Source organism: Adiantum capillus-veneris, chromosome 18 (assembly GCF_014529385.1).
Source record: "Adiantum capillus-veneris isolate H3 chromosome 18, ASM1452938v2, whole genome shotgun sequence".
NCBI classification, from domain to species: Eukaryota; Viridiplantae; Streptophyta; class Polypodiopsida; order Polypodiales; family Pteridaceae; genus Adiantum; species Adiantum capillus-veneris.
In genome coordinates, this window is record NC_140948.1 from 31910100 (window position 1) to 31982188 (window position 72089).

At 42.9% G+C, this 72089-nt stretch overlaps 2 protein-coding genes across 2 annotated transcripts; one reads left to right on the forward strand and one right to left on the reverse strand.

Moving 5' to 3' along the window:
• Window positions 1–2576: 2576 nt before the first annotated feature.
• On the forward strand, window positions 2577–5702 carry LOC147435438 (pentatricopeptide repeat-containing protein At4g13650-like). The gene has a single exon (XM_086488510.1). The coding sequence runs from the start codon at window positions 2682–2684 to the stop codon at window positions 4719–4721; it is 2040 nt and encodes a 679-aa protein (XP_086344636.1). The 5' UTR covers window positions 2577–2681; the 3' UTR covers window positions 4722–5702.
• A 16954-nt stretch (window positions 5703–22656) lies between these two features.
• LOC147435439 (initiation factor 4A-like protein) lies at window positions 22657–52563 on the reverse strand. Its single transcript, XM_086487957.1, has 6 exons — window positions 52367–52563; window positions 52161–52298; window positions 23532–23756; window positions 23409–23466; window positions 23205–23299; window positions 22657–23117 (listed from the first exon to the last, which is right to left on the reverse strand). The coding sequence occupies exons 1-6, from the start codon at window positions 52418–52420 to the stop codon at window positions 23100–23102; spliced, it is 588 nt and encodes a 195-aa protein (XP_086344083.1). The 5' UTR covers window positions 52421–52563; the 3' UTR covers window positions 22657–23099.
• Window positions 52564–72089: the final 19526 nt, after the last annotated feature.

Consider the following 72089-nt stretch of genomic DNA (forward strand, 5'->3'; position numbering starts at 1 on the left):
TGCTTATCAAACTTCTTGTGGAAATCGTGGATAAAACTCTACGTGTTGCAAATAACCGCATGGAGAATTTGTCATGGATGTCGAACTCATAATTTTTGGCTAAGATTTACTTGTTGCCACTACTTTTATTTGTCTCTGAAAACATGCGAGCAATAGGCCTTGCCTTTGCCGCAATCTTTGGCTATCCCTTGAGAGGCAAGTGTTGCAATCTTTGGCTATCTCTTGAGGTAAGCTCAAGCAAAGAATCCGACCGTGTTTGAGCTCCTCATTGCTATGAACCGAATACTCTTGCTTGTTGTCAGACCCCCTTGCTGCGAACAGGGAGTAACAGCCCTTGGCCAGAAAATTTGGTGGGAACAACCCCTTTAGCCCTGCTCGAGCTCAACTTTGTTGCGAAAGGGGAGTAACAGCCCTTGGCCAATTTACTGGCCAACAAAGGGCCTCTTGATGTGAACCAAAAACTCTAGCGATGGCAAAAATGAGCAGCCTCATCAAACGGTGAAGATGGAGAGAGAGCCAGCGAGAAGATGCTCTTCAGATGCTAATGTAGTGACAAAAAACGTCAGTCTCGGCCCTGTGAAGTCCACGACACCTCATCTCCTCCCTGCCTTGCATCACTTGCATGCATGCAAACCCATGCATGGACTCATCCAAGTAGAGCTCCACGACCCCCCTTTTGGCCCAAGGACTTTTGGCCTTCCTTTGATACCAGTGTAAAGGAGAGGGAAACTGTGACACTGAAACTCCACCCTACTGTATCCTTATATAGCCCAAAGCTTTGCCCTAGGACTGCTATATATAGGAATCCCTTTCCATGTGGCACTGTCTTGGCCCTAAGCCTCTTGCTCTTAGCCTTAGAACTTAGGACAAAGCTCTTAGTCGTAGGACCCGTGTCCTGACACGTGATGTCCTCAACAAATATCTGTAGACACATTTGTTCTCGTTGTGGGAGTGTAAAGCCTTTAATCTTCCCTTGTTGCATTCTGTCATGAACTAAGTTGTTCAGTACATTCGTGACAATTGCAAAAAGTAAAGGGGCTAAGGGACATCCTTGCGTGATGTAATGCTTAAGATCAATGTGCTTTGTTAATGTGCCATCAACTGCCACTTGAGAGTTAGCATTATTTAGCAGAGCTTGCATTATTTAGCAGAGCTTGAGTCCCCAATATAAGGTTGGTGTCTACTCCCATATCCTTGAGAGATTGGATGATAGAATCACATTCAATCACGTCATAGGCCTTATCAAAGTCTAGCTTGGTAAAAAGGAAGTCCTCATTAGTTTCTTTGGTATACTTTGTTCCCTACCAAAGTGCAATATGGCATCTAGAATGACATACCCTTGATGAGCCCCATTTGTTCCTTACAAATCCAATGTTGCAGACGAGAAAAGTGGGGGCGTTGCGTCAGGAGCAACGTGCGAGTAACAACAATAGAATTATGGTGGTTTAGAAAGGGAAAGGTGAGTGATGATGATTGTAGATGCTCCAGGCATTATTACACCATGTAGGGAAATGATTCTCTTGCATGACACAAATACTACTATTGAAGAGAGGTGCTAGTTAGAAAGCAAACTGAAAGTTAGTGAGTTGGTTAAGGGGTAGTCGGAGCGAGGAAACACCATGCCTAGGGGCTTACGCCATAGCTAAGCACAGAGTCCACCGGTGCTCCTCAATTTTGATGGTGAAAAAATTTCTTCAAGGCCCTTTTGGATACTTCATTTATTTTAAGAGTCTATGGAGTATGCCTTATTTCTTTAGAGGACCCCCTATAAGTTCCTTTATAGGGTCTATGGAGAAGCCCTCTTGAATGGAGAATAGCGAAAATACACAATTCTTACTTTCAGCCTATGTACTCAAACCCAACAACTCTACAAGGAGAGACCAAAGCCCTACCACTAGGCCATCACATATTGTTTACTTATAAAGCAGAAGTTCACATGATGTAGGGATTTCACTTCAACTTTACCTTGAGTTTACATTGAGTCCACAATGTGCTATTCACTTTTTCACTTGGAGTTTAATTTGAGAAAGGATGGCACACATTGATGTTGCTCACATTGCTCATGCACGACCGTTGATCCCACCATACAATGGGTATGTCAGTTAGTTAGAGACTTAGCCACGCCACTATCTCACACCAAGGTGTCCAAGAGGGGATCAACGACCCCATATCACTAGGTGATTTTGGACAGTCCAATTCTCCCAAGGGAAAAAAATGGTGATCCCTAGTTTACCCCAAGTTTGCCCCTAGTTTATCATCCTTGCCTCCTCTTGAGAACTCACAAAGGTCACGGTCCCACAACAAAAGCTTTATCACGCTATCCGCGTCACATGTCCATGTGGGCATGGCATGGTTTACACTACCCTTGTTTACTCCATGGTTCACCCTAGTTCATCGATCCCTAGTTTACCCCTAATTTAACCGACAATTTGACGATGGACATCAAGCGCACACGTGTCAAGCTATGAGGGACCCCGTGTAATATGGTGACAAGGCAAGAAGAAGAGAAGAGAAGAGAGTGTTTAACGTCGTGGGAACAATCCCAAGAGATCTATGGAGAGCTCTGCCATTTACCACGTGGCAGCCTTAGAACAGCCATCGCAATAGGCCTTCATTTCGGATCCTGCAGCAGCTCTCGGATTAGCTGCCCTTCCCGTCTACCTCTTGGAACAACAGCGAGGATGTGCCTCGCCCACCTCCCCTCTCTCAAAGCTTCAGCCCCGAAAAGGGCCGAATGGGACTCCCTCATCACAGAGTTCTTTAAATCCGGGCAACCCCTCCAGGCGCTTTCTGTCTTTCAACAAACGCAGCAGCAGGACTCCCTTTTCTTATCACCCTTCACCCTTGTCTGCCTCTTGAAATCGTGCGCTCAGCTCAAAGACCACCTGCTCGGCCGCACCTTGCATGCCCACATTGCCAGAATGTCATTGCTGGATGCAGATCCCTTCCTTGGTAGTGCACTGATTGACATGTATGCCAAATGTGGATTCCTTCAACAAGCACAGCAAGTCTTTGACAAACTTTCAGTAAAGAATGTGGTCGTTTGGACTACCCTAATAGCGGGGTATGCAGAATATGGTTATGGTGATGTTGCGATCTGTCATCTTGACGAGATGCAGAGGCATGGTGTTTGTCCAGATGGTGTCACATACATTTGTGGTCTGAAATCATGTGGTAAGATAGGAGCCACAGACAAGGGCCAAGAATTACATACTGAGGTTACAACAAAAGGCTTGGAAACAGACCTTATCCTCTGCAGCACGTTGGTTGACATGTATGCAAAATGTGGTTCCCTACAGTCAGCACATGCAGTCTATGACAAACTTACAGTTCCAAATATAGTTGCATGTACAGCTCTAATCGTAGGGTACACTGACCATGGGTTTGCGCTTGAAGCGCTACAATGCTTCAAACAAATGCAAAGTAAAAGAATACCGGCAGATGCTGTGACTTATGTCTGCAGCTTGAAAGCATGTGGTAGTATAGGAGCTACCAACGAGGGCTACAGACTACATGCTCAAATTCTGAAAGAAGGCATGGAAGCAGATCTTCTTGTTTGCAACACCTTGATCGATATGTACGCAAAGTCAGGTGCACTCTTTGAAGCACGAGTAGTGCTTGTCAAGATTCCATCACGGAATGTGGTGTCTTGGAATGCTTTAATAGCAGGTTATGTTGAGCATGAGTATGGAGTCGAAGCCCTTAGCTGTTACAAATGCATGCAAATTGAAGGGATCACTCCAGATGATGCCACACTTTCATGTACTTTAAAAGCATGTGGAATCACACGAAATGCGCAGGAGGGGCAAGAGATACATTCTGAGTTAATCAGGAGAGGGCTAGCCATTGATACTCCTGTTGGAAATTCCTTAGTTGATATGTATGCTAAATGTGGTTTTCTGGACAAAGCAAGGGAGGTTTTTGAAAGGATTAAAGGTCGTGATGTCGTTTCATGGACAGCTCTTATAACAGGCTATACTGAGTTTGGAAGTTTTGAAGAAGCACTCTATTCTTTCTATCAAATGCAGCATGAAGGTGTTACTCCAGATGCAACTACGTTCCTTTGCACTTTAAAGGCATGCAGTGGCTTAGCAGCCCTCGATACAGGTCAAGAGATTCATGCTGAAATTGCCAAAACCAGAATCGAGTTAGACTTTGTGTTCGGGACCTCCTTGGTTAGTATGTATGCTCAATGTGGGTGGTTAGAGAAGGCAGTCGAAGTCTTTGACAACCTCACATGTCATAATGTACCCTTGTGTAATGCCCTTCTTACGGGTTATGCCCAGCTTGGTGAAGTAGAGAAAGTACTTTGCCTTACTGACCAAATGATAACGGAAGGATTGCCACCCAATGTAGCAACCTTTGCCAGTCTTTTCAATGCCTGCAGCTATGCAGGCCTGCTGCATGAGGCTCATGTACACTTCGAATGCATGAGCAAGATGTTTGGCATAATTCCTACCCTCACACATTGCAATTGCATAGTTGATCTTCTTTGCCGAGCAGGTCTTGTCGACATGGCAGCGGCTTTAATTCAAATCATGCCCTTTCATCCTTGTGCTGTTGTGTGGCATGATGTGCTGGGGGCATGTCAGAGGTGCAGGAATGTGGAACTAGGATTGCAAGCATTTAGTCATGCCTTTGGACTCAATGAGAAAGACAGCGCAGTCTATATTAGCACATTGAACATTTTTGTAATGGAAGAATACCTCTTAAGCATTTGAAATGCCTGTACGTCCACATTGTGTAGCAGATAGTGTCCGCCAAGTTAACTTTCTCTATGCCTGCATGATGCCTCTTTACCAATTAGTCGAGTGTGGTCAACTCAATTTTTCCCATTGAGTTTTCACAGTGACAAAAGCTAAGTGATAGTGTTGCTTGTGTGGTTGGACACAAGTTTTCGGTGGGAGATGTGCTGTTTGCTGATGACAAGGTTTTTGGCCAACTGAATGCACTGCCAAAAGCAGTAGACTTGGTCATTGATGTGGCAGGTCAAGATGACGCTGGGTGGGGAGAGCTCATGCCTATCATGTGAAGATTACTAATATTCGTGTGAACAGGGGCCTAGGAAGGGTTGACCTCCACTTTGTATAGCAATGGCTGCTATGGGCCTTGGTAGAGAGACAATGGGACCAGGCGGTGGGCTCGTTTTGCTCCTGGTTGGCAGCCTGCTCGAGCATGTCGTTGTCTACACAACAGAGGTGGGTATTTGCCTTGCCGTTATGGATGGCTGCAGGTCCACAGCCAAGTTGGGAATCTCAGTGGAAGTCCTATAGAAGCACTCCCAATTCCAATGCTCTCTACTTGCATGGGGGACCTCTGCTTTGTCCATGTTGTAGTTTCCTACCATTTCTAGGGCTGATATTTCTTGACAAGGTTGGGGGCGAGCAGACACTCTAGGTTGCTTGCACATCAGGTGTTGCACTGGTGGTATAGCGCACATTCAATTGGTGTCTTGCCACATCCCTTATTGTCTCTCAACCTCTGACAGTTGGGGCCTTTTATTGTAATATGGGGCGTTTGACTCACATGCTTTACCTCGTGATGACCAACGAGGGGATGTACACATGTACTTACTTTTTATACTATATCTGGCTGTTCTTTTTATATGAGCCAGAGGTGAGTCTTGCTCTTTGGGCAAATTTCACATTACAAAAATAACAGCGAGATAATAGATTCGCCAAGATTTGCGATCACTTTCATAATTCTAGGGAGTGCTTTATTTGTCTAAATCAACAAGATTAGGGTCAAGATTTTGAAAAAATGAACTTTGGAAGGAACCGATTAATTCACCATAATAATCGAAGTTTGAGAGGTGAAGACATCAAAATATGACAAAGACAAGATTTGAGAAAGGTAGTGTAGCCCTGCCATAAGTTTGCAAGTGAAATCCAAGTGAATCAGTCGCCTTTGTGATCCCGCTGATTCTCGAGACCACTTGTATTGTCCAATGCTATTTCACAAGTGTGAATACCCTGTGATCCAATTTAAAGTGAGCTCCAATGGACTCAGTGTGATCACAGAGTCTACTCAAAGTGAACCTAACACCTTATGTGAGCCTGCTGATTCTGTAAGAACTCCGACTAAACCAAAAATAATCTACATGTAAACGCAGCCCTTTGTTTTCACTTTATAATTACACGCGATAGCTCAATTGTAGAGCCATGGCCTCCATGGGAAGAGATGTTGGGTTAGAATCTAGGGGGACACATGGAGGTCATAGGGTGATCACTTTTAATTTTCATTCTGCATGTGATCAATAGCCCACATTGTCCGATTAATGTGGGCCGTTGATCCCACCTGAACCAAGAAGTGTCAATTAGTCCCAAGGCTGTCCATGTAGAGAATCAGCTTTCTCGCACCACTTGATGATGTCACCAATTACAAAGGGTCAATGGTCCTCTAATTTTGAGCTTTAGGCTTGCTTTTTTGCAGTGACTATAAAAAGGCTGAAGGTCTCCTTTCTAAAAGTATGTGTGTGCAAGTTGCAGCAGCTCCACCCCTTGCAACCTGGTTTCTCTACATACATCTATGAGCAATTTGTAGTGTAATCGCATTAAGCCTTTCTATTACTTCTCCCATTGCAAACCACCCATAGGCTTGCCAATTGATCAATTGAGCAACTTGGCCATGAGCTTTTCTCTAATAGAATGGCATAAGCATCAAGGCACACTACTTTTTGAGCATGTAAAACCAATGAGTTCTCCTGCAATGACACAACATTGTCAAACAAGTTCTATAAGAGATTCATCATTCCTTGCCTCATATAAGATAATTTCTGCAAAGAAACGTAACGAAATGAAATGATATATTAAGTTTCTTGAGTATAAGTGAATGTAGGTGCTGATCTCATGATCCATTAATATGTGGTGTTAAACACCATAACCTTGGTTCTGCCAAGGTTTACAAACAATCCACTATCCTTTGCAAAGCTCTGTAATGCATCCAAATGTCGTTGCATACCCTCCGGTCAGTCAAAGATCAACACAATATCATCAGCATATAACAACAATGGAGTCCATGTCCCTGCCAGCTGGGCATCTCTGTCACCCTCTATCAATGTGATTAGAAACCTCATCTATGTACATACCAAATAGAGTAGGAGACAATGGACAACCTTGTTTCACTCCAATAGTGGAGTGAACAAAATCAAATATCCCCTCTGGAGTGCGTACATGCCCTACCACTAATTTATATAGCGCCATGATCACCCAAATCAATTCAATGGGCACTCCCACCTCCTGTAGTCTGCACATCAACTTGGCTCTAGGCACCATGTCAAATGCTTTGCAGAAATCCACAGAGCTACAATAAATCCGTCTCCCATGTGCCCTATCCTCCTCAATGATGGCTTTGTGTGTCAGAATATGGTTAAGAGTGGAGAAGCCTCTCTTGAAATTGACTTATGCCGCTGCCCATATGCCCCCACTCTCTGCCCATTTGTTCAATTGTTTTTCAAGGATAGATGGATACAACAGTGCCAATGTGTGTCCAATCATAATAGTACGGTAGTTTCCAAGCTCCGTAGGATCACGTGCCTTGAAGATAGGCACAATAGTAGACAGTCTCCAAGTCTCAAGTAGACCCTCACACATGCCACAATTGAACAGAACTGCAAGAACCTCTACCAGCATATCTCTAGCATGTATAAAGTGCTCTGCTACTAGACCATCATCATCATACGCCCTCCTGGTTCTCGTCCTCTCAATGGCTGTCTTTACCATCTGAATGGTAAAGAAGGTAGGAACCATATATAAACATGTTGCATACCGACCCTACACATCAGGGGAAGTAATCAATGGGGGAGGGGGGTGCTCATGAAAGATTCTCTTGAGTCTCTACTCAAGAACAATTGGTATAAGTCTCGCTCCATCTAAGCTAGGAACGCTCACTTCTTCCGTCGCACAAGGTGTCGGAAGGCTATCTGAGACTGTCTGTGATTGATGACCCTTAGGAGAAGATCCCTCTGAAGCTGTGTTCTCGTCTCTCTACACTCCTCGTCATATGTTGCTAAATGGACTATTTTCTTATTTTTCTAAGTGATTTCTATTTATTGAAATTAGGATATTTAAATGTGTACACTTGAACTGTAAAGGTTAGGAAATGTAGATCTACTTGACTTGATAAAATCCATCAGGAACAGACAACTCTGATGTGTCATATGATGGGTGACATTAAGTATCGCGAAGGAGTTGTACCGTTAGTTCCGTTGGAGACAATGGAAAGTGGATACTCCTCATACATCACATGATGGGTGACGGGGACATAGGAAAGGAAATATTCCATTGGTCTGGCAAGAAATCCGAATTGGAAAAAAGAATACGCGTAAAGACGTAAGCACAAGAATACAGATGGGTTATGAGAAGCTTTTTCTAAAAAGCGGTATATTTTTAAGTGCTTTTTGGGAAAAGCAGCTGCTTTCCTACGCGGATATGGGTCTGCATCGCATCTGTGCCTGAGAATTGCATCCACAGACGCCTTGGAAGTGTTGTGTAGCATCTGGTTTCAGCTCACTAAGTTTTATTGAGTTTTTAAACAGGTTCACATATTTTTTACGTGACCGGCCGCCCACTTAACAAGTGCGCAGCCCATTAATACAAAAGAAAGCAAGGCTTATGTCAAAAATAAACCCAACAGTACCTATGTGCTCTAAATAACATGCAATCTCTCTCTTGCTTGAGTAAACTTACCACCAACCCTCCCTCTCGTCTAGCGCCCCCTCTATAGCTATTGTTACAGGTTTGGACACTCCAATTGAGAAATTGTCACAAAGTGATGATGTGGCATGACTAACAGGACACCCCCTAGCATGTTACAGATGAAAAATCACTTTATAAGTTGTTCCAACCTATGGGCTTATGAGCTCCTTTCCGACAGGGTCCGGGGGACACTAGGGTTATTAAAGAAACCCCAATTGTGTGGCTGCTGACATGGCAGGCTGTATGGACGCCACGATTTGCAGCAGATTTCACGTTGGTTGCACTGCAACTTTTGAATTAAAAGATTTTGAGTTTGAGTTTGAAGCTTTTCATGTACTGCTTTTGAGAGGCCATGGGCCTTTAAATAGTACCTAGGGCCACTCTTCTTCAATGTGCTGACGAGGACTGATCAAAGAGGACCCTCAGACTTTGTAGCTTTGCTCAAGCTTTAATATAAAAATAAATACAGAAAGGGGCGCCAGAATTTGGGGCCAACACCTCAGGGCACGGAACTACACCGGGCCGTGTCGACTCTATTGAATTGTGATAAAGTTTGTGACGTGTTTGTAAGTAATCCTCCCGTGTGTCGTGCCAGATTCTTGATTTGGGGTGTCCAAGTTTGTTACAATGGTATCAGACATCAGTCAATTTTTCTCCTACAAAGAATCTGATTCCTTTGGTCGCGACACACATGGAGTCAGTCGACGAATCCCGCAAAGACCAAAGCAATCCACCTGAAAATTTAGGGTCGGGTGAGAGCACGGAAAATTTAAATGGACGACAACCGGATCCTACCGATTCAAAAGAAGAGTACGGGCCCACGGAGTATGAACGAATGGAGATGTAGCGTCAACAACAAGTTGATGCTTGTGCTAAGCAGATGCTCTAGTATTTGAAGGATCCCTAGTATGCAAATTTTTTTACCAAGCATCCGATTGAAGAAATGCATACTCGGTGGCATACAACCATCAACTCACCTTTAAAATCGGCATTGAAGAAACCAGCTTGCCACGTGGGTGTACACTGAAGATGAACTGGATGATGTGATAGAACGACATGTCAACCAAATATTGAGGGCCATAGAGCATTTAAAGAGACACAACCGAGGAGTAGACTACCCTAGTTATTTGGGTCGTCAGTTTCTTTTGCAAATGCACGAAAGCCAAAGAAGCGTGTATGTTTTGAGGTGTTTCCAATTCATCCTCATCCTCTTCTAACAGTTCAGACAACTCCTCAAATTCAAGTGATGAGGACCGAAAGAGCACAAAATGAAGAAAGACTTAGAGACACGGTAAGAACAAGAAGAAGGCCAAGAAGAACCCACCGAAAATCTCAAAAATTTTCTAATAGTTTTGAGGAGGATTCATCCTCTTCTGAGAGATTGGACCAAATGCTTTATTAAAAAAGGAAGCACTTTTGTAGAGCCAATCAATACGACTTTCTCAAGGATAAGAGCAAGAAGACCAAAGAATTCAAGGAGAATGGACAAGCACTAAAATTTGATACCTTTTCAGGTTTTCGAGATGCTCACAAGGCCCCGGCTTTTATTCAATAGTTTTGACATAGCTTTTTCTAGAGGGCGCTATCCAGAGCACTCCAAGATTAGGAGGGTAGCATCCTATTTGAAAAGAAATGCACGGACATGGTGGTCTACTCTTCTGTTACGAAAAGAAGCACTGACAAAGTGGCTAAAGTTCAAGTGACATTTTATTTCCGCTTGGCTCACTCAAGAGTACGAACGTGATGTGATTACCGCTTGGAATCATCTTTGAATGATTTCACCCACTTCTTCGGTGACCCTTCTCCCAACCTTGAGGCTGCTCACTTTCGAGTTCACGTCCTCTTTCTAGCAGGCTGAGGCATCGAGGCTTTGGATACGGCGGTAGGTTTCTCCTTTCCGTTGTGCGGTAGGGATCACACAGAGTGGGCCTTGCACACAGTTCTTATCTGGCTCAAGGTCTAAGCTGTTGAGTTCTCTCACCATGTTTGCTGACACTCATAGCCCCCCTTGCTATGCATTTGTACATGAGGATTCTTGGACAGAGGATGTAGCCCTACAGATTGCATGCTCTGCTTGGCCTGGTGGGACAGTCACTTCAGATGTGCTTGTCTAGAGGTCGCTCGTATGCGGATTACTCCCCATCCAAACCGGCCTCGAAGATAGCGAGATTGGCTACTGCTGCAGCATCGGTCTTCTCTCACCATTGATCCCATGAGGATTGTCACATGGGCCCAGTTTCAGCGTTAGAGGGGCCGCTTACGCCATGAGCTTCAGAGATGCCTTGTGGGTGGTATGCTCCAAGAGCATCATCTTTGTGAGAGCCGTATTTGGCAATGTGGCCAGATTCTACGTGGCCGTTATGAGACTTTTTGGTCAGCTATTTTTGGGCCTGGAGGCATGCAAGGAGGGGTATGTATGACTTGCGGATTCATGGCAGTAAACCAGTGTAGACATAGGCATTGTTTGTGCCAGGTAGGGCCCAATGGATTACTATGAAAGTTCATGGTTGCCTCATGGGCTTCCTGAACATCTATGCGTCCAATGTGGCAAGTGCACGAGTGAGTTTTGGTCACATATTGTACACTCTTTGCCGCATTCAGAGCAGTGGTGTGTTGGGGGAGACTTCAACATGTTGGAGGACCCCTTAGACAGGATTGGAGGTAGTCATTCTACTATGCACGTGGCTGAGTTAGCAGCTTGGGAGCGGTTATGTATGACCTTGAGGATTTGTGATGTATGGTAGCATGCAGGTTTTATGCGGCCTCCACACAGCCTATCTTTCTCTTGCTCTGACCGTAGAGTAGGAGGAGTGAATCTATCTCAGATAGATCACTTCTATGCAAGTGACTGTCTCTGATGGGAGGTTCTATTTTGCATTCTCGCAGGGACTTCTTTCTCAGATCATGCTCCAATGATTCTTATTGTTAAAGACACAGACAGAGGAGCGGGAGTGTGATGCTGCGCATCCTCTAGAAGATCTTGCTAGATACATAGCTCAAAGAGCAAGTGGTAGTACTTTGCACAGAGAGCTTGGGCACTTAGGGCACTCCTGCTAGTAGAGTGTCCACTGGACATACTGAGCTTAGCCGCTTCTTCCTCCACGAGTCTGCAGCTCGCTTGCCTGCGGCCAAGGAGGAGGAGAAGCAGTTCCAATGAGGCATTAGCGGATGTAGGAGCGCCACCCTGACAATCCTTGGTTAGAGGAGCAGATACAACAGGCTTGACAGGAGTTGATCACCATTGAGGAGTGGCGCCATGAGTTTGCCTTTCATCGATAGGCATCTCAATGGACCGAGGTGGGTGACAGAGTTACTGGTGAGTTCTTTGAGGTTATGGGGCCTCGCCATGTGCGCACTGTAACAGGTTGGGTACACGTGCCAACAAAAACAGACTGAACAACTTTAAGCACTTCAAATAACAATTGAACTGAAAGAGATGCACGACACGAGACGGGGAGTGGGGGAGTTCCACCTCGAGAGAGAAATGGCCCCAAACCTTGGCGCCCCATTCGGTATTGTTTGAACTTAGTACAATGCCGGTACTCGTGCTCTGCACCCGGAAGAGTGCCAGAGAACGAGCCCTTTGCACATATTTATAGGCCCTTGGCCTATGAAAAGCAGTTACATGAAAATCTTCAAACACAAAAGCTTTTGGTCCCAAAAAGTTGGCGTTGAAAATCAAAGTTGGTGGGAACTATTTAAAAGTAGGCCTCACGGTGAGACTTTGTGAGTTGATGTGAACTTCTTCTGCTTCTTCTTCTTCTTAGGGTTTAGGCCTCTCGGTCGGGATCTACCGGTTGGCTCCATTCTTCAGTGGCAGCAGTAGTTTATGACATCCCCCCTTCTCACGACGATTACAACATATTTGCAGTACAACTCAAATTAGCTCAAAAAAAAATCCGAGGGTCATTCCGAGGGACAATCAATTTTCTCATTCTAGATTGGAGCTCTTGATATCCTCGGTTGTTGGCTTCCCAGAAAAATCTCATCCAATAAGGAGTCTCATTCCAGATCGGAGCTCTTGAAATCCTCGGTCGTTGGTTTCCCAAAAGTATCTCATCCAATAAGGAATATTCAGTGGTTGACACATAACAATGCAACAAAGATGCTCACATATGCATGTTACAAGACATAGAAACATAAAGCCGTCGATGAACCCCCCCCTCCCCTCGCAAATAACCATCCCGGTCTGGGCTATGAGTTGTTCAACGACTCCCTCATCACTCCTCCCGCAAATAACCTAAAAAGGTCCAAGCCATGAGATATAGAGGCCTTTTACAACCAAACGCCCCCCAGACTGCAGCTTGCATCGTTTGGAGGTGCTGAGAGTACCCACTGCTCAGAATCCTTAATACTCCCCCCGTAAATAACCACAAGGGTCCGGGCCATGAGTAAGAACAACACTTTTCAAACATTCAATATTCCCCCCGCAAATAACCACAAGGGTCCGGGCCACGAGTATGAGCAACGGTACCATTCTCAAACATCATTTCTCACTACTCCACCCGGAAGTAAAATCACCAATCATTAAAACCACTATTAAACCAAAAGTCGAACAATTCAAATCGACACCAAGACAAGTTTAAAATAGATATCATCCATTTCAAACAAATTTCAAATAGTACTTCCTCAAACATAGTTCAAAAGTATTAAAACAACTAGATAATTCAATCAAGTTTTTGTTAGGAAATAAGACGTAGCTAAATAGATAATTGAGTAGATTACTTAATGGAGAGAGACAGATTTATATATACGAGATTATAGAGTAGAGAGAGAGAGAGAGAGAGAGAGAGAGAGAGAGAGAGAGAGAGTACACACGATATACGTGGTTCACCCAATGTGGGTTACGTCCACGGGAAAGCAGCCACTCAATGGCTTTAGTACTTCAAAACAAGAAGTAGTTTACAAAGGGATTATACCCTTAATGGAGCTCCCGCCTTGCTTCACTCTCACCACCTCACACTCACCTTGTTGTATCAACTTCACACTATGAAATGTGTGTAGAAATGGCCTTCTTTTATAGGCCAAAAGGGCTGCCCTCTCTTATGAGAGACAGCCATGTGTAGCCGCCCTTGTGCGAATAAGTCCAAATCGGACCCTCCAATCCGTCCATGTGTGGTGGCCCTTGAGAAGACAAGTCCGCTTTTGAATTCGGCCACCGGCCACCGGCCATTGACTATCGGCCACCGACCAACCGACCGGTTGTTTTCCGACCACTTTCCGGCCGCCGTCCGGCCATAATATTCCGGCGAAAAAGGATATTCCGGTGAAAAAAAAAAGTCTCGGGGGCCTCCGTCCCCGAGGCCTTTAAAGTTGCCCCTGATTCTTGTCTGTGAAAATTTTGGTTTCCGGTGAGTGATTTTCTTTCATGCACGATGGCTTCTCCTCATAATGGGGGCCTTACAAATGTGCGCTTTTACCACAGAAAATTACAAGGGTAAATCAGGCTCCATACTTAACAGTTTTTTGTTCAGACAATTGAACTTTGAGGACAACTGGCTTGTCCTTCTGCATCACAATAATTGTACGGTTCTGGATCTGAAGTGTCACGTCATTCTAGAGAACGTCACGGTTGCCCAACTTCAGAATATGAAAATTGGCTTTTCAGTGATATCCTTGGATGGTCACTGGAAGAGCACCAATAAGAGTTATCACCTTTTGGGTCTGACACGTGGCTAACTTGGCTTCGATTTCGCCACCCTATGGATCATAATCAAAGTCCATCTGCTTTAGGAATTCTAGATGGATGAAGTTTTCGATCGCTCCTAGGTCAAAGAAAATTAGGGCTTTGAAGCCGTTGACTTTCCCATATGCTCGACACAATTCATTTGTACTTTCAAGGCGTATGCAATAGATGTCAAGTACAAGTCCATTGCTGCTTTCACTCGTTTGGCTGGAGATGGTCATGGGGTTCTGTCGACCGTTGGCACGGGCATCGGCTCTGCTCATACGTCGGTGTATTGGGGACAACCAAAATAGTTATGACCTATTTGAAAGCATCCAAATCGGCCTTATTACACAAGGTGTCTCGTTGTTGAGGCGTCAAACGAGGAATTTGCGGTTGACTTTCATGAGAACCTCGAGAATTTGTTTGTGGTTGCCAGGAGTTCTGGTTATTGGACGGAGTTACTTCTATAGTAAACTCTAGCTTGCCTTTCATCAATTTGTAGCCGACCACGTCATGGTCCATGAGCTCTTACATAGGTGAGACTTGCTCGGACAGGCAATATTCCTGCAATGGTGATGGTCGTCCAATGGTGTATCGCTCACACTGGTCCTCCAAGGAAAAGGTGAAAAATTTGATTGTCGTGCCACCATCCTTGAAATCTTTCAGTTGGTTGGGCGGGTATCTTGGGTACGGATAATAAGGGTATCCATGTGGGCTCCAATCATTGTAGCCTGGTGGCGGTGGTGGCGAGGGAGGTGGGGGCAATGGCGGTTGCACTAGATCAGGGTCAGATGGCTGCACCATATTCCTGAAGACTTTCCCGATCGGAACAGACGGCTGGGAAGGTTGTCGATTGGAAGCTCTCGTACTTTCTAGTGTCAGAGGAGGAGGAGGTATCACCTGGGGCATCAGAGGGGGTAACATGTAATTTAGAAACTGTTGAAAACTTTGCAGCATCGGGAGATTTTGTTACGGATGCCGCAAAAGAATGTCGTGAAGCTCGTCGAGGAGAAACTACAAGTATTCTACCAAATCCATGAACGCCATGTCTTGGGTTTTATGGCTTCTGCCTTGTAAGACAAAGCGGTGAAGACGGAAGCGCGCTTGATGCGCGATGGAGTAAGTGTGAGAGTGGCTAATAAGTCCGGGGTCGGGACACGAAGATTCTTTAGGGTAAAACTTGGAAGCGCCGGTTTGCTTTGTCTGCTCTTTGATATGACTTGTATGCTTTCAGAAAAGCACATGCCTGAAGCTTTGATACCACTGTAACAGGACGAGCACCATGTGCCAACGAAAAAGAACAGATTGAACAACTTTAACCACTTCAAATAACAATGGAATTGAAAGAGATGCACGACACGAGACAGGGAGTGGCGGAGTTCCACCCCGAGAGAGCACTGGCCCCAAACCTTGGCACCCCTTTCTATGTTTCTTTATATTGCTTGAACTTAGTACAATGCCGATACTTGCGCTCTGCACCTTCACCCAGAAAGAGTGCCAAAGAATGAGCCCTCTACACATATTTGAAGGCCCTTAGCCTATGAGAAGCAGTTACATGAAAAGCTTCAAACGCAAAAGCTTCTGGTCCAAAAAAGATGGCGTTGAAAATCAGCCAGCGTAAATTACGAAAATTTGTACAACTGCCACATCAGCACAGTCAGCACCAAACACGAAAATCCGTACTGCTGCCACGTCAGTTGTCACCGTGAAATCTAGAAATTTGTACAGCTACTGCCACATCATCATTCTCCATGCTTTGTGTGTGTTGCAGTCCCGCTTTATTTAATCTCTTTTGGTCACTTGTGCCCCCATCGGACGGGGTCTCGTAAGTTGGTGGGAACTCTTTAATTAAAAGTAGGCCTCTCGGTGAGACTTTGCAAGTTGATGTGAACTACTTCTGCTTCTTCTTCTTCTTAGGGTTTAGGCCTCCCGGCCGGGATCTACAGGTTGGCTCCGTTTTTCAGTGGCTTGACACATCAGTAGTTTGTGACACGCATCCAGTTGACGAGACATGATAGGTCAGTTGCTTCAGAGCCTGAGGATATGCAGGCGGACTTTTACCGTGAGTTACTTTTAGCTCAGTCTCAGCCAGAGCGTTAGGGAGCATGTAGAGAGCAAGTTTGGGCACATATGCCTTGCCTAGTTACTAATTAGATGGTCAGGGCGCGACACCCAGTCAGCCAGGGCCAAAGCGTCCTGGCAAGTCATCACCTTACCATGTTCTCAGGAAGGGCTAGGGATCATCGACCCAACACGGCAGAGCAAAGCCCTCCTTGGGAAGCTGGTGGTCAGAGGACTTCTAGGTGAGGAGCCGTGGAAGGATTTGTTGTTATATCCAATTCGTGCTCGAGTCCCTCATACGGGTCGCCCTTAAAGCCCGTCCATCAGGTGGATTTTTACAAAGATGCGTCGGGTCTGCCTAAGCAAGAATTGGGAGGACCGCATTTTTACTGCAAGTCTACTCAAGTCCTGGGAGCAGCTTAGGAGTGGCCTGGAGCATCACTGGCCCACTTGCATGGAGGAGCGCTTGAGACAGCCTCTAGTTTGGAACCCCATGGTTAGCACATAGAGAGTCCATTGGCAGCAGGCCTCATGTTTCTTGGGGTCCCATGGTAGAGGGTCCATCCTACACGTTCGATGACTGGCTACACTTTTTAGACCTCAGGTTCAGAGCATCCACCTACGAGGCATGAGGGGGTTGCAGAGCATGTGGCAAGATATTACAAAGGCTATACCAGCTAAGTGGCAAACCCATCTTGAGGCTGCAACTCCCAGATGGATAGGGGCCTTCACGCGCTTGGAGGTCCTCATTGCCGTTAGGGATTTCTCGGAGACAGTGCCCCCCATGTTTTTTGAGATTCAAGGAGAGGGTCAGCTTCACAGAGTCTCAGTAGAGGCACCACAGGTTTCATGGTGCTCTTTTCAGAGGATTCGAGTTGTTGGCATCTATGGGAGGACTTGTGTCACCGACCTTGACCCAACAGATCTTGAGTCAGGACACTGGCGGCTTTGGGCTTGGGAGAGCCGCCCTCTGGTACGAGTGAAGTGGGACCCATGAGAGTGTGTAACAAACTTGGACAGTCCAAGTCAAGATTCTACTGTGACACAATACAAATTCACTTCAAAACAGTTCACAATTGATTGGACACGGCCGGACAAAGTTCCCTGCCAAGAGGTATTGGCCCCAAAGACTAGCGCCCCTTTCGGTATTCTTTTTATATTAATCTTTGAGCAAAGTACAACTCTCGCGGGTGCTCACTTTTAGACTCTGCGTCCAGATGCTCTGCAGAGGGAGCTCCCTTGGGTTTCTTATAAAGGTTACATGGGATGCTAAAAGCAGAGCCCCAAAAGCTTCAAAATCAAAAGCCTCATTTAAAAACCACTTAAAATAAAGCAATGCTCCCCAAAAGCATCTTAGCAATTTGCGTAGGATTTTCAAATGTTTTTTTTTCCAGCACAAAAAGCTGCTACCGTACAATCCCGCAAATCACGGAGGTCCATACGCTCAGCCATGTCAGCCTGTTGTTGTCAGCGGAAATTGCGCCGCAAATCACGGGTTTCCGTACAGCCCACGTCAACAAATAAGCAGGATTTCCGAAACCTATTTTCAGGCCAGCCGGGGTGTGTGTATCTGCTGCACAATGGTCACACCACGTCACTGGTTTGTGACATATCCCCCTCTTGAAAGCATTGTAATCGCCCTCGATTACGGCTGTAAAATAGACAGAGGCGATAAACTGTCTTAGTAGACACTGACTGTTAGTATCGACGCACTAGGAAAACACATCTAGCACATGTACCAATCAACAGTCGCATCACTTGACAGCACAGGACATCACTTGACATCACATGACAAATCACATTCGAAATTCATTTCATTTTTAGAAGTCTGTTCTGTTTTCTGCATCATGATCTCATCTGTGGGGTAAGTCAAACTGTTTGAGTGTATGGCAAAGCCCTGTTTTGCATGACTTATCAGTTCTTGAATAGAATCTGACTTTTGCTCTAAGCAGTGATTGCGGATCTTCGTAGGAAGTCCCAAGGTAAACTGCTCAATCTGTTCTTTAAACGAGATCTTCTTAAATGAAGAAGCGGGTAGAAAAGAGCTCCAAAATCTCTCGCAATATGCGTCCAAGGTATCTTTCTTAGTCATCCAGAGATGGTTCCAAGCAGTTCGTATGCCACGTTCGTACTCCCAAGTCAACCAAGAAGATATAAAAAGCCTTTTAAATTTCAGCCATTTAACTGGCGCTTTCTTGTTCAATAGAAGAGTGGACCACCATGTTCGAGCATTTCCCTTGAAGTAAGAGGTAAGCCCTCCGAATCTTGGAGTGCTCTAAGTAACGTCCTCTAGAGAAAGCTATGTCAAACTGCTGTATGAAGGCCAAAGCCCTCGAAGCATCTCGGAATCCAGAAAAGTGTCAAATTTAATTGACTATCCACCTTCTTTAAATTCTCGAGCTTTCTTGCTTTTATCCTCCAAAAAGTCATACTGGTTGGCTTTGTAAAAATTCTTCTTCCTTGCATAAAATCTAGGGTCATCGGAGTCCAAACTATCCGAAGATGAGTTCTGTAGAACTGTCCAAAACTAGGCGAGAATTAAGCTTCTTTGCCTTTTCTTGCCCTTTCCGAAGCTTTGCTGTTTGCTTCACTTTTTCTCTTTTCTGTCTTCTTCGCTCGTCAGAAGAGCTAGAAGAACTGTCAGAAGAAGAGCTGGATACTCGTTCAAATCTGCATGCTTTTTCTGCTTTCTTGCCAAGGCAAAAGCAGATTGATGACCCAAATAATCCGAGAAGTCAGTTCCTTTCTTCTGCTTTTTGTCATGCTTTTTGGCTTTGTTGCTCGCGTCAAAAAGCTGGGTAATTCGTGTATCAACCACCTCTTCCAATTCTTGCTCTGTAAACATCCTCCTAGGAGGAGGTTTCTTGAGTGCCGGTTTGAGGGGTGATTCTGTGGCCTTCCACCTCTGAGAGTGCACTTCGTCGAAGGATGTTTGAGTCAAAAATTTTACAAATTTGGGATCCTTCGCAAGATTGATCATCATCCTGGTCGCATCGTCAACCAATTGCTGACGCTCCATCTCTTCAATCTCCGCCTAAGTAGGCCGAGGCGGGCCGTACTCGTGAGAATCTTCTTCGTGATCTCTTCCCGCATTCCCAGACGCAGAGGAAGTCGACTTATCTCTGCTTGAATCCATAAGGCGAGAGAAGGATCGGATTTCCCGGTAGAAGAGATATCGGCCGCACTGTAACAAACTGTGACACTCCAAGTCAAGATTCTACCGCGACACAACACAAATTCACTTCAAAACAGTTCACAATTGATTCGACACGACCCGGCAGAGTTCCGTGCCAAGAGGTATTGGCCCCAAAGACTGGCGCCCCTTTCGGTATTTCTTTTTATATTAATCTTGGAGCAAAGTACAACTTCCGCGGGTGCTCACTCTCAGACTCTGCGTCTAGATGCTCTGCAGAGGGAGCCCCATTGGGTTTCTTATAAAGGTTACATGGGATGCTAAAAGCAGAGCCCCAAAAGCTTCAAAATCAAAAGCCTCAATTAAAAACCACTTAAAATAAAGCAATGCTCCCCAAAAGCTTCTTAGCAATTTGCGTAGGATTTTCAAAAAAATTTTTCCAGCGCAGAAAGCTGCTACTGTACAATCCCGCAAATCACGGATGTCCGTACGCTCAGCCACGTCAGCCTGCTGTCAGCGGAAATCGCGCCGCAAATCACGGGTTTCCGTATAGGCCACGTCAGCAAATCACCAGGATTTTCGGAACCTGTTTTCTGGCCAGCCGGGGTGTGTGTATCTGCTGCCCAATGGTCACGCCACATCACCGGTTTGTGACAGAGTGGTTCTGACGGGATCCTTTATTCAGTCGATCACCCAGTACACAACTTGTTTGGGGCGACACATACTGACAACATAGAGAGAGGCTCGCGCGAGCTGCAGCTCTACACTGACAAGAGAAGGGTCTCGTAGTTGAGTTCTTGTCAGGTTTTTGAGAGCGGTTGTGGGACAGCAAGCAGCTGAGGAATCACTATGTTTTAGTGGTTGGTAGCGCACAGGGCTACAACAGTTGGGAGTTGGTTGGTACACAGCGGCTTCTCAGCAGCATGTGCACCCTGTGATCATCTTGTGGAGACTCAACGACATTGTTTGTGGGACTACCCCATGGCACAGCAGGTTTGGCTTCAAGTTCTCCCGTTGATGCTAGCCCTCTCTACAGCCCGACAGTACACTTGGGGTGTTGCAGCTTGGTCCATTCTCACTGGCCCAGCCCTCCACTTCGAGTTGGCTTCCACCAGCAGGATGATTGTGATCAAGGAGGGTCGACCTACACTACAGCTTGCCACAGAACTCATCCCCCAAGAGTGGTGCAGCGACAGAGAGTGGTGTTGGGAGCTCATCTGCGGTCTGACACTCTAGTTCATTTGGCGGGCCCGCTGCTTTCGCATCTTCTAGGCTCGGCCTATTCCACTTGCAGAGACTGTTAGGGACATTTGGTTGGAGCTGATACACACACTCAGGGGTCAGTTTGAGAGACTTCAAGGCAGCTCCGACCGCATGCGGGAGCGCCAAGAGGCTTTCTTGCGACTATGGCGCCCCAGGCCTTTCTTCACCATGGTTCAAGGTGCGCCCAAATGGCACTACCGGCCACCAGTGTGGCTTTTTCCTCCTCCCATTTCGTGATTCAGCCATCTATTTCTCACTGGAAGAGTCTCCCCATGATTTTGTTGTAGTCCTCTCTCGTAGAGGTGGTTTGTAGCCTTCGGGCAGTTATCATTAACTAGTGGAAGAATCTTTTTTCTTGCAAAAGGGAAAAAAAACTATTCCCCACCATCAACAGGGACATTTACACTGCCCCAAATTGGACCTCTATGCATAGGAGCAATAGCATGCACCTACTAAAGCCTTACAAAATGCTTATTTTCAATCAACATCTGGTGGCAAATAAAAACCTAATAAATCTTTACAAAAACATGTTCACAATTATCAACTATTTGGAAGGTGACAAATAAAGCATGGAATGGTGTGGTAATCTCCACACTATACAGATAAATCTTGCCAACTACCTAAAATAGCCATGGAAATGTGGACTCCTCAACGTCTATGAGGTATAGAAAGATTTTCTATAGCTTTTCTTTGTTGAAGTAATTTGATGTGCCATATCATAACCCCTAGTAAATATCTTAGGCATTTGTGTGAATGTGGGTTTTCAGATCAATTTGCCTTCACATAAAGTGTTAGGACAAGGGTAGGACCAAGGAGGCACGGCCCTGGCACAACCAGCTAAGCATGAGCACAGTTCAAGGGTCTCCTAAAGGTAGGCTAGGCCTATAAGAGGAGTGTGGTTGGGTGGAGAACAACATGCTCAATTCCCACTCAATCTTCCCACCTTGAGATTTTCCTTTGCTTAGCCACTCTGGCCAAAAACTCTACCCGGTGAGGATTTCCCACCTTGAGATTTTCTTTGCTTAGCCACTTTGCCCAAAAACTCTATCCGGTGAGGATTTCCCGTAAGATTGAGCAGGAACTGAGCATGCTGCTCTGCACCCAATCATGCTCCTCTTATAGGCCTAGCCTACCTTTAGGAGATCCTTGAATTGTGCTCATGCTTGGCCGGCCATGCGAGGGGAGTGCGCCCCTTGGTCCTAACATAACAGCTGAAAAAACATCGAGTAGTGGTCCCATACATCTGTTGTACTTAAAAGTTTATGAGACATTCAAGCTCACCATTCTTGTTACGTGTGCAGAAACTCAAGATTTAGTTATGGAAACCCAATCGTAAACATGAGACCCTCTCCTAGGCCAAAATGGTCCGGCTGGCGAAAGGACAATAGCTCTATGAAATTCCGTAAGGCTCTATGTAAAGACGTGCTTTGTTTGCTCCCATGTCTCAAAAATCAGTCACTTTAAAGAAAAGAGACATTGACAATTCTGTGATGAAAATTGTATACCAAGGCTTTAAGCTAATCCTAAATATCAAAACCTAAGAAAATGTCAGCAACCCTAGAATGGATAGATATATAAGAGTCCACACGTACAAGATGGAGGAAAGGAGCTGTTACCCCCCTCATTTCCTCACTATAAGAGTCCACATTTCCTCGACAGTTTCCCCCTCATGTATGAGGGTCCCTTTTAAATTCCCACAAACTTGTCGAGGTTGCTTCTCTGGCACTCAAGGCAGAGGGCTCTGAGATATTCTTGCTGATTGTTCACATGCAAATCCTATTCCAGATGTCAACATAAATGGCACCTTGCAATGCTACAACCAAAATAAACCTCCATTAACGTTAAAAAATTGATAACTGCCTTCACCATTGTCAGTCAAAATTGCAAGCATTGTAATATGCACGCACCCACACACACTCCACTACAGAAACATTACACCTGTGAGTAACATACATGTATGTGTGTAGGTTAAATTGGGCTGCATTCAAGTGTCTTCTCTTCTGTATACAAAATTATAGGAAAATACATTTTGAGAGCTCCATTTCCTGTTGTTAATTTCCAAACCCTCCCTACTTGACACTAAAGGCACTTATAACTCCCATGATGCTCTTCATATCTGCAGCTCATTCCCTCGCTCCATCCCTCCCTAATGATACTCCTATCTACGAGTCCATCCTCTACCTCTCTTACTACAGTTTAATAAACAGGTTCTGGATCTTTATTTCAAGGTGTCCAAAATCACCAAACTCATCTAGTCATATCCGAGTACAAGAACACATTACAGGAGTTCAAAAATCTGCAAAAGGAGTCAGAAATATCAAAAGGTTAAGCCAGAACAGCAAGATTTTTTTAAAAATGCAGCTTCACTGGTTGAGGTCCCAACCTGAATAGGCATCTCCTCTATAATAATTCCACAACCTTCTTCAATGTTTCGTAGTAGAGTGACTTCTCCTCCCACTAACATGCTGATTACAATGCCTACATATACAAGGCTTGTTTTCACAAGAAACCCAGGCACTTGCATAGAATGAGATTATCATCCTTGAAAAACTCAACTAAAATGCCTCAAGAAATTGCCAGATTTTACCCAAGGATCCTACAGTCGGATGTCCCAAACAAGCTGCCAATCTTCTCTGATATGCTTCCTACATAAGATGAAAGAAAATTAAAAGTACAGATGAGCAGAGGATGAGAGAAGAGGTTGGCTTACCTTTTTCAAAGGAAGGTCATAATTTATGAGTAACCGAGCAGATAAAGGGGACTCAGCAAGAGCTTGGGAAGGTAAGCACGCATCTGTAACAACGAGAAGATGAGAGTGGAACTCTTGTGTTTCTGTACTTGCATTCCCTTCCTCCAAAGACTTGTTCCACTCAGCCACGGCCTTTTGAAATCTTTCTAATATGGAGAAGCGCTCCACTTCAGAAAGATCACTGTGCTGAAGAAAAACATGTGAAAGAACCAGAAGTTAACATGTTAATTATTGTAATCGTTGGCTTCTTCTTGTGAGTAAAAAATGATATTGCTTGATGCATAGATCGACGAACATACAAGCTCATTCCTAACACTCCTTCCTCAGGGTTATTAAGTTTGCAAATGTCAGCATCAAGTCAAACTGTAGAGCCTTCCGATTTCTGGGATTTATAGAGGAAGACAAAAACATGGATACATCAAGCAGTATAGAGCAAGGAAACTCGTAAGACTCTAACGACCCCGTGGCACTTTTTTCGTCCCCCAGTTTGTATATACCAATAATACTATGTAAGGTGCAGCGGAAGTGAATGTTGAACTTTGCTCAAGATGAGTGCTCCGAACTGTGCTCAAGGGTTCCTTTTACTTACGGAAGGGAGAGCCTTCCGTTCCTTTAGTGAGAGAGTACACAAACAAAGTGGGTAAACACTGTGCATGAAGGTGCTAAGACTGAGAGACAGAGAGAGAAGAATACGACACCAGAATGTTGTCAAACCCTCCTCCAAGGGCCCCACTCTCTATGGCGAGAGCGGTCTACTTTTGATTGAATAAATCTCTACAATGGTCTGAATGCAATGGTCTTGCCGATGATGTCGACGACGATGATGACGACGACGAGACGGGCTGAAAACTGAAAACGCTAAGGGCTGAAATCTGCAAATCTTTTATCTACTGAATTTTGACTCTATGTCGGTGACGACGATGCGACAGCGACGCGCTGAAAACGCAGATGCTGAAATCTGTGAATAACGGCCTGAATCTGCAAACGCTGGCTGATCTGATCATGTGGCAAGGATCTGCTGCGGGAAGGTGAGATCTGCAAGGTTTGGGGGCTGCGGTGCGGACTCTAATCGCTGAAAATGCAAAACGCTGATGCTGTGGGCTGATCTGTCGCCAAGAAACTGCAAAACGCTAGAGAATCTGTTGTCGCTAGGTTGATCTGCAACTTGCAAAACGCTGGGCTGTTCTTGATGGCTGGAAACGCTAGGTTGTCCTGCCGAGAGTCTTGTTGAGAAGGTGCACTGCCAGATGCTTGGTACCTGCTGCCTCTTCTGCCAAAAAATGCTAGCACTAGGTTTTCTTATATATATCCTTAGCCAATTTGCCCTACCCAGTTTCCCAACAAAGTCACTTATTAATAATAAGTGAAAAATGGCTAAAATAAGAAAAATGGGCTCTATGCACTGTAAAATGCTCATGATTGCTACTAACTCTAATTCTGATGATCATGCTGTGTGCAACCAGAGAATATGCATCTACTCTAAGTGCCTGGACATGCACGGCCTGCAAACAGGCTCACAAAGGTGCCAGAACACTTCCTAAGCTAATTGAACCCTAGTCATGAAGTAGCTTGTCCACCTGCACATAGGGTTAAGTGTGCACGTGACATCCCCTCCTTTTTAAAGTGAGGTACTGGTACCAAACTATATGGCATCGAGGGAGATCGCCAACAGTGTCTGGAATCCTGGGAAGGACTCTTCGCCGGCCCACTCTGATGCGTGGGTCGTCCGATACTTGAACTTCATAAAAGTTTGCAACGCTTGCTTCTTTGGGCCGCGCCAAAAGCAACACAAAGTCATCTGTGGCTACGTCAAAGCTCCAACTTCGGCTATAGTCGTGGATCTACCTTCTTCAAGAATCTCCGAAGAGGAAAATTCGTGAAACCACTTCCAACACAAAAACATGAACATACCCATTCCATGTATACCTTCATAAGTTCAGAATAGTATGAACTCACGAATTATAAGAGGGAATAAAGCACTCATAAAACTATAAAAGCAAGGGATACAAGAAAAGAAAAGAAAAACAAAAACAAATAAACAAACAAACTAAATCACTTTGTTTGCTACGGACCAAAACTAGATAAAACAAAACATTATTAACTTAAAAATGTTTTTAGAAAAGGCATGTGTAAAATAAGTTGACGCAACTTACTTGGCTTAAAACAAGTACTCAACTTTAGGCCAAAAAAAAAAGAAAGGATAAGACATCTTAAAAACTTAATCCTAGAAATCAAACTTTACACAACAACTTCTAACGAAACACATTCTTAAGTCCTCAGGTAAGCTAAATACAAAATTGAAAAATGAATACTACTACAAATCTACGAAGAGCAAAGAACCAAACTTGACAATATGTGATCTCAACTTCGCTGCTTGTCCAAACAGGAAGAATAAGATTATCACTTTTATCATGCATAGCTTGGACAACAGCTATGACATCCCTACTCACGTCGTCAGTGCCCAAGAGTAGGTGCAGGTTTATATAGAGGTCATTCATGCTTTGAACGTACTCTACAAAACCAACGAGCTGAGTTTCTATCACCCTCCAGAGGTGATGGGCATACTCAGCCATGATAAAGGCTAGCATTTGTCAAGCTATATTAAAAATACTAGAAGCGCTAAAGATCAAAACAACAACATAAGGTGTTATTAAGTCAAACAATAAGTGGCCTTTTTAGCTCCCCACTTCTATTGAATTTACTACTGATTATCTTGAACATTCCAAAGGAAGAAACATTAAAAATAAACTTACTACGATGCAAAAATGAACGAACGTTTTTCATGATTCTTTTGAATGAGTATCCTTTTTCAACTAGTAAAGAAATAAGATGGCAAGATTGAACAACAAAAGTAGATTTACTAGAACAAAGACGAGAAAATCTAAATAGTTGAGAGCAACTTAGCTAAAAGAGAAATATTCGAAGAAATGTGAGGCATACGGATGATTTTTAGATTGACATATTCTGGTTCAAGGAGCTTATCAAGGGAGTCTGAAAAATCTTAAGGTCTAAAAAGGCACAACAATCACTATTTGTGGTACAGTTAAGTTCACAAAACTCCTTAGGATAAATTCCTCCGCCTACAACACTCGAATTCAAGTACATAAAATCTTGAAAAGAAGGAACGTCAGGGACAAAAAGATCATCTACAAAGCGTCTTACATTGCATAACTTGTGAAAAAATATTGGGCAAGTGTTAGCAAGGACAAGACGCTCCATAAAATCAAACTCATAAGAAAAAAGATAGAAATTCGCAAGAAAAACAGCACAATTGGTGCCCATAGGGATACCAATTGTTTGCTTGAAAAGAGAGTCGCCGATGGTTATATATAAATTGTCCAAAAGAAAATCTAACCAAGATATGATGTCGATGTCATCTACAATCCTGGTGAATCTCTTTTTTCCTTTGTCTACATCTACATTCTTATTTTTCAGCCATAAGAAGTCAAAGTTGAAGGCTGACTTTTCTACTAGCAATGCCTTGTACCTATCCTTTTCAAGCTTGTACGCAAAAACTTTTGAAATAAGAGACTTGACTCTAAATTTAAGGTCCTCCAAATTTAGCTTCGTGTATAGCGTTGTAAAGTCAAAAGTTTGGAGACATAAAGGAGAAGATTTCTCCTTAAGGCTTCTTGAAGAGTTCAAAAACTTTAAAACAGGAATCACACCTACTGAATCATTTAAAATCCAACTTGAATCGGTAGGTACGCATGCTTCCTTTAGCATATTTTTCCACAATTCATTTACGCTAGGTAAAATGGCTTTAAAACAATAACTAAGCCATTTGGAAACCTCAGTCAAAGAGGTGTTACAAGAAGCATCTATAAATCTAGGCTTTATAGGGTTCTTGTGGAACTTCCAAACGGTATATAAAAAAGATAATTTAGGCTGACACTTGAAACCAAAAGACTTACAAAAGTCTTGATGTTTCAAGATAACTTCTTGCATTGAAAGATCACAATCATTGTAAGTCTGAGAGTTTACTTCACCTAACAAGCATTCTAAATAGAACTTTTTGCACGTACCAACAAAGTTATTAGAGCACTTATCTACATAAGAGATTACAAAATCACGATGAAATTTCCTAAGAGCATCACAATCAGAAGAAGATAAGTTATTCCTTCCTGAAGAAACGTTCAGAGAGCAGGATGCTAATTTCAAAGAAGTTTTCTTGAGGATTACAAACTTCCAATGGGTAAAAATACCTTGAACTCCTAAAGACTCCTCAAACTTCACTACAAAACTAGAAATTCCTTTTTCTATGGCTTTGAGAAGGCAAGAGTCGTTTGAGGAAGGGAGCCTATATTTAGTACCTCTTGAGAAAAGGTCTTTCAAGGAATCCGAAGGAAGGATAGAACAATTGGCAGTAATTACATGACCCAAAGCTCCATTTACGTAAGAAGAAAAGGCAGTTTACTACAAGGGCAATCAAGACTTGAGATTGCTAGCCTCTCTTGCTTTTTAAGATTATGTCCTATGTCACTATAGTTGAAAGTTTTTTGTCCTAAAGTTTTCACATATTTGAAAGCTACGACAAGATGGTTCCATACCTTTCTCACACAAGGAGGGAGAGCATCCAAAGCTTCTTGAGATCTCAAAATAGAGCTTAATCCAATCTTGTCTAAGTCAGGGGAGGTAAAGATAGTTATCAACAAATCTTTCTTTCCAACCAAGGGATTTTTCAGACTAGGACATTTGGACTTCAGAAATTTGCCTAACAGTACTCGAAGTTGAGTACTATGAGACTCTCTTAGCTCCAAATCTTCATAAGAGTAGTTCTCAAGGGTATACAAGAGCTTAAATAGGATCCTTATATTATACCTTTCAAATAATTTATAAAAAAAAGAACCCAATTCCATGGCTCTAGATAGGTAAATCAATCTCCGTTTGAAATCTCTATAAGCAAAAATTCTATGGTTAGAAGGGTCATCACTCATAATTCTAGAGATTCCATGTAGAGTGACTAGAAAAAGACTATTCTTTCAAAAAAACTGTGCATGCAATGCAGATGAACAAAGTGACGGAGTGCCAAACCATTCATCAAACACACGCAAAAAATGGGGTCGAATCTTGACTTTCTGATCTAAATCAATCAACTTTGGTAAATCACAATGGAAATGCCGATGCTTGGTGCTCAATCCTTCTTGTGCTCTTTCGGATACTGTGAATGCAAACATTTCATCTTTTCATAAGTAATCCGCATACATCCGTGCTCATTCATGAGCGAATCGTGTTCATCGTGCAATATGTCATGCCTATGAAGGGATCACATAAAGACGGTAATTAAAATACAGAAAACCATCACGAATGAAACACTCGAACAATGCGTACTGACCAATCATGTGCATACACAATACTTCCTGTGGTGGTTCTTTGGACCTCGACTCGAGAACCAAGATCGGTTCTTCATGATTGATCGAATCTGCAATGAGGTTAGCTTTACTAGAAAAAGCATCAACTAAACCATCATCCTTGTGAACAATCACATATTTATCCTGCAAATCATCATTATTGTGAATAATCACATCTTTATCATGCAAAACATGTGTCGTGCTTTGGAGAAGAAAAGATTGAGAGAGTCTCCTTCTCTTGATTCTATTCAATCTTCGCCTGCACATTAGAGATGAGAGATGAAGAATGAACAACTTCCTCTCTATGAATGACAGTGGGAGAGTCACTTCTGGCATTGAAAGTGAAAGTATTTTCCGCCCAATCAATGAGAGGGTTATGCTCACGAAACCATCGAATGCCTAAAAGCATATCACATCCCGAAAGAGGAGATACTACAAATTTTCTGTGGAAGGACACTTGTTGAACCGTGAATAACACATCAAGGCACTCTCCCGTGATGAGAGAGTCCATACCGGGAGCGAAGCCTGACACCTCGAAAGGAGATGTCTTGCTAACCTCTAAGCAGGCTCTTTCGACAAGAGAGTCACTTATCACACCATGCATACTGCCTGGATCAAACAATATGACAAAACGCTGACCCTTTACATGACCATAACACTTAATGGGAGACTCATCAATGGGAGGATCATGAGAAACTTGGGTCACACTCGTGTTCTCATTTATGGCATTAACAGAGGATGTGGGTTCTGTGGGTTCTTTATATTCGTTAGATTCAATCTTAGGACATGTTCTTTTTATGTGACCCTCGACGTGACAATGATAACATCGACCTTCCTTAGAATAAATGTTTGTTCTTCTGACGTGATGTATCCTCCTAAAATTCCTTGTGCTGCCTTTTCATCTGGGGTGAGCTTAGGTTTAACAATTGTGTTAGCTTTACCCTTAGATTCATTTTGTGAGTTCTTTTCCGAAGGATTACAGGAAGATTGGCTAGAAGAGTTATCGTTCTTACCATTCTGAGGGTTCTGAGAAGTCTGAGAGGTACTTTGAAACGACTTGTTCTCCTTAGGCTTTCCCTTGTTGTGCTTCATCTCTTGGGAGAGAGCAATTGCTACCGCCTTGTTGAGATCCGCGGGATCGAAGACTTCTACATCAAACTTAATATATTCGTCCAACCCAAAAAGGAAAGCCTCTTTGCGCTCATCATCCGATTTGCGTAGTTGGGTGCCGAGCTGCAAAACACGGTTAGAAAAAGACATGACAGGCATACCATTCTGCTTGAGATTGCGCCAATCTTCTTTCAATCGTGCTAGGTACTGAGGAGGCATAAACCGCGCCTTGAGCTTGTCTTGGAAGTCGGCCCAATTGAAGGAAAGGGGCGCGTCTCCGTCGGCTTCCTCTAGGTGCGCGGCCAACTGTGCCTCTTGCCATGCGTGGTACCAATTAATGGCATCACTGGCAAGGTACATGATGACTGCCGTTAAAACCTTGCTATTCCCTGTCTTCTTAGTTGTCGCAAAATAAGCATTAAATTGATGCAACCAAGAATGAATAAAGCTAGCATCCATCTTACTGTCATACTTACTGAATGTCGACTTCTCGGTGACGGGGTTGTCGGAGTCCGAATCTCGGCTTGCACCACTTGATGAACCACCAACATCTTTGGCCGGCTCGGGTTTCGAGGTGAGTACCTGTAGGACCAACTCTTGCATGCGTTGGTCTCTCTGCGCTTCATGCTCTAACTCCAAGGCCGCTCGTCTGTCTTCGGCCGCTACTCGTTGGGCTTCACGTGTTTGCTCACGCTCAAGCTCAATAGCTGTTTTTGTTTCTCCGGCCGCCAAGCGCACTTGCTCTGCTCACGCTCCAAGGCTACCCTGTTCGCTTCGGCCGCCAAGCGCACTTGCTCTACTCACGCTCCAAGTCGGGCTTTCTTTCTTTGCGCTCGCGATCCAATTCTGCTTTTCTTTCTTCACGTTCGGATTCCAAGATTGCCTTTCTTTCCTCGGCCGCCAAACGCGCTTGTTCACGCTCGCGATCCAAGGATGCCCGTCTTTCTTCACCTTCGCGATCCAAGGATGCCTTTCTTTCTTCGCGCTCACGCTCCAAGGCAGCGCGTTACGCTTCTTGTTGTAACATCATGTCCATCATCGTCTTGACCAAAGCCTCCATAGGATTTGGTACAATCCTTGGCGTAGATGGGCAGGGGGGAGCGTTGGAAAAACCTCCTCGTGGGAAAAATTCTTCTTCACCACTTCCATGCTCATCACCTCTATGCGAAGTATCCATTCCGCTTCGGGTGATAACCATACACTGAAGTCTTGGGTTCTTAAGTTCACGAGGAACTTGGGTTCTTGTGGTTCTTGGATTCTTGGGTTCTTGAGGTTCTTGAGGTTCTTTCTCGAGCTTGCAATCTGTGTTAGAGAAGGATCTTCTCTTACCCGAGCTCTTCTCTTTGCTGCGGGCACACCCTTGGCAGCCTTGCGCTCACACCAAGGTTGCTTTTTCCCACCTCACGTCGATTGGCCGGCTGCTAAGTGCACAGTCCGCTCTCAATTAGTGAAAAAAGATACAAGGGGAAGCTGGACAAGCCCTTCTTTCTTGCGTTTCTTGTCACTCTTCAAAACACGATTAGGAATCGACACGCCCAAGTAGACTTGGGTTACGTGCGACCGCACCAAGCAAAAAAATTCTTGTGGTTCTTTCCTTGAGTGATACAGAACACTGCCAAAGCTCTGATACCAATGTAAGGTGCAGCGGAAGTGAATGTTGAACTTTGCTCAAGATGAGTGCTCCGAACTGTGCTCAAGGGTTCTTTTTACTTATGGAAGGGAGAGCCTTCCGTTCCTTTAGTAAGAGAGTGCAAATGATCACAAACAAAGTGGGTAAACACTGTGCATGAAGGTGCTGAGACTAAGAGATAGAGAGAGAAGAATACGACACCAGAATGTTGTCAAACCCTCCTCCAAGGGCCCCACTCTCTATGGCGAGAGCGTTCTACTTGATTGCATAAATCTCTACAATGTTCTGAATGCAATGGTCTTGCCGACGATGTCGACGACGATGATGACGACGAGACGGGCTGAAAATTGAAAACACTAAGGGCTGAAATCTGCAAATCCTGTATTTGCTGAATTTTGACTCTATGTTGGTGACGACGGCGATGACGACGATGCGACGGCGACGTGCTGAAAACGCAGATTCTGAAATCTGCGAATAACGGCCTGAATCTGCAAACGCTAGCTGATTTACCGTGCGACGAGGATCTGCTGCGGGAAGGTGAGATCTACGAGGTTTGGGGGCTACGGTGTGGAGTCTAATCGTTGAAAATGTAAAACGGTGATGTTGTGGGCTGAACTGTCGCCAAGAAACTGCAAAACGCTAGGCTGATTTGCTGTTCCCAAAACGCTAGGGCTGATGTTGAAAAACTCTAGAGAATCTGTTGTCGCCAGGTTGATCTGCAACTTGCAAAACGCTGGGGCTGATCTGCAAATGCTGAAAATGCTGGGCTGTTCTTGATGGCTGGAAACGCTGGGCTGTTCTTGATGGCTGGAAACGCTAGGTTGTCCTGCCGGGAGTCTTGTTGAGAAGGTGCACTGCCAGATGCTTGGTACCTGCTGCCTCTTCTGGCAGAAACTGCTAGCGCTAGGTTTTCTTATATATATCCTTAGCCAATTTTCCCTACCCAGTTTCCCGACAAAGTCACTTATTAATAATAAGTGAAAAATGGCTAAAATAAGAAAAATGGGCTCTATGCACTGTAAAATGCTCATGATGGCTACTGACTGTAATTCTGATGATCATGTTGTGTGCAACCAGAGGATATGCATCTACTCTAAGTTCCTGGACATGCACGGCCTGCGAACAGACTCACAAAGGTGCCAGAACACTTCCTAAGCTAATTGAACCCTAGTCATGAAGTCCACCTGCACATAGGGTTAGATGTGCAAGTGACATACTTCAAGTGTCGTGTGCTCTTGAGCTTCTCCTTCATTTTCACGTGCATTCTTGCAGTCTTATTTCCAAAAATCCGTATCGAAGAAGGCTTCATCATCTTGAGCAGCATCGCTAGCACCCTCCTCGTTCACTATCTTAGATTGAGGTGATTTTTAGTGAGCGTTTGTAGTGCAACATAAACTTCGGGCGAGCTCATAGTGCTCGGTATTGATTGAATTTCGATTAAGGGTCATTCACCTCCATTTCAATTATTAACAGTACTGCACATGAAATCTTGTCCTTTTGTGCTGGACCCTAGCGGTTTTCTGAAGTAGTCTTCTGTGGATTGTGCTATATAGCATAGGTTAGTTTGTGCAATTTTTCAACTACGAAGGCAACTTTTGCATCACATGTAGTCACTAGCCATGGCTGACAACAATATGGTTTCCGCATGCCGTCTCCTCACAATAAATTGGACAACTACCCACTTTGGGTATACATGATGCAACATCTCCTTGTTGTAAAGGGCGTTTGGAACATTGTGCAGGGTTATGATATAAGACCAATTTTTCTGAATATAGTCCATCAGAGGCAAAAACTTGGATTTTTGTAACGATTGTCTTTATGGAAAGCAAAAGAAATCTTCTTATTACTCTGGTGTCTCTCGCAAAGCTAATCCTCTTGATCTGATTCACTCCGATGTCTGCACTATGCATGTTAAGTCTTTTGGTGGTGCATTGTATTTTGCTACATTCATTGATGACTGTACTAATAAAGGATGGGTGCATTTGTTGAAAAGTAAGAGTGAGACTTTTAATGCTTTTAAGAAGTTTCATGATTTTGTCACTACCCAAAAGAGTACTAAGCTTAAATGTCTCAGATCTGATAATGGAGGAGAGTATGTATCTGCTCAATTTCAGCGTTTTGGTGATGAAAATGGAATTAAAAGGGAGTTGACAGCCCCTTATAATCCGTCTTCTAATGGTGTGGTTGAGAGGTATAATCGTATTTTATGCGAGAGAGTGCGTTGCATGTTGTCCACCGCTAATCTTTCCCAAGAGTTTTTGGGGGAGGCATTTAAAACTACAGTTCGTATTTGCAATCGCTCTCCTAATAGTACGCTGAAAAATGACGTTCCAGAGGAGGTTTGATCTGGCAACCCTGCCTCTTATGATCATTTGAGAGTATTTGGCTGCAAAGCTTTTGTTCATGTACGCAATGACTTGAGAACAAAGCTTGATATGAAGTCCATTAAAGCAATCTTCCTAGGTTATGGGGAAGAAGGTGAAATGGGCTATAAAGTGTGGTTACCACAATTTCGAAAGGTAATACACAACCGAGATGTAGTGTTCAATGAGGCAAAATTGCTTAAGAATGCTACAAAATCTGAAGTTGACCAGAAAACAGTCAGATTTCAGCCTTCCGTGCCACCCATTGATGTTGAAAAAGAGTCTCATGATGCATTACCGCAAGCTGAAATTGATAATTAACCGGTTAACCTTGAGCTAGAAGAGATAGGACACGATATTGATGCTCCTAATGAGAATGGACAGCCACCTGAATTGGCTGAAAATGATTTTCAACAACATGATAGAGCTGAAAATGATTTTCAGCAACATGATAGAGCTGAAAATGAGTTGCCTCATGATGTAGAACCGTTGCCTGAGAATGTAGATCATTGGGTACGCACGTCAACTCGTTTAAGAAGGCAACCGCAGAGATTTAACCCCTCTTTGGATCATGTAATGTTGACAGATGAGGGTGAACCTCTTACATATAAAGAGGCCAAATCATGTGAGTCAAGCAGTAAGTGGGAGCTTGCAATGCAAGAGGAAACGAAATCCTTGTATGCAAATGATACTTGGGATCTTGTGCCATTGTCTAAAGGGAGAAAGGCTCTTCCTAACAAATGGGTATACAAGATTAAGATTGTGGATGAAAAACCCAAGTACAAGGCAATATTGGTTGCAAAAGGATATGCACAGAAAGAAGGAATTGATTTTCAAGAAATCTTTTCTCATGTTGTAAAGCTTACAACTTTACGTGTCCTTTTTGCTCTCGTTGCGGTGCTTGATTTGGAATTGAATCAGATGGATGTAAAGAGAACGTTTTTGCATGGTGACATTGAAGAGGACATATACATGATACAATCTGAAGGTTTTGTAGTTCCTACACGCGAGTAACTTATATACAAACTAAAAAGGGCTCTGTATGGTTTGAGACAATCATCACGGCAGTGGTATAAGAAGTTTGACACTTTTATGTTGCCTGAAGGCTTTAAACGCAGCCATGCAGATCATTGTTTGTATACGAAAAGGGATGAAGATGGTAGTCCCATCATTCTTGTTCTCTATGTTGAAGACATGCTGCTTGCCGGTAAACATAAGACTAGTTTTGATGCTCTGAAACGTAAGCTAAAATTCAGTATTTGCTATGAAGGATTTGGGTGATGCAGAGCATATTTTGGGCATGCGTATTAAAAGAGATAGAAAGTTGAAATTGTTGTTTTTATCTCAAGAAAGATACATTGCAAAAGTACTTGACAGGTTTAATATGGCTGATACTAAGCCTCTTGGAGTACCTTTATCTCCATACACTAACCTTAGCAAAGCAGATTGCCCAAAGGATGAGGTGGCATTGAAAGCAATGAAGGGAATCCCATATGCATCAGCTTGTGGTTCTCTTATGGTTGCCACTCGTCCCGACATTGCTTATGCAGTGGGAGTTGTTAGTGGATACATGTCGAATCCTGACAAAGCGCATTGGGAAGCTGTCAAATACATTTTGAGATATTTGAAAGGTACACAATCAAAGTGTATTTGTTATGGAAAAAGTGACTTGAAGTTGCAGGGATATTGTGATGCAGACATGGCAGGTGACATGGATACCAGGATATCTACCAGTGGATATCTATTTGCTATTGCTGGTGGCGCAGTCTCTTGGTGTTCTAGGTTGCAAAAAAAATTGTGGCATTGAGTACTACTGAAGCTGAATATATTTCAGCCACAGAGGCTTCAAAGGAGGCCATTTGGTTGGGCAGACTTGCAAAAGAACTTGGCATGTCTGCTCATACACCCGTGTTGGGTTGTGATAGCCAGAGTGCTATCTATTTAGCCAAAAATGCCATGTTTCATGCGCGTACCAAACACATAGATGTGCGGTACCACTTCCTACGTCAGGTATTGGAGGATGGTCTAGTCACCTTGACTAAGATCCATACACAGGATAACCCTGCAGATGTTCTCACCAAGAGTCTTGCTAAGGCTCAACATGAGCATTGCATACAGCTGGTGGGAGTTGGTTAACTTAAAAGGCATCATTTATGCCTTTAAGTGGGAGGTTGTTGGGTTAAAGGCCTAAATAACCCCTTTTTGTACATTTTTATACTTTGTTCAGGTTCACATTGAACCTGGACACATTTTTTTTAAGTCACTTATAATAAAAGTGGGAAAACCCAAAACTCAATTATTGAGTTTTCCCCAAAAACGTGAGCTCTCTCTCTCTCTCCCCCTGCTTCGATCTCTAGCGCTAGCTCTCTGCTGCTTTGTGCCTCCTGCTCGTTGCCCCAATCCTGCACTGCATCGCGACGCGCACCTACTGGTACCTTCTGCTTCGCGCTTTCAGATCACAAGGAAAGGAAAGTGAAAGGTAATGTAAGGTGCAGCGGAAGTGAATGTTGAACTTTGCTCAAGATGAGTGCTCCGAGCTGTGCTCAAGGTTCCTTTACGGCAGGGAGAGCCTTCCGTTCCTTTAATGAGAAAGTGCAAGTGATCACAAACAAAGTGGATAAACACTCTGAATGAAGGTGCTAAGACTAAGAGATAGAGAGAGAAGAATACGACACCAGAATGTTGTCAAACCCTCCTCCGAAGGCCCCACTCTCTATGGCGAGAGCGGTCTACTATTGATTGCACAAATCTCTGCAATGCTTTGGACTTGCCGACGATGTCAATGACGAGACGGGCTGAAATCTGAAAATGCTAATGGCTAAAATCAGCAAACCTTGTATCTGCTGAATTCTGACTCTATGTCAATGACGACGATGCAACGACAACGCGCTGAAAACACAGATGCTGAAATCTGCTTTTCCAAGCTGAATGTACAAACTTCGGTGGATCTGACTGTGCGGCGAGGATCTGCTGTGGGAAGATGAGATCTGCGAGGTTTGGGGGTTCTACTCCGGACATCTTGATGCTGAAAACTGAAAACGCTGGTGCTAATCTAAGTCTTGTCGTGATGAATCTGCAAAACACTAGGAGGTTGTGCTGATCCAAAAACGCTGGGCTGAACTGGAGTCTTGTTGCAAAAACGCTAGGGTTCTTGCTGTCTTGCTGTCGCCAGGTTGTCCTGCCAATGCAAAACGCTAGGCTGATGCTGCGGATGAAAACGCTAGGCCTTCAAATGCAAAAACGCTAGACCTGCTGATGTGGGGGGGTCTTGCTGAGAAGGTGCCTGTTGAACCTTGGTTCCTGTTGCCTCTTCTGCCAGAAAATGCTAGCGCTAGGGTTTCTTATATACTTGCTTGTCAAATTGCCCTACCTAGTTTCCCAACAAAAGTCACTTGGAAATAATAAGTGAAAATTGGCTAAAATAGGGAAAATAGGTCTATGCACTATAAAAATGCTCTTGATTGTAAAAATGCTCCTGATGGGTTCTGATGGAAATCTGATGATCATGCTATGTGCAACCAGAGGATATGCATCTAATCTAAGTGTCTGGACATGCACGGTCTGCGAACGGACTCACAAAAGTGCCAGATCACTAGGCTAACTGAACTGAATTGAACCCATGTCATGAAGTAGCTTGTCCACGTACACATAGGGTTAGATGTGCATGTGACAAGCAAGCTGATATGCTGGTATTTAGTCAAGTTTAAGAACTATCCGGTATTGGATGCGAAATGGATGGAGAAGGAGGACCTAGCAGATACTCCTCGGAGTTTAGAGCTTTACCTCGAGGCTTTTGGTCTAGCTTCGACTATTCCAAGAGTTACCGATGATCAACATGTTGAATCTGGTGCGGTGCGGATTGCACAAGAGGGAGTTGCTCCGCTTCTTTGTCACTAATTACCTAGATGGAATAAAGTCACTGATTTTCTTTGTGATTTTAGTAATACTGACAGGCTAAAGTATTTTGTTGCACGAGTTTATGAAAAGAAGTATTTTGAAATGGGAATTCCTTAAAGGAATATGTTATATGTGCTCTCTCATGTGTGTAGTGTTTGAGTGCATGTCTGAAAGACAAAGTGATTGCAGCTTCTCGGTCTTGTTCACCTGAGGTGTGATGTGGATATGATAGTAACAAGATTTAGTCAATCAAAACATCCGCTAGAGATTGGTGAGGTCTGGATGTGATTGCTAAATGCGTTACAGTGATTATGATTCTCATCTAAAATCTCGACGAGGATAGTGATGTGAATGTCATGTGAATGTTTAGTGACTGTTGTCTTCGTGCAAGTACTGGATATGTGTTGTGATGTCTATTGAACTGGTTTCTGGCTTATGTTGGTTTTGCAGGTGTAATCGAGGGCGATTACAATTCTTTCAAGAGGGGGGTCTGTCAGAAGACGGGCACCACGTGCCAATAGAAAAGAGCAGACTGAACAGACTTTTAGCACTTCAATAACAACTAAACTGAAAGAGAGACATGACGCGCGACACGGAGTGGCAGAATTCCATCCCAGAGAGTATTGGCCCCAAATCTTGGTGCCCCTTTCGGTATTTCTTTATATTGCATCCACATAGTACAAGCCAGTACTTTAGACTCTGCACCTTCTCCAAGAAGCATGCCAGAGAATGAGCCCATGGCCTCATATTTAAAGGCCCTAGGCCCAAAAAGCAGTTTTACATGAAAAGCCTTCAAACTCAAAAGCTTCTAGTCCAAAAGCAATACCAAAAAGTTATATACCTGGATTAATTCAGGATAAGCCCATATTCGCCCTTAAAGGAAAGTGCAAGGTATAGACCCATGGTAGTCACCCACAAGACAATATAACCATCAGCTCCATTATGCATAGTATTGACTAAATACCACATCTCCACTAACGTCGTCAGTGCCCAATAGTGGGTGTAGAACTAGGTACTAACATATGCTCCCAAACACCACACACACCACACAAGGGCAGACTCAGCCATAATGAAGCTTACCACTAAAGAAGCATTAAATCGAAAAAATTAGCACAAAAATGAGGTAGTTGATAGGGCATACGCACCACAAAAGATAGAAAGAATTAGCACAATATCAACTAGTCGTAACTCGGACGAAAACTTCACAATGTGAAGTCTGCATGTCCGCTATACGACTAAAAAATATACCTGGATTAATTCAGGATAAGCCCAGATTCGCCCTTGAAGGAAAGTGCAAGCTATAGACCCAAAAGTTGCCAATGTAAACCACGGAATTCCGTACAGCTTCCACGTCAGCACTGTCGGCGCGTTTTGGCGGAAATCTACCACGTCAGGCTGTTAGGTGCAGCGGAATGATTGTTTGCGCTTTGCTCAAGATGAGTGCTTCAAACTGTGCTCAAGGTTCCTTTTGTTCTTATGGAAGGTAGAGCCTTCCGTTCTTAATGAGAGAATGCTATGATCACAAATAAAGTGAATGGACACTGTGCGTGCAAGTGTATGAGACTGAGAGATAGAGAGAGAAGAGAGATACGACACCAGAGACGTTGTAAAACCCTCCTCCTCAGGCCCCACTCTCGTCGGCGAGAGTGGTCTACTTATGATTGCACAATCTGGTACAAATGGTATGCATGAGACTGATGCAAGTCTAGGCTATGTCGACTATGACGACGGTGATGACGAAGTCGACCTAAGGGTTGATATTTGCAATCTTTCTACTGCTGTCCAAAAACGCTATGGGCTGAAATCTACGAATTTTCTATCTGCTGAATTCTGACACTATGTCGGTGACAATGTCGATGGCGACGATGACGCGCTGAAAACGCAGATGCTGAAATCTGCGTTTTCCGGGCTGAAACTGTAAACCCTACGGAAACTGACCGTGCGGCAAGAAACTGTTGCGGGAAGGTGAGATCTGCGAGGTTCGGGACTTGATCTGCGATGTCTAATTGCTGAAAACTGAAAACGCTGATGGTACTTGACTTTCCGTCGCGATGATCTGCAAAAACGTTGAGGTGGTGCTGCAAATCAAAAACGCTAGGGGCTGAAATTGGTGTTTCTGTCGCCGTGATTCTGCAAATGCAAAAACGCTAGGCTGATCTGCTGTGGTCTTGTCGCCAGGGATCTACAAGAGCAAAACGCTGGCTGATCTGCGGTGGTCTTGTCCAAAAACGCTGGCCAAGCTGTTGTGAAGCAAAAACGCTAGAAGTCCTTGGGTTCTGCTGAGAAGTTGCCTGTTGAGCAAGGTGCTCCTGCTGCCTCTTCTGCCATTTAGTGCTAACTTGGGTTTGCTTATATATTTTCTTAGCAAAAGTGCCCTACCTACTTTTGTTGGAAAGTCACTTAAATTAATAAGTGAAAAATGCCAAAAATAGGTAAAATAGGCTAAATGCACTGGAAAATTCCCTTGATGGAATCTAATGGATTCTGATGGGAATAGTGATGATCATGTTGTGTGCAACCAGAGGATATGCATCTATGCTAAGTGACTGGGCATGCACGGTCTACGAATAGACTCACAAAAAGTGCCAGATCAATTCTAATCTAGACTGACTTGACTGAAATGAACCCTGATCATGCTGTAGCTTGTCCACGGACACATAGGATTGGATGTGTCACGTGACATCCCCTCCTTTTCAAAGTGAGGTACTGGTACCGAACTGTATGGCGTCGAGGGAGATCGCCAATAGCATCCGGAATCCTAGAAGGGACTCTTCGCCGGCCCACTCGGATGTGTGGGTCGTGCGGTACTTGAACTTCATAAAGGTCTGCAACGCTTTCTTCTTTGGGCCGCGCCGAAAGCGACAAAGTCTTTTGTGACTCCTTCTGTCACAAACAGGAGCGCATAGCAATATAAAATATACTCGGATAAATAAAATTTATCACTTAATATTGAAGCCAGAGGATATAGAGAGAAATAGATAGAGAGAGAAAGAGAGTGAGAAGATTGACACAATACTGGGGACCAGAAGATGGGCTAGTCCCCCCCCGTAATAGTATCTTTATAACTGAGGAGAAGTCTATACAAGCACTTGAACCGAACGTATTACCACGTTCGTTCTAGAATAAGACTCGATGGTTTCCGAAAGCCTCGGCTTCCGATTCCTAGGGCAAAACCCTATTCCAAGGAACTTTCGTTCCTTATTCCAAATCCTTGAGAACCAAGGTTCTCGCCTCTAGATCTCACCTTCCAGACTCGGGGCATGACATCCCTGCAACTCTCTTTCCCAACTCTGTTTCCAGAGTCCTCTCCCCGCTGAACAACTCTGCTTTTCCGGACACGAAGTCCTTACTTGGGAATCCCAACTTCCGGATCACAACCTGAGAGACTACCTCTCTCCGATCCGTGGATCTACTTCCCAAACTCGGGTACGAAACCCTTGGGCTGATCTGGTTCTAGTTTCTTAGAGCGCTTTTCTCTTGCAGAGGCTCATGCCTTCCTCTGCTCTTACTCCCTCGCTAAGAGGAAGTACACCTGCAAACAAATACTCAGAGTTCATAACATGAAAATCGTTACCTTCAAAGTCTCGACGCTCGAAATGCAACTCAATTCTCGAAAAGCAATTCCCTGGAAGAGATTTCAACATAGAAAATCCTCTCTTCCGATCCTACACACAAAAGAGGTGTGTTCTCGGGTTCCTTCTCGTAAATCAGCCCCGTCTACGACATTTATGGGCTGAAAACAGAGAAAAACAGCAACTTGTCGCGATGGAAACACGCTCCGTAGGCACTTCATCGCGAGGGAACTCGCGCACTGGGTCTTGGCGACATCTGGTACACTTAAAGTAGCCATGGGCATCACCGGTAACGTCTTCTTTACGGCTGAAATTTGCAGCAGCATCTCCTTGCAAAGATTGGTCTTCCCTCTGGGAGAAGGCGTGTGATGCTTTTATAGCTCCTTGGCCATGGCAAAGATAGCTGCTCGCGTAGAGATCGCGGCCGTTTTTTTTTCCGTTTTTATTTATTTATTCGCTGTTCAGCCAGAAAAAGAGAAAGAGAAAACGCTGGCTGATCTGTTGCTTTATTTATCATATGGCTGCCCACTTATTAAGTGGGCGGCGCTTTATTTATCACATGGCTGCCCACTTATTAAGTGGGCGGCCGGCGTATTTTAAAAATAGTCTGAACCTGCCCAAAAACTGAATAAAACCTTATAAGTTAAAAACAATGCTTTCACAGCACTTCCCACTTTCCAGGCGTCCCTGGATGCAATCACATGCACAGTTGCAATGCAAACATAGACTTCCTCGCGGGAAAGCATCTGCTTTCCCGAAAAGCAATCCCGCTTTCTCAGAAAGCATCTTGTTTTTCTGAACCCATCTTCATTCAAGTGCTTGCTTTTCCTTGTGCACAATTCTAACACAGTTCGGAATTTCCTCCTGACTATGGATATTCCCTTTCCGATGTACCAGTCACCACGCATCAAGAATACCCATCACCTAGTCCTTTCCTACCGAACTTACGATACAATCTCTTTCGCGATGCTCTATGTCACCCATCCTATGACGTATCAGAGATGTCCGTTCCCGGATGATCGGATACTTCTTTCCGATGCTCCCTGTCACCGATCCGATGTGACGCGTCAGAAGTACCTGTTCCTGGTGGCCTTACAGATATTTCTGTTCTCAGTGCTCGCGTCATTACTTTGAATGACGCACTAGGAATACTCTGTACTCGGATGTCTCCAGTGAGAAAAACCCTCTCACTTAAAATTCCAATAATTCATTTAGAATTATTTTTCCTTGGTGTTCCAAGCGAGAAAAGCCTCTCACTTATAAATCCAATAATTCATTTAGAATTATTTTTCTGTAAGATAAAGCCAATTTAGCAACACCTTCAATGCTTCAACTTCGTTGAGAGTCATGCTTCCTTCTTCTTCAAGAATCTCCATGGCTGAAAATTCCTGAAACCATTTCCAACACAAAACCATGAACATACCCATTCTATGTAAAGTGAGTGGAAAAAATCCTATCTTCACTAAAAACTGTGTATGCAATGTAGATGAACATAGAGACGGAGTGACAACCCGTTCATCAAACACATGCAAACAATGAGATCGAATCTTTCTCTTATAATCTAGAGCAATCAACTGTGGCAAAACACAATGGAAATGCCCACGCTGGGTGCTCATACTTTCATGTGCTCGTTCGGAAACTGTCATGCCAAAGACGAGACATGGAATGTGACTTCCTTACATACATACTTTTCAGCTTTTCATGAAAAATCCGCATACATTCGTGCTCATCCATGAGAGAAATGTGCTCAAATACAATATGTCATGCCTAGGAAAAGGAATCACATAAAGATGCTGACTAAAATACAGGAAACGATCACGAATGAAACATTCGAACAATGCGTGTGTATCAATCATGCGAACACATAATACTTCCTGTGAGGGTTCTTTGGACCTAGGCTCGAGAGCCAAGATCGGTTCTTCGTGATTGCGCGAATTTGCAACGAGGTTAGCTTCGCTAGAAAAAGCATCAACTAACACATCATCCTTGTGAACAATCACATTATCTTCATGCAACTCATCATGCTTGTGAGAAATCACATCTTGATCATGCAAATCATCATGCTTATCATTGTCATCCAAATCATCATGCAAATCATTGTCATTCAAATCATCATGCAAATCATTGGCATTCAAATCATCATCATACTTGTCATCATGCAAATCATTATCATTCAAATCATGTGTGTCATGCTTGGGAGAAGAAGAGACTGAGAGAGTCTCCTTTCCCCAAATCTCTTGCATCTGTGCCTGAACTTGAGAAAAGAGTCGCAAGAATTCTTTCATGTGTTGGTCGCTCTTTTCTTTGATGGCTTTGTTCTGGCGATCAAATTCTGCTTGTCTTGCTTTGTTCTCGCGATCAAAATTGGCTTGACTTTCTTTTTCTTCCAAGTCGTACTGACGCTCTATGGCTACCATTCCTTCTTTGTATTCACGATCTATGGCTGCCCTTCGTTCTTCATAGGCCTTTCTTTCTGCTTCTCTTTCTACTTTTCTTTCTTCGCATTCTAACTTTCTTTCCATAAACGACTGCTTCAACTCCTCCATAGGAGTTAGTGCAATCTTTGTCGTAGATGGGGAAGGGGGAGGGTCGGAAAAACCTCCTGGCGGGGAAAATTCTTCGCCTCTCTCATGCTCATCACCTCCAAGCGAAGTATCCATTCCGCTTCGAGTGATGACCATCCACTGAAGTCGTGGGTTCTTGTGGTCTTGGGTTCTTAAGTTCACGAGGAACTTGGGTTCTTAAGGGTCTTGGTTCTTAAGTTCACGAGGAACTTGGGTTCTTGAGGGTCTTGAGGTTCTTGAGGTTTTTTTTTGCTTGCAAACCGTGTTTGAGAAGGATCTTCTCTTCACCCGAGTTCTACTCCTTTCTGCGGGCGCACCCCTTGGCGGCCTTGCGCTCACACCAAGGTTGCTTTTTCCCACCTCACGTCGATTGGCCGGCCGCTAACTGCACGATCCGCTCTTAATGAGTGAAAAGAGGCACAATGGGAGGCTAGCCAAGCCGTCTTTCTTGGGATTCGTGTCACTCTTCAAAACACGATTAGGAATCGACACGCCCAAGCGAACTTGGGTTCGTGCCACCTCAACAAGCAAAAAAAAATCTTGTGATTCTTGTGGTTCTTTCCTTGAGTTATACAAAACACTGCCAATGCTCTGATACCAATGTTAGGTGCAGCGGAATGATTGTTTGCGCTTTGCTCAAGATGAGTGCTCCGAACTGTGCTCAAGGTTCCTTTTGTTCTTATGGAAGGTAGAGCCTTCCGTTCTTAATGAGAGAATGCTATGATCACAAACAAAGTGAACGGACACTGTGCATGCAAGTGTATGAGACTGAGAGATAGAGAGAGAAGAGAGATACGACACCAGAGACGTAAAACCCTCCTCCGAAGGCCCCACTCTCGTCGGCGAGAGTGGTCACTTATGATTGCACAATCTGGTACAAATGGTATGCATGAGACTGATGCAAGTCTAGGCTATGTCGACGATGACGACGGTGATGACGAAGTCTACCTAAGGGTTGATATCTGCAATCTTTCTACTGCTGTCCAAAAACGCTATGGGCTGAAATCTGCAAATCTTCTATCTGCTGAATTCTGACTCTATGTCAGTGACGATGTCGATGGCGATGACGAGGCGCTGAAAACACAGATGCTGAAATCTGCGTTTTCCGGGCTGAAACTGTAAACCCTATGGAAACTGACTATGCGGCGAGGAACTGCTGCGGGAAGGTGAGATCTGCGAGGTTCGGGACTTCATCTGCGATGTCTAATTGCTGAAAACTGAAAACGATGATGGTACTTGACTTTCCGTCGCGATGATCTGCAAAAACGTTGAGGTGGTGCTGCAAATAAAAAACGCTAGGGGCTGAAATTGGTGTTTCTGTTGCCGTGATTCTGCAAATGCAAAAACGCTAGGCTGATCTGCTGTGGTCTTGTCGCCAGGGATCTGCAGGAGCAAAATGCTGGCTGATCTGCGGTGGTCTTGTCCAAAAACGCTAGCCAAGCTGTTGTGAAGCAAAAACGCTAGAATTCCTTGGGTTTTGCTGAGAAGTTGCCTGTTGAGCAAGGTGCTCCTGCTGCCTCTTCTTCCATTTAGTGCTAACTTGGGTTTGCTTATATATTTTCTTAGCAAAATTGCCAGATCACTTTTGTTGGAAAGTCGCTTAGATTAATAAGTGAAAAATGCCAAAAATAGGTAAAATAGGCTAAATGCACTGGAAAATTCCCTTGATGGAATCTGATGGATTCTGATGGGAACAGTGATGATCATGCTGTGTGCAACCAGAGGATATGCATCTATGCTAAGTGATTGGGCATGCACGGTCTACAAATAGACTCATAAAAAGTGCCAGATCACTTCTAATCTAGACTGACTTAACTGAACTGAACCCTGATCATGCTATAGCTTGTCCACGGACACATATGGTTGGAAGTGTCACCTGACATCAGCATTGTCAACGCAAAATCGAGAAACTGCCCGTACAACTGCCATGTCATCAATTTTTGGCGCAAGTCTTTCTTTGTGTGTGTGTAGGTCCTGCTTTATTTTGATTCTTTATGTCACTTGGGGCCCCATTGGACGGAGTCCTCATAAGTTGGTAGGACTTCTTCTTCTGTTACTTGTTCTTCTTAGGGTTTAGACACCTCGACCGGCATCTGTAAGTTGGCTCCATTCTTCAGGGCTTTGACACGTCAGCAATTTGTGACATCTCCCCTTCTTGAAAGAGAGTAATCGTCCGCGATTACAACATATCTGCAAAACAACTCAAGTTAGCTCAAAAATTTCCGAGGAACAATCAGTTTGCTCTTTTTGTTAAGGAGTAAGCTTCTCATTTCAACTCTTTTGATCAAGGAGTTGGCTTCTCCTTTCGTCTAGATCGGAACTCTTGATATTCCGGCGTAGTAAAATTAGCCATCACACCCAGACTGCACTAATCTTCCACGGGTGTCTTGATGCACTAAAATTACATACCCAGGCAATCTCATCCAATTAGGGATATTCAGTGGTTGGCACATCACAATGCAACACAAATTCTCACATATGCATGTTACAAGACATAGAAACATAAAGCCGTCGATGAACACTCCTCCCGCATAACCTAACAAGGTCCGGGCCAGGAGATATTCAACGACTCCCTCATCACTCCTCCCGCAAATAACCTAAAAAGGTCTGGGCTATGAGATATAGAGGCCTTTTACAACCAAACACCCCGGAGACCGCAGCCTGCGTCGTTTGGAGGTGCTGAGAGTAACCACTGCTCAGACTTCTTAATACTTCCCCCGTAAATAACCACAAGGGTCCGGGCCATGAGTAAAAACAACACTTTTCAATCATTCAATACTCCCCCCGCAAATAACCACAAGGGTCCGGGCCATGAGTATGAACAAGCATTCTCAAACATCATTTCTCACTACTCCACCCGAGAGTAAAATCACCAATCATTGAAACCAGTATTAAAACCAGAGTCAAACAATTCAAATCGGCACCAAAACAGGTTGAAAACAGATACCATCCATTTCAAACAAATTTCAAACGGGATCACCAAACAAGTTCTCAAACAGAACTCAAACTTAAAAAACAATCTCGACGTCAGTCGAGCTCGAAAAGTCGATTGGCTTTCCATCCTGAAACCTACACCAAAAATTAGGGTTAGATTCCTTACATAAGGTCGTAGGCGACCACAGCATGGTCCATTAGCTCTTGGACAGAAAGTGTTCCTCTAGCGGTGATGCTAGTCCGAAGACATAGCAGTCACACTGGACCTCCAAGGTTATCAGCTCAAGAAGAGACATTTACTGAGAGATGTCAAGAAATTTCAAAATATAATCTACAAGGGTTTCCATGGCAAGCATTTCAAGATACCCCACTCTGCCAAAAGTTGCACTTCGAAGGAAGATGTCAGAAAGCATATAAGTTCAGACAGAATTTTTCTTGAAAGCTTGCCAAGCCCTTGGAAGTGTGCGGCTTGGTAGCTATAGAGATCAACATCTACATGGCACTGCTTTTGAGAAAAACAGTGACTCGAAACAAATCTTGGATCCTTCTCTTGCAAGTGATCTTAATGGCTTATGCCCTGTAAGACATGAGCGGTGAAGACGGGAGCGCACCCGATGCACGATGTATGAAGGGTGGGAGTGTGGCTAATAAGTCCGGGGGAAGTGGCCCGAATATACTTCAAGTAAAATTCAAGTAGACTTTTGGAAGCGCTGGTTTGCTCTATCTGCTCTTTGGTAGGACCGGTATGCTTTCAAAAATTCACATGCCTGATACTTTGATACCACTGTCACAAGACGGGCACCACGTGCCAATAGAAAAGAACAGACTGAACAGACTTTTAGCACTTCAATAACAACTGAACTGAAAGAGAGACACAACACACGAGATGGAGTGGTGTAATTCCTCCCCAAAGAATATTGGCCCCAAACCTTGGCACCCCTTTCGATATTTCTTTATATTGCATCCACACAATACAAGCCGGTACTCGAGACTTTGCACCTACTCCAGGAAGCATGCCAGAGAATGAGCCCATGGCCTCATAGTTAAAGGCCCTAGGCCCCAAAAGCAGTTTTACATGAAAAGCCTTCAAACTCAAAAGCTTCTGGTCCAAAAGCAATGCCAAAAAGCTGCCAACGTAAATCACGGAAGTCCGTACAACTGCCACATCAGCACTGTCAGCACGTTTTATGAAAATCTGCAGGTTAGCATTGTCAGTGCAAAATCTGGAAACTACCCGTACAACTCCCACCCCATCAGTTTTTGGCGTAAGTCTTTCTTTGTGTGTGTGTGGGTCCTGCTTAATTTTAATCCTTTATGTCACTTGGGGCCCCATCGGACGGGGTCCTCATAAGTTGGTAGGACTTCTTCTTCTGTTACTTGTTCTTCTTAGGGTTTAGGCCCCTCGGCCGGCATCTATAAGTTGGCTCCATTCTTTAGGGCTTTGACACGTCAGCAGTTTGTGACATATGTCACAAAGTGATGACGTGGCATGACCTAAAGGATGGACTTCGGACAAAAAGGGGCCAAAACCCTACTGAAAGATGCAGAAGAAGTTTTACCAACTTGCAGAACCTATCCAAGAGGCCTAAAATTAAAGGCCATCAAATTTACAAGTTGTTCCAACTGTCCGATGGGGCCCAAGGGACACAAGGCTAAAAAGTGGTGTGGAGGGCTGATGACATGGCAGATGTACGGACATCCGTGAATTGCGCTGATGACGTGGCAGGCCGTACGGACCTCCGCGATTTACGTTGATGACGTGGCACTTTTACAAATTTCCGCAAATTGCGATGGCTGCGTGTAGCGCTAGCTTTTGGGCCAAGATGCTTTTAGACTTGAAGCTTTTCATGTGTACTGCTTTTGGAAGGCCTAGGGCCTATAAATTGAGTGCTAGGGCCTCAGTCTCAGGTAGATGAGCTTGGGAGCACTGTTAAGAAGAGGACCCTCGGACATTGTACTTTGTGAAGCATTAATAATAAAGAAATACCGAAAGGGGCGCCAAGCTTTGGAGCCAGTCTCTCTCGACGTGGAACTTCGCCATGTTGTGTCGTCTCTCTCTCAGCTTTGTTCAGTTCTTTCAGTTATCTCATTTATGGTATGGTAGATTCCCGGCTTGGAGTGTCCAAGCCTGTTATTGCAGACATTTTATCTTCCTTTACATTACTCTAACAACACACCCATGAAAGAGTACATGTAATCAGTTCAATCTAGGATATTTCCAATTGAATGTATATATTTTCATAAAGTCATTCCGTAAAATACTGTTAGACCTAAAATCTCAAGGAGAAATCAATCCAGGAAACTTGTGACAAGGGAGTGGAGTGGCTCCCATCTTGTGCAACACGTACTGCATCGGGTTCAGCCCGCTGATTCAACGTGCACTTAAGGAATAGACACTGCTAAGAAACCAAAAGCCTTAAAGGTACAACTCAAAATTGAAGAGAATCTGCGAGGTTCTCTTCCCCCGTCCACTTTGCATCGAGAGCCGGAAAATCTTGCCCTTGACCAAATTATCGGTGGACGTAGCTTACCTTCTTGTTCTGTTTCTTGTGCCCTAGGACCTGTTGGTCGCTATCCTGGCCTCCCTTGTCCATTGACACATCAATCTAAATCTTTGGAATTCTCTAATGAACTGTCGATTGGTTCCCAAGGTACCTCTGCTCTCAAACTCTGCGTCCAGATACACTGCAGAGTGAGGCCCAAGTGCTCTTATAAATTTACAAGGGATGCCAAAAGTAGAGCCCCAAAAGCAGTTGAACTCAAAAGCAACTTGTCCCAAAAGCATCTGATCCCAAAAACTGCCAAAAAGTAGCCAGCACAAATTATGGAATTCCGTACAGCCTGCCACGTGGCATGTCAGCACAAAACGTGGAAATCCGTACTGTCTGCCACGTCAGCATGCCAACGCAAATTTTGGCCGTCCGTATAGCCTGTCAGCGCGAATTGTGGCATGTCCGTATAGTCTCTGCTGCGGGTGTCATGCCACATCATCGGTTTGTGACATCCCCCCTCTTGAAAGAATAGTAATCGCCATCGATTACGCCTGCAAAAACAGACAAAAGCCATAAACCAGTTCAATAGACACCAACTACCGACGCACTAGACAACACAAATCCAGCACTTGCACAAAGACGAACGTCACTGAACGTTCACATCACATTCAATTAAAATCAATCACAGAAAAACTCATTCTAAATCTTAGACCATGACTTCCAGCAACGTATTTAGCAATCGCATCTAGATCCATCTCGGACCTCACGTATTTAGCAATCGCATCTAGATCCATCTCGGACCTCACTTATGTCGGATTAACTAATTCTTATTGCGATCATGTCTATAAAGATTCTCAAGACCGAAATGTTGCAGTCATTTCGTCTTTCAGTCTTGCACTCAAACACAATCACATGTTAGAGTGTTCATCAATCAGAATCAGTTCCGGGAATTCCCATGTCGAAGTACTTCTTTCATAAAGTCATCTAGTAGAATACTGTCAACACATCAGTATCCCTACGGCGTGAAGTCCAAAGGGAAATCAGTGACTTTATTCAATAGCCAAAGCTAGACCCAACAGCGTCAAGGTAAAGTTCCAAATCTGAGGGGTATCTGCTAGGGGCTCCTCCTCCATCCATTTCACATTCAATGCCGGATGGTTCTTAACTAAGAACCGCCGTTCACTTTACCTTTCTCTTTTCTTTCTTGGTGAGCCAGTATCTGTTCCAAAACGAGAATCTCCTCACTCTCTTCCATTTCAGGTTGTGCCTCAGGCTCCTTGTTGACTAGCACCTCACCCTTGAAATTTTTCAAGAAACTCACATGAAAAGCATTATGAATCTTCCAAGTTTTTGGCAACTTCAGTCTAAAGGTTACATCATTGATCTTCTCTTTAATCTGGAAAGGGCCATAGTATCTTAGCTTTGGAAAAAGCCGCTCCTTTCCTTTTCGTTTGCTTAGGTATGCCTTCTCAAACCGTAAAAGCACCCAATCATCTTCCTTCAGCTGCAAGTCGTGTGGAATCTTGTCGGCTGCCTTCTGATGCCGTGCTTGAGACTTCTCGAGAGCCTTGTGCTCCTTGGGAAAAGCAGTATCCAAATTTAGATTATACTGATCTGCTTCAAAAATCTTATCCTGGGTTTGGGGAATTCTCTGTTCTACTAGCTGATTACGTTTTTCCTTTCTTTCCTTGTGCCCAGGGACCTGTGGGTAGTGTCTTTCGCTTCCCCTGTCCATTGGCACGTTAGTCTAAATCATCGGAACCCTAAGACATATTATCAATTGATCCCCTTTCTCTGGAATCCTTTGATAAACTTACATTTGGTTCCCTTAGTTCGTCGGAACCCTCCAATTCTCCAGAACCGACTTAGCTTCCACTCCCTTCAGCATAAGACAAGGCGTGGGGGCACTAGGGAAGAGTCCCTCTCTTTATGCACATTGTCCCCTTGCAAGTTGGAGAGACCGAGCATCATGCCTAGCTTGAGTACCCAGCTTTTGATCACATCCAAGCTTGCTTTCCTCACATTTTCAACCTCCATCACTCCCTACATAAGTTTCTCTCCGACCCACATTGTGAGCTTTCAATTGCCACTCTCATATCCGTAGTAGTCAAGCATTGAGAGCCAAGAGTTGTAAAGACACTCTTGAGTATCATGATATGTCCAAATGCTCTCAACGTGACACCACTTAAGTTGGTCGTGAGGTCCATAGCTTGTGCTAGCTCCTGCCTAGCTTGCAACTTGAAAATAGGGAGGTAGATAATCTACTCCATACATTTCAACTCTGTTTTGCTGCCCAGGTTACATCATTTTGATCCATTGTTGGTTTTGAGTCATGAGCTTAAGTGACCTTCTTCATCACAAGCTTTGCAATAAACTTTGAATCAGTTTGTAGGACTTTATTAGCTTTGGTTTCCACTTGGTGACTAGACGGCCTTGACTAGCTCATTCACTAGTCGTCTCACTCTCGGTCACGTCCCTAGGCCAATACATTTGAGTCATAGATGGTCAACATAGAGTATGTGACACATTTCATTTGGTCCCATGGGTCATATTTAACCTTTGAGGACGATAATATCATCTCTCTCTCTCTCTCTCTCTCTCTCTCTCTCTCTCTCACACACACACACACACACACACATAGACACCCACATACAGAAAGGATGGTAGAATGACTCACCAGACAGCTCAATGACACGTGTTGAAAAGAAGAGAATTGGCTGCAGACCGCGTCGAGAGAATCCCTGGAACTGCAACACATAATCAAGGGCAGGCCTTGCTTTCTGCCTAATACCTTCATCAAATCTACAAGGGTGCCCTGAAAGCATGCGAGCGTGGGTTTAGCAAAGGGCCTTCTCTCCTCTTGTCGAACACAAACACACGCACCATTTTGAGCTGCTGACGATCCACAGCAAGGTAGTATTGCTTCAATGTCTCCATAATGTATTGCGTTTCAATACGGCGGTTTACATTTCCTGCATGGACAACCTCATGCAGCCTTTGCTTTTGTCAAACATAAAGAAGCAAAGAAGCAAGGTGATCAAATCACAAGGCCTGCCAAGAGACAACCAAAAGTGATAGATTTCACCCATCTCATTTTCTACCAATCAACAACTTCAAACCAAAAGTGATAGATTTCACCAAAACATACTTGAGACGCTCTTTCAAACCAAAGTGATAGATTTTACTCATCTCATTCTCTACCAAACAGCATACTTGTTTGTTTTCTCCAAGTTTGCTTGGTTCTGTGGTCAATGAGATCTCCTTTATCTACCAATGACATGATTTTTAAGGAAAAAATTTAAATTAGCATTTTTCTTAAGGAGAAAGTATAAGCAATACTGTCCTTGCCATTGGGCAGGCGAAACACCAACATATTTTCAATGTGCAATCAATTAGTGTATCATATCAATGACATCCCTCTTCATTAACCAGTAGCATAATTTTTCATAATGACAAAATAAAATTAATATTTTAGTTAAGCCAAAAAAGGTAAGCAATAATGTTATGGTCTTTCCCTCTAGGCAAGCCAAAAATGTGACTTGATTGCAAAGCTATTGAATGAGCATATAAGGACTTTTATGACTACCCACTAGGTTTTTCTTCTCCATGAAAACAAAGTAATAAAATGACTCTGGAATCTTAGTTAGCCCAAAAAGGTAAAGCAATGATATGGCCTTGCCCAAGAAGAAGAGAATGTCTAATGTCATAGGAGTAATTGTAAGAGACCTCATAGATCTATCGGACGAGTTTTGACATGAGACCTATTGCAATGAATACATTATATGCAGTCAGAGGACATCAGAGACAGAGTTTCCACCAAGGAGATTGGCACAACATGCATGGTGGTGGCCACAATGGTAGATCTCGAGCTCAATGGTAGTTTTTGCAATATTCTTTAGCCACCAAAGAGAGCCATGTGAGCGATAGAGAATGGCAATTGGAGCTCCCTATACTTGATTTGGACCCGTGTGTCACTGTTCAAGTAATTAGTGTTTGAACATGTGTATTAGAGTTTAAGGCACATGCATTAGGCAAGGAACCAACGCAATGTATAAACACCATGATGTGCGCATAATCCATTGTTGTTGGCTAGATTATGGACATGATGTGTTCCAAAATTTGTTGTATTTAAAATTTTGGATGTGATATATTCACAGTGCACACAGGGGGATTCTTGGACGTAGTATGTGTTGTAGACCAAAAGATCGTGATGACAAGAATACACCTCATACTTGCGTACACACCCCTCAAGACCGAGGGTACCATGGAGAGAGAGAGAGAGAGAGAGAGAGAGAGAGAGAGAGAGAGAGAGAGAGAGAGAGAAGAAGAAGAAGAAGAAGAAGAAGAAGAAGGAGAGAGTTTTAACGTCGTAGGAAACTATCCCGAGAGACCTTAAAGATCTAGCCGACGAGAAGTTGAACTCAAGACCTGTTATTCAAGAGGGAAATGGCATAACCAATCTACCACACTTGGGTGATAGAAAGGTTATACCATTTTCCTCTTTTTATTAGCACACACAGCCACACCCACACACACACCAGAGAAGAGGAGAGAGAGAGAGAGAGAGAGAGAGAGAGAGAGAGAGAGAGAGAGAGAGCGCATTGGGTGCAATCATCCCCCCATGCCTAGAGTTAGATGGCTTTCTCTAGGCATGTATTTATATTCATTCAGAAAAAGGGCCAGCTCATAAATAAAAGGCTATTTACATTCCACTTTGGGGACCCTGAGTCTTTTTGGATTATTCCATGTCCTGCTATCTGTTGTCAACCACCTAGGTACCCATGAGTCAGCTACCTTGACCTGCTACATCACGTACACATGACCAAAAACGTTAGTGACAACCTTCTCAGAATCCATTCCATAACATACCTTGGGGTAACAAAAGCAACTGCTATCTGCTGTCAACCACCTAGGTGCCCATGAGTCAGCTACCTTGACCTGCTACATCACGTACACATGACCAAAAATGTTAGTGACAATCTTCTCAGAATCCATTCCATAACATACCCTGGGGTAACAAAAGCAACTGACCTCAGTTGTTCATAGCAATAGCAAAGTAATATGTGGTGGGGCAGTTCCACATGTAAAGATAACGGAGAGTCTTGCCTCACTAGGCGTATGAACTCTAATGCACATATAGGTAATGGTAACAACAATAATTTCCATATCACTTGCAAAACGGAGAGACTTACCTATCGAAGGCATAGGAGCTCTAACATGTGTTTGAAATCAATGGCATAAAAACCAACCAATGTACCAATCAAGTCCATCCATTGTATTCCATTCCATTCATTGACAACCAAACCATTTCACCAAATTTTGACTCTATGCATTGCCTAATGGTGCCTCGTCCGGGACTAAATGCAGTATTGTGATGTGGTATGCAGAAATCAAGTGCTGGTACATGGGACTTAAAGTGGCTTCCGGAAGCCATTGGCATTCTTCAATAGAGTGATTCTTATATTTAACAAGGTATCCGTGATATTGTGTACGATGCGTGTAGTAGTGAAATCATGATCAATAATTGATTCTGAAAGTAATAATTCTTCATCGTCTTCGAGTAAGGGTGGGTCTTCAGAAACAGGTGCAATAGTTGGGGTACCTTTAAATTTTCACAGCAAACTAACATGGAAGGAGTTGTGTATATGTCAGTGATGTGGAATGTCAAGCCTGTATGCATTGGGGTTAATGATGTCAATGATCTTGAAGGGGCCATAAAATCTAGGGGCTAACTTGACCTTGGGGTTCTTTTCAATGTTCTTCAAACGACGCTTTTCAATACGCAACCAAACATAATCATTTAAAGTGAACTCAATGAACTTACACTTTTTGTTTGTTTGTGCGGTGTAACGTGCTTGAGCTTTTTGGATAGTTGTGGTGACTTCGTGCAAAATGTGAACATGATCTTGTGCAAGGGTGTTGGCCACATGAACATTACTAGTGATGGTGGTCACAGGGACATGCAACTTTTTACCATAGACAATCTCGAACAAAGCTTTGTGTGTGGCAGAGTGGGGAGTGTTGTTATAAGCAAATTGGAGGAGAGGAAGGTATTGGTCCCAATTTGTTGTGTTGTCTATTATTGTGTAGGATCTAAGGAGATCAAGGATAGTACTATGGATAGCCTTGGTCTGGCCATTACTTTCAGGGTGAAAAGCAGATGTGAAGTCCATTTTGGAGCCTAGGTTAGTGCACAATGCAGACCAAAAATGATTGCAAAATCGACCATCACAATAAGAAATTAAAAGTTTAGGAAAACCATGGTGAGAAAAAATGAGATTCAAAAAAAATTATAGCTTGAGGTGAAGTTAGAGTCTTTTTACAAGGAATAAAATATGCTTGCTTGCTATACCTCTTTACAACAGTTCATATCATATCATTGTGCGAAGAGGTGGGTGGAAAACCTGTGATAAAATCCATGGAAATCTCTTCCCAAGGGCCTTTTGGTATAGGCAGAGGCATAAGAAGTCCATGAGTTTTACCATCACATTGACAAACAATGCAGTGTGAGACAAATTGTGCGACATTGTGCTTCATGTCAGGCCAAAAGAAATAGTCAGTGCAAGCAGAGAGAGTGCTTTGAATACCACGGTGACCCATATACTTTGGTGCATGCATTTCGTGAATAGTGAGTTCTCTAAAGTGTGCAGTGACACAAAGCTTTTGACGATAAATGACAAAACTATTTGCAAAAGAATAGTCACCGACATGCAAGTAATTATTGGCAACCAAATTAATCCAGGCATGTGAAAAATGCATATCTGTTTTGTAAGCATCAATCATAGCATCAAAAGATTGAGTTTCAGCAACAGAAAGATGATTAAGATACATTGTTTGAATGTGAGCAAACGTGTAAGAGTGAAGGTCAGAGGGTAGAGCATCAGACTAACCTATGACTAAGGGCGTCAGCTATGAGATTGGATTTTACAGGTTGGTACTATATCATTGGGTGAAAGTTTTAAATAAAGCCGTGTTAGCAGCGGCTAACACATGCTACACTGATTATGCACGAAGCTAGGGATGTGCTATTGTGCACAATATTTCCTATTCATTGTATAAGGCCTTGGGCTCATTTAGGAGTTCCACATCGTATAAGCTAAGGCTAAAGGGCTCAAATTTATCCCATATTTGAAGGGCTTGAATTCCAAAACTATAAAAAAGCCCTATGCTAAATGAGAAGTTATTCTTGGGTGAGCTCTCTTCTTTGTAGAGTGGATGGTCATGAGGCTCATGGGCTTTTCATGCCCATGTAGCTCTTGATTTCTAATAATCAACTTGGGCTTTTCATGCCCATGTAGCTCTTGATTTCCAATAATCAACTTTCTTTCTCATTAGTCTTCTTTGTTTTGATTATGGGAAGTGAGATTGTATTAGTGTGATGTTAGATCTCTAATTCGTTTTTGAGTCAATCTCTTCTATCCACCATTGGCCATGGTGTGTGAGGGCTATGCCTTCCTTCTCTTTCTCTCTCTCTATAAGGTGTGTGGTTAGTATGTGCGCATATGTGTCGCATTGAGGGGATGGACCAGAATGGCCACACTAATGCAAAGTAGGTATGTTAATTGCATGCTTGTATAGTTGTGTGATTAGGGTGATTGATGTGATAAGTTACATTCAATCACATGATTGTGTGCAAGTGATTAGTAAGTAGAAATGTGTGGTTGATTAGAGGAAGCCCCTTCCATGGATTCTCTCTATGATGGGTAGAAGGATCCCTTGAATCCTCTATTTTGATGCATCCTATGGCGCTTGTGCCTCCAAGAGCTTGCCGAGTTGCTAATCCACGGCTTGATAATTTTGTGTGGGTTGCGATTAGGCTGTTGCTACAATGCCTCCTTACATTTGGCGTGGCAGTCAGGGAATGTTAGCAACGGCTAACACATGCTACACTGATTATGCACCAAGCTAGGGATGTGCTATTGTGTATAATATTTTCTATTCATTGTAAAAGGCCTTGGATTCATTTAGGAGTTCAAAATTGTATAAGCTTAGGCTAAAAGGGCTAAACTTTATCCCATAGTTGAAGGGCTTGAAGCCCAAAACTATAAAAGAGCCCTAAGCTAAATGAGAAGTCATTCTTAGGTGAGCTCTGTAGAGTGGATGGTCATGAGGCTCATGGGTTTTTCATGCCCATGTAGCTCTTGGTTTCTAATAATCAATTGCACTTTCTTTCTTATTAGTCCTCTTTGTTTTGATTGATGTGAAGTGAGATTGTATTAGTGTGATGTTAGATCTCTAATCCCTTTTTGAGTCAATATCTTCTATCCACACCATTGGCCATGGTGTGTGAGGGCTATGTATTCCTTCTCTCTCTCTCTCTCTCTCTCTCTCTCTCTCTCTCTCTCTCTCTCTCTCTCTCTCTCTCTCTCTACAAGGTGTGTCGTTAGTGTGTGTGCATATGTGTTGCATTGAGGGGATGGAACGGAATGGCCACACTAATGCAAAGTAGGTATGCCAATTACTTGTGTAGTTGTGTGATTAGGAGTTGTGATTAGGGTGATTGATGTGAGAGGTTAATTGATTGTGTGCAAGTGATTAGTAAGTAGGAATGTGTGGTTGATTAGAGGAAGCCCTTCCACGGCTTCTCTCTATGATGGGTAGAAGGATCCCTTGAATCCTCTATTTCGATGCATCCTATGACGCTTGTGCCTCCAAGCGCTAGCAGGGTTGCCGATCCATAGATTGATAATTTTGTGTGGGTTGCGATTAGGTTGTTGCTACATTGCCTCCCTACAATATGTGTATCTGCCAAGGCATGCCAATGATAATGAGTATCGGTGAAATGTCCTCATCTCAAGGTAACCATAGGAAAATTTTTACAAAGAAAATTTCATCTTCCCAGGTGGCATCTTCTGTGGGATAGACTTGATAAGCTTCTCCTTGATTGTCTTTATGCGCTTTCTCATGTTTTAAGAACACAATCTGGTTGAAGCCCAATAACTCCTTGAGCTAACATGGAAGTGAATTTGGCAACATTGTCTATGATAATCCTTTTGGGTAGACCATGAAGTCTAAAAATATAATATCGTTGACAAAAAGAGGACCATATTAGATGCTACAAAGGTTGTTTTGGAATGTGATAATTTGGTTAGCATGTCAGTAGCCCCATAAGTGAAGCATATCCTCCTTGATCTATGGGAACTTAGGTAATACAGTCCATGCAAATGAATTCCCATTTCATTTGCAAAATATCCAACACATGAAGTTTCATCGAGATGATTATGCATGCAATCTTATTTCTTTGGCATGAAAGAAATTATTTAATGTAGAAAAGAATATTTTCTAGATAGATTCTAGAGTTTTACACAATAAGGGTTTCCTAAAGTTGGATTATGCCCTTTCGTAAAGCATTAACTCCTTCAAGGATGAGCTTCATGGTACATATAGTCGATGCTAATAGAAGTGGCACACATTCTTGAATAAGAGAGTAGTCCTTGATTTGACACAAAACCATTGTAAGCTTCCATGAGCACCTCTCCCACCTCAAGGCTATCTTTACCAAATGTAGAGAGGTATGTCTAAAATTGAATCCCAACAATCACTTCTTGGTCACTCAAGGCACGCTCCTACGAGTGCTCATAGGACACATTTTCTTAGCTAGCAATCTTCAACCTGAGAGCATGTGTGTAGTGCGTGTGTGTAGAGAGGGAAGAGGAGAGAGGATGAGACTGTGCGGGGCTAGAGTCACTCAATAGAGCAAGTGAAATGACCCCTTATTCTCCTAGAATAAGTGTCAGTAGGTCACTGTCAGTTGTCAGTGGGTGGACCCAGATCTTAGGTGTTTGGTCCGAGGCATAGGTACATATGTCATTACCCCAAAATACTCCCAATTAAAGGCAAATGTACCAATAAGTAGGTCCTACTAGCTAACTACTAGAATATACAAAATATAGGCGAGAGACTCTCTCAACCTTCACCCGATGGCTCGATCATTGTATATTTAGTTTGGCAAAAAAGAAATTAAATTTGTTGCTTTTGACTCCACATCATGCTCTTTTGTCTATGCTTCACTTGTATAGCAAATATTACTTCTTTCTTGGATTTGTCATTGGATTTTTTGCCACTCTATAGACACAAAACCAGTGATGCGAACATTCATTAACCACAAAAATTGACAAACATACTTTCGTGTGTATTGTTACCATATACATGTGGTAGTGATGTGCATGAACACACTTAGGACCGTCGAGGCATTTTTTCCCTCTTTAGGAGGTTTTCTTCCCCGTGCATTGTATATACGCCCATCATTCTAGGGCTATCTTTCTTTGCATTGCACACTAAGTAATACACTCTCTGTTGTCTGCCTTGAGCTTCCTTTGTCTTCTCCAAGCTGTGTGTGTTTTCTTGCAACCCTAATTCCAACAATTGGTATCAGAGTAGGTTGTGTCCTCTCGGGCTTAGTCGCCAGCAGCTCCAGTGCACGCCTGCTCACTTTCTCGATTTTTGTGAGCTTTGGCTTGCGTTTGCAGGTCGATAAAATTTTTGGGAAAGCACGAAGACCTTAGTCTGCTCAGATTTTTTATTCGGGCTCATTTCTACATCTGTTTCCACTATAAGCAACAGTATTGTGCATGCTATTTTGTCATTTTGTGCAAAAAAAATTTCAGTGCCATTTCCTGCATAACAGGTCCCTTACAGTCTTCTACGGTTTGTGCTATATAGCACGTGCTATTCCCGCTTTGTTTCTCCTCTTTTCGGGTAGTTTTAACATCAGGTGCAAACATTCATCATGGTCGACAACAACACAAATGTGTTCAAGATGTTTACTGCTGAGAACAGATTGGATGGGGACAATTACCCTATGTGGGCTTACATGATGCAACATCTTGTGTGAAAGGGTATGTGGAATATTGTGCAAAGCATTGTACGTCCTGTTCTGAGGATGTAGGCAATGTTGAGGATGTTGAAGGTCTTGTTGCAAGGATTGCTGCTGTTAGAGTTGTTTTGCCTATGACAAAACAAGATTGTTGAGATGTAAAAGGTGCACAGGCTCATGCATTGCTTGCATTGTGTGTGAAGCACACTATTACTCCTCACGTTTGTTCAACAAAATTTGCAAACCAGGATTGGGATATTCTGGCTAGTCTTTATGCAAGTCGTAGGGAGCTGGAGTCGAAGATTATGCATGAGGAAGATGATAGGACACTTTCCTTGCTGGTGTCAAGGATATCAATGAGAAACTTATTTTTGTAGGTGAAGTCATTTTTTTAGACAGTTCCCTTGTGCAGACTGTTCTTGATGCCTTGCCACATTCTTACCAGACTTTTGCTAGTACTTGGAGACTTATGACCCAAGGAAATCCTGAAGTTATCAAGTTTGGCATTATGCACATTGTTGTTGCAAGAGTCGCTTTCCAAAAAAAACAGGACTAGACAATGTGTAGTTGATCAGGCCTTTATTACTACTCGAAGAAAAGGTGGTAACAGCAATGCAGCCACTTCTTATGATTCTTCTACGAGTGGAAAATCATCTGTTCCTAATGCTTCTGCTAGCAGCAATTCGTATGACAAAAATAAGATGCGTTGCCATTATTGTAAAGCTAATGATCACTTGATCAAGTAGTGTCCTAAGTTGAAGGCCAAAGAGGCTTAGAAGAAAGAGGGTGGTTCCATTGCAAATGCTGGTTCCACTACAAATGTAGCTATTGTTGAGTCTTCTGTGAAAGGAGATTATGATGCTGATGTTGATGCAGAATGGGCTTTTAGTGCAGAGTGTACCTATAATCCTACTGTCCGTGATGCATGCATGGCAGTTGTTGCAGATTCACATGTGTGGTATTTTGACAGTGGTGCTACAAACCACATTACCTCACATCGTGATTTGTTCACCTCTCTTGAGTCTGTCCCTCATGGGAATTTATTTACTTATGCCAACAATGCCTCTTATCCGGTTCAGGGAGTTGGAAAGATTGTGCTTACTGCTGCAAATGGCACTTCTTTCACACTTGTTGATGCACTTTATGTACCTGGGATCAAGAAGAATCTTGTGTCTGTATCTGCACTTGCCAGACTTGGACTTGTAGTAAAGTTTGTGGATGATAGATGTACATTACATGATCTCAGTTTTGGTGATGAAATTGTTGCATCTGGCATTTTATGCCGTGGGCTGTATAAGCTCACTTTGTATGACAAGTGTGGGCAGAATTTTGCAAATGGAGTTGTGGATTCTAAGGCTATTTCAGATGCAAAACTTTGGCATGCACGTTTTGGACATCTGAGTTCTACCAGTTTGCTACTTTTGCAGAAATCTGATATGGTTGCTTTTTTATCGCCTCTTGAAGCACCTGTCAAACATGTTTGTGAAGGCTATATTTTGGGTAAGATGCAACATTTGAAGTTTCCAAAGGATGGTTCAGTTAGGGCCACATACAGGTTGCAGCTTGTGCATAGTGATGTTTGTGGGCCCATGCAAACTATGTCCTTGGGAAATTACCTTTACTTTGTTACTTTCATTGATGATTAGTCCAAGCATGCATGGGTGTATCCGCTTAAAGCAAAGTCCTAAGTTTTATGTGCTTCAAACAATTTTTTGCTATGACTAAAAATATCTCAGAATGTAATGTGGACACCCTTAGTTCCGATCGAGGGAGGAGTATATGTCTCATAAATTTAATGCATTTCTGGCTAGTTTTGGGATAAAACACCAATATACAGTGCCTTATACGCCTCAACAAAATGGTGTTGCTGAGAGGAAAAGCATGTCACTTACAAAAATGACATGATGTATGGTCAAAAGTCAAGCTTTACCGCATTTGTTTTGGCTTGAGGCCATCATGTGTGCCACTTATGTACTAAATAGGTGTCCTACAAAATCTTTGCAGTCTATTACTCCATATGAAGCATGGAATGATATAAAGCCTTCTATTGAGCACATGAGTGTTTTTGGTTGTTTGGCATATGCTTTGCTGCCACTGACACTATGCAAAAAATTGGATGATACGACTGACAAATGTATTTTTGTTGATTATAGTGCTGAAAGCAAAGGTTACAGGTTGTATCATCCACAAACAAAGCATATTCTGGTGTAGCGGGATGTTGTGTTTGTGGAAGATTCTATTCAGTCCTTGCTGTCATGTACTAGAGACAATAATGTAAGCTCACAGGACATTTATGACACTTTGTTGCCTCTTTTCAGTGGTGGAAGCTCGGATGTAAATTCCAATGAGGCAAATGTATAGCCTATGGGGGTTTCTGAAAAATGTTACAAATCAACCTATTACTGATGCAGATGTACATGATGTACTTGATGAGGAAAGGGCTGAAAATTAGCAGGCTAGAGGTATGCCAAAATGGCTGGTGCATACATTGTGTGGCAGTAATTTGGATGCATCTTTGTCTAGTCGCACTCGTTCAGGCTCTCGCCATGCATCTTATGCATCAAATTCTTATGCTTTGGCTGTGTCTAGCTTACATGATGTTGACAAACTTCTGTCTTTTGATGAAGCACAAATTTAAAAAATTGGATGGCTGCCATGCAATCAGAATATGATGCACTTATAGAAAATGACACATGGACTTTATGTGATTTTCCTCCTAGCAAAAAGGCCATTGGTACAAAGTGGGTTTACAAGTTGAAACGCAAGTTGGATGGTGAGATTGATCGCTATAAGGCTCGACTTGTTGCAAAGGGTTATGCACAGTAAAAATGCATAGACTATGAAGAGACTTTTGCTTCCACTTGTCGTATGACTATTGTGCGTTTTCTATGTGCATTGGCAGCTCATTTGGTTGGGATGTACATCAATCAGACATTGTTACTGCTTTCTTGAATGGTGACATATTTGAGGAGGTTTATGTAACACAACCTCGCGGTTTTGTCAAGAAAGGACAAGAGGATAAGGTGTGCAAATGTAACAAATCTTTGTATGGGTTGAAGAAATCTCCTCGTGCTTGGTATGAGAAGGATGACACTCATTTGGTCAATCGAGGCTTTCGTAACAGTCCAACAGAAAGCACATTGAATGTAAAGCATGAGGGTGATATAGTTCTCATTGTGGTTCTCCGCGTGGATGATTTGCTGATAACTGGACCAAATGAGAGACATATTGCTAAATTTAAGGCTGATTTGAATGCTACTTTCAAGATGAAAGATTTGGGGCTGTTGCATCATTACTTGGGTATACAGTTTAAGCAGTGTGATGGTGGTATTGCATTGTGTCAGAAAAGTTACATAGAGACATTGCTATGTAAGTTTGGACTTGAGGATTGAAAACCTATTTCCACTCCCATGGAAACCGGTTTAAAATTGAGTCTTCATGATGCTGATGATCCTGCAGATATCACTCTTTACCAAAATGTTGTTGGATGCCTCATTTATGTATGCAACACGAGACCAGATATTCAATTTGCAGTCTCACAGGTCAGCAGATTTATGCATAGCCTAGGGTCTAAGCATTGGCAGGCTATAAAGAGAAATTTTTGCTACTTGAGTGGCACTTTACGTCTTGGCTTGTTTTATTTCAAGGAGGGATCATTGCCACCAGATTTGCATGCTTTTTTGGACTCATATTGGGCTGGTTGTTTTGACACATGAGTGTCCACAAGTGGTTTTTGTTTCATGCTTGGTAGCTCATGTATATCATGGTTGAACAAGAAGCAACCTACTGTGGCCACTTCCAGTAATGAGGTTGAGTACAAGGAAGTCTTCACCGCCATGGTTGAGTGTGGATGGCTTAGACGCCTTATGGCTGATTTGGGTGTTGGACAAGACACTACCAACACTATCTACACTCATAGTCAAAGCGCATTGGCAGTTGCAAGGAACCCAATTTTTCATGCTCGCACAAACCACATTGAGGTGCATTACCACTATGTTAGGGAGAGGCTCTCAATAGGAGAGATCAACTTGGCTCATGTGCCAACACATGACAACCTTCCAAATCTTTTCACAAAGGCATTGTCTCGTGAGAAGTTCAAAGCTTTCTGCAAAGCTTTGGGCTTACTCCCCTTTGTGGTCTAATCATGTCCTCAAGGCATGTCACTTCCCTTTACTCTATGTGCCAACTCTCGTTCACTGCATCACTCTAGGGGGGATTTGTTACCATATACGTGTGGTAGTGATGTGTGTGAACACACTTAGGACCGCCGGGGCATTTTTTCCCTCTTTAGGAGGATTTTTCCCCGTGCATTGCATATACGCCCATCATTCTAGGGCTATCTATCTTTCCATCGCACACTAAGTAATACACTCTCTGTTCTGTGCCTTGAGCTTTGTCTTCTCCAAGCTGTGTGTGTTTTTTTGCAACCCTAATTTAAACATGTGTTTGGTTGTGCTTGTGTGTGTGCGTGTGCACGCACACATGTAAGATCCCCAATTTTTGGGTCTTTTTTTAAAATAAGAAAAATAGATTCCAATGCTCACATTGTAAATTTTTGGTTTAGAACGCTCATTTGGCAGATTTGTAAGGTTTTAAAACGAGAAGCAATATCATTTTCATGTTCTACTAGTTCAAACAGACATTTGGTTGAGTTTTGGATTTATTTATTTTTTAGTTTTTTCATGCTTTTTGTGCTTTTCGGTGCTTTTTTGTGAAAAACACGGTCGGATCTTCAATCTACAACTCCTAAGGAAGCTATGGTTCAATTTTGTAAAAATCTGGTTTTTGATCGCTTTTTACATTATTTTTAGCCTTTCATGATTTTCAATGCTTTTTGGTGGTTCAATTTTAGAAAAATATTCTTTGAACGTTATTTTTAGCTTTTCATACTCTTTGACGTTTTTGAAAAGCAACATGCTTTTTAGAATGACCTAAACTTAAATATAATATTTTTTTAATCACCATCGGGTATAAAAATGACCACGCGATGAAGGAACAAAATTAAAGGAATTCTTACAGGAGTTATTTTTATGAAAAAAAAGGCACCGTAAATATGCTACAATAGTACAGGAGATTCATAATTATGTCGGGGCATCATAGGGTAGTATAGTTCAATTACAATATCAACAGTTGCTGGGATACTATTCCCCACTAATAATCAATTTTTGTAGTCAAAATTGAAGGGGAAGGGGGAGAGTTGACCACCAAAAGCTGTACCTTGTTTTTAGAAAAAAATCCAAAACGTAGGAGCTATTCCTAGCCTGAAAGGGGGCACCCTGTTTTCTGCTTGGGGAGCAACCAGTTGGCAGAGTGCCTATAAATTCACCTCTAATGCTCAGTTTTTGGTACTGACAATTGCGTTTACTACCACACAGCTATAAGTACGTACTATAGGATTGGTGCAAGCTCTCCATCACCATCTCCATAAGATCGTCTCTGTTGTTTGTGGAAAAAAGAAGAAGAAACTCTCTCTCTCTCTCTCTCTATCTACTTGCTTACTGTTCTCTCTTCTCTTTTCATGATGAAGTGCTCTTCATCGACTGCATGGCAAAAACCTCTATGTAGCTCTTATCACTGATCTCTTGTGGTAAAGCAAGAAACCTTTTGACAACAAGCAATCACTTCTCAAGCATGGTAAGAAGCTCTAAGCTCCATAGCCATCATCTCTTTCCTTCTCTACTTTGTTTCTGACTAACTATCCTCTTGGTCGTTGCTTTTTTGTATACGAAGGCATGTATGGTCTTGCTAGATGTGTACAAGGATAATCAATGCTTGTTTCATTATGTTTAGCACGTTCATTAATGCACACAATGTGTTTATGATCACGTAGGTGCATAAAAAGCACTTTTGTTTCACAGCACGTGGACGGTAGGAACACTGTTTTGGTTGTATCTCCTAAATCGCTATGAATCAGATCAAAACTTTTGAACCAAAGATTATAAAAAATCATTTATAACATTTTCTCTTATGTATGTCACTTGGAAATTCCACACAAGTAAAGAGCTATGGTCAAAATACAGCTCTACCCATTACACAAGTCAAAATTTTGGGACCCTAGGCTCTTGGGAGAACTAGTATATAGAATCGTTGGATGGAGAAACCCGTTTAGTCAAATCAAAACAATGATTAAACCTATTGAAAAATGTATTGATATCATTTCATGAGTGCGAACTATTAACCGTTCCTTGTGTATGAGGTTACATCTGGGGGATCCACTCTATATAAAAAACAGGATGCCACCTGCGACGAGCGGAGAACTTTGATAAAACCCCTATATACGACTAAGATTAGGGAATAAGACCCCCCTTTCTACGATTATATGACAATCAATGAAGAAAACTATCATACCCCTATCTTACATATAAAATTTAGGTCTCACATGATCTAACTGAGTAAAACTAGTAAAAGAGTGTGTAGCATAGTGACTGGCAATGTATTAAGGATCTGCTTCTATTGATAACTAGATGTATCCTCAACATATCTTAGTTTGAATTTCAAACTATGTACCCGATCAGCCTGCACTGTGGCTACTTGTTCAATTCTGATCCATCCAAAGTTGGTGTAAAGCAATCCTTGACCTACTCCAAATCAACCCTTATCTATGACCGATTTGATGAAAAATTTGATGTGTGACCTGATAAAAAACTCCCCAGAATTCAACCGAGTTCTAGTGCACACCAATCACCAATAATAAGAAGAAATCAATACGGGTCAGCCCCCCCCCCCCCAAATAGATATGATACCCTCCTCCCTTATTTTTAAAACTTGGGAGATAAATTATTGGGGGTGTGCCCCTAACTTATACGCTTATGTAACTTGTAAACACCCCCCCCCCCCCCCCTCCCCTGCACTTACGTGGTGCGGTAAGTTTTCCATGGTGAATCCCTCGGGGGTTACATATACGTCTAGGGGTGCTATCAAGGGGGAGTACCATACAGAGTCGTGAGTTTGATGAGAGGTTCATATATGTTATATGGTTTTCTTTGGGATTTGATTTCAAGTATTTGATGACCACCTTATACGAAGATATATGGTTAGTCAACCCAAATTGTACCAGCAAATATAAATAAAGTGGCTTTCTTTTTGTGTTACATTTGTTTGAATAAATCTCATATGGGCAAAGTGATGTGATAAGGTATTAGTATATATTATGGAGATGAGCTTGATGCATTTTTTTGAGGTTGAATGATTTCATTTGCATGTCATGCATGCACCCGAAAATAGCAAAAAGTTATTTTTTGCACATATGTGATGTTATGACATATGCTTGATCAAAGTGGTGGGACTGTTTTGCATCATGGTTAAGTTGATGAGATGATGTCATATGATGTATGGAACTCATGGATGGGTGTGGATGTCTCATGTGTATGTGTATGTGTATACTACTTTCCACCCTTCTAGATCAAAACTAGCATTATGTGATAGCGGGGTGAGGTGTGGTCATGGTGCAGCACTTATGCATGTTAAACATTATCAAAATAGGATTTTGAAGTTGTGTTTATTCATTGGTTGGATATCTTTTACGCATAAAAGGTTCATTCTTAAAGGCCATGTGTATTGGCTTGGTTTGATGGTTCATTCTTAAGGACCGTGTGTATTGGCTCAGTTTGATTGCAGTCAGTATGGTAAAACTCCAAGTGCGGGATTTGGTTCAGTAAGGAATATGATTTATGATGAAGGGATTATATCCCTCATGGATTATGGTTATGATTTTGATCGTGGAAGCCAATGTGGATCTTGGATCTTTTTAGGATATGGTTGTGATGCCGAATTTTTTGCAGCCATGTTATGTGCTAAAGCGGTTTTGTAGATTGGATGTGCATCATCCTAAGCTGGGTAGAGTGCTTGCCAATGTGATGGAATTGGATTATGGTTTAATATTTTGGATTGGATTATGAAGTGGCCTTGATGGGTTATGTGTTACCATATATATGTGGTAGTGATGTGTGTGAACACACTTTAGACCGTCGATGCATGTTTTCCCTCGTTAGGAAGTTTCCCCTCCCGTGCATTGTAAATACATCCATCACCCTAGGGCTATCTTATCTTTCCATTTCACACTAAGTAATACTACTCTCTGTTGTGTGCCTTGATCTTCCTTCATCTTCTCCAACCTGTGTGTGTTTCCCTCCAATCCTATTTTCAACAATTGGTATCAAAGCAAGTTGCGTCCTCCCGGGCTTAGTCACCAACATCGCTAGCACACGCTTGCTCACTTTCTCCAATTTCAGTGAGCTTTGGTGAGCGTCAGTAGGTCGACAAATACTTTGGGTAAGCTTGTAGAGCTAGTTCTGCTAAAAAATTTTGTTCGGGCTCATTTCGGCCTCCATTTTCATTACAAGTAGTGTTATGCAGTCAAATTCATCCTTTTGCATAGAATTTTTGTCAGTGCCATTTTCTGCATAGCAGGTCCCTTACAATCTTCTTTGGGTTGTTGTTGGAATTAGGGTTGCAAGAAAACGCACATAGCTTGGAGAAGAGAAAGGGAGCTCAAGGCACACAACAGAGAGTATATTACTTAGTGTGTAATGGAAAGATTAGATAGATCTAGAGTGATGGGCGTATATACAATGCATTTAGGAAAGTGTCCACCCTTGCGTCCACACGCTCCACAATATACCTATATAGGTCTCGCATTCTTATCCGGTTAAGAAAAAATATTTTTTCAATGGTCATCCGCTCCATAGTTATGGAAATTGCCATTTTTTGGTTTGGGAATTGGCTTGACCATAAGTGGTTGCTCCCTGGTTTGCAATAAAGTAAACATGTGTTGTATCAGTGGGTGCTTGACACATCGGCTGCATAGGTATTGGGGTAGGTTGGTTATACCACCCTTCTTCTATCCCCATTGTTATTGAGTTCGTTTCAGGGTCTGGAGTAATGGGTACTAGGGTTTGCTCCTTCGCTTGTTCCTCAGACACCATATACTTGATCGATATAGATCTATTCCCTGGGAGTGGTGGTCGTTGACATAATACTGGCTGTGGTCTCTCACATTCATGGGTGATCTTTGCATGGGTGCCACATTTGTCGGGTATCTATACATGGGTTGCCCTTGTGGCCTCGTTCGCACATATTGGATATTTCCATCATATTTAGGCTTGTAGTAGCACTTGTTTGTCTCATGATTTGTCCATTTTCCTTCAATGGTGCACCATTTTGATTGCCTTTTTTGTCCCATAGGTTGTCCTTGATTTAGTCCATGCATTGGGCCTCTCATCGGCATCCTTTGAATATTGATCATCATATTGTTCATGCATTTAAGCATGTCCTCTATAGCACTGGCAGGAGCTGCATCAACTGATCCTACTTGTGTTTCTCACTCAAGTCGATCGCATCTAGACTGCATGCTTCCCAAGTCATGTGTTTTTTGCTCTACAAAATATCATGCAAATTTTTGTTTAAAAGCCCATCTAGAAACAATGAGACAAGTCTTTCCTTGGTTGAAATCTCCAACTCCAAGCATCTCTCTATGTACTGCCTCATTCAAATCACTCTACCTGTGACAATTTCTCCTTGTTTTTTCTTGAAACTATAGATTTGTGCCACCGTGCTATGCTTTATTTCCATTGTAGAACAAGTAGCAACAAATCTCATGGCCAAAGTCGGTAAGTCGGCTATCGATTTAGGAGGTATGGTTTAGAACCAGGTCAAAGGTTTTTCCTCCGAGGTCATCCAAAATCCCCCAAACTGTGTATGGAAATTGGTTATGCGCTCAGCTCTCAAAACCTGTCTGAAGCTGGCTAAATGGTCATATGGATCCCCTGACCCACTGTATTTTTTGACCCACTTTTGGAAATCTGTTGATATGACTCTACGATTGTGTTCAACACCCACTCTCACCCTTCATGCTAGTGTTTCTCCCATTAATCCCTCAAACCATCAGCTGGTTGGTAAGTGTGACTCATGTGGGCCTCTTCTCGTTCTCATGTCACTCATTCCTCCCCTGTTGTAGGTGGTTTTTTCTTTCCCTATTGGTATCATTGAGGTGGCTACTCCTTGCTGCACTTCCTCTTTGTTTGGCCATGCTATCATAAGCTCTAGCATTTGGATCCACATCTCGATCGGTTTCCTATATGGTTCCCATGATCAATTCACGGATTGAGTGTCCTTGGTACTTGGTTTGTTCAATCTCTTTTGGAGTCATCATAAGAAACTTGTTGTTGTAACAATACCTAAAGAGATAAGCGGGAAGTTTTTCTAATCCCTTTTCCTTGATCTTGAAAATGTATACAATTTTCAAGGGTGTCAGTTGTCCTAATCTGGCATGGGTAGTCCATACCAAATCTATAGTATAATTTTCTTCCCAGCAATAAATTCCAAGTTTTGGGGCATCAGTGGGGATGCGTTTCAATGGTTTAGTATCTATCAACTCATACCCTTCTAATTCTAGCACTGGAGGTCCCTCCTTTATAGCCTTGTATGGTAGTAGAGTATCAACCTCTAATCCCCATTTATCCACAGAATTAGGGTCTTCCATCTTGCGATACTGCATTCTATTTTGGTCCACATAAAGGTCATCTTGTTTGTTTGCCCTAACCTCCTCTTAAAAATCAATGGTATGGTTATCTATCCTCACTGCAAACTCCTCATTTGCGTCCAAGTAAATATGGGCTTTGTACTTATTGTTTTTGAAGAAAGTCAAGATGTGCTTGAACTTGAGAGAGGTCCCCGTTCCTGATTGAGTAGAAAAAGAAGAAATATCTGAGCTTGAGTCGGAATAAGTGTTTGTCACTTCTTTCGCAATAGTTTCTAATGGTCTCCCTTGATTTACACTCTCTTCTGTGGACGCTCTGCTCCTGCTCTCCTAAGTCAATCGAGTTTCCCAAAACTCTACCAGATCTTAGGTTCATATATAGACTTACACAACTTAATTGAACTGATACTTCAAACCTGGAAAGTTGCCTTTGATTTCAAATGCAATGCTTTTCCTTTTTTGCTCTCTTCTCCTTCACAAAGTCACAATTCCCTGCACAACAATACTTAAAGTTGTATGTGATTCCACACTTTGTCAATCCTAAGTCACACAATATACAAAAATTCCCTTTTCCAGCACCCACTAGACCCTAGATACAAAAAATGTGAAATTTTGTTCACTTTTATCTTAGGCTTGCCTAAGATATTTGCATCTATTTGTGGGGTCTAATTCAACTTTTATCAGACAACTGGAGTCTCCACAGCTTGCCAAAGTCAATACTAGTGTCAGAATGACAAAAATGCTTTTCTGGTGAGAGATTTATCTTCGACGTGCCTAAGATAAGTCTTCCCAGTTTCAACTTTCTTTTGCCAATTGTGACTTGGATTGGTCTCTACAAATGATTTCAAGCTTGTACAATGAATTTTACAAAGTTTGGGAAATTTACCAATGTTTCTTACTCTTTTTGATCCTGTAGTCTGGTTTTCCAGTTTCCCTAGTGTTTTCACCCTTACACAACTCCAATTTTGATGAAACTTGCTTAGGAGTTGTATTATGGTCCAAATGTAGCCTGTGAGTTGAAATTTTGATAGAATTCCCTATCTGGAGAGTTTTTTATCTTCGACGTGCCTAAGATAAGTCTCTACTAGAATTTGAAGTTTTTTCATTTTTCCTTTACAGATTGATTTTGCCACAAGTTTTAGGATTTACTCACACCTTGGTTTGGAGTTCAGCCTGATTTGAGTTTTCCTTGTTGGTTTTCTTTGAAGTTTGCATTTTAAAAATTTTGGGCTTAACCAAGTGTTTTAGTGATCCAAATGTTTCCAAAATCAAAGTGTACTGGTAGTCTAGTCAAGTTATTCTACCACTTTGTA

Coding starts and splice junctions, on each gene's coding strand:
- LOC147435438 (XM_086488510.1), top strand. CDS start 2,682: ATGTGCCTCGCCCACCTCCCCTCTCTCAAAGCTTCAGCCCCGAAAAGG.
- LOC147435439 (XM_086487957.1), bottom strand. CDS start 52,420: ATGGAGACATTGAAGCAATACTACCTTGCTGTGGATCGTCAGCAGCTC. Junction 52,299..52,366: donor ATCGTCAGCAGCTCAAAATG/GTGCGTGTGTTT, acceptor GCATGCTTTCAG/GGCACCCTTGTAGATTTGAT. Junction 23,300..23,408: donor TCCGACTGTAGGATCCTTGG/GTAAAATCTGGC, acceptor TTGTATATGTAG/GCATTGTAATCAGCATGTTA.